Genomic DNA, 71,078 nt, shown 5'->3' with positions numbered 1-71,078 from the left:
GCACTCCTAAATCCTGCTCCATCAAGGATTCCCCCAATTTATCCCCATTTAATTTGTGTCGCCTTTTTATTCTTGCATCCCAAAATGTATAACCTTACATTTATCTGTATTAAACCTCATCTGCCATTTACCTGCCCACGTTTCCAGTCTCTAAAAGTCCTTCTGAAGAGAAATTACATCCTGCTCTGATTCTATTACCTTACACAATTTAGTATCATCAGCAAAGATGGAGACTTTGCTCTCGATGCCAACCTCAAGGTAATTAATAAACAAGTTAAAAAGCAGGGGTCCCAGTACCGATCCCTGAGGTACTCCACTCACGACTTTAGCCCAACCTGAAAAAGTTCCATTTATGACAACCCTCTGTTGTCTATCCTTTAACCAGTTTTCAATCCAGGTGCATATATTATTACTGAGTCCAATTTTCTTTATTTTGTACACCAACCTCTTGTGTGAAACTGTATCAAAAGCCTTTGCAAAATCTAAGTAGACCACATCAACTGCATTACCCTGGTCTAAATTCCTACTCACCTCCTCAAAGAAACAAATAAGGTTAATTTGGCATGATATATCCTTCATAAATCCATGCTGACTATTACTAATAATTTTATTTTCCATTAGGTATTCCTGAATATTATGCCGTATTAAACCTTCAAGTAGTTCCCCCACTATTGATGTCAGGCTTACAGGTCTGTAATTCCCCGGTTGTGATCTAGCTCCCTTTTAAATATAGGCACCACATCTGTTTTACGCCAATCTTGTGGTACTGAGCCTGTGGAAATGGAGTCCTTGAATATTAAATATAATGGTTTGGCTATTACTGAGCTTAACACCTTGAGAACTCTTGGATGTATGCCATAGGGGCCAGGTGCATTATTTATTTACATTTTTTCAAGTCGCTTATGAACTTTTTCCTCAGATATATGTGACATTGTCAAAGAAGGTATTAACCAACAACAACATTAACAACAATGACTTACTTTTAAATTTAGACAACAGATACTTTATCCTTTATCTATACTTACTTATTGATCCAGAGGAAGGCGAACAAAAAACCCCAGAGTCATATCATCCAATAATATCTCATAAGGGGAAAAATAAATTCCTTCCTGACTCCTAAAGCACTCCTAAATCCTGCTCCATCAAGGATTCCCCCAATTTATCCCCATTTAATTTGTGTCGCCTTTTTATTCTTGCATCCCAAAATGTATAACCTTACATTTATCTGTATTAAACCTCATCTGCCATTTACCTGCCCACGTTTCCAGTCTCTAAAAGTCCTTCTGAAGAGAAATTACATCCTGCTCTGATTCTATTACCTTACACAATTTAGTATCATCAGCAAAGATGGAGACTTTGCTCTCGATGCCAACCTCAAGGTAATTAATAAACAAGTTAAAAAGCAGGGGTCCCAGTACCGATCCCTGAGGTACTCCACTCACGACTTTAGCCCAACCTGAAAAAGTTCCATTTATGACAACCCTCTGTTGTCTATCCTTTAACCAGTTTTCAATCCAGGTGCATATATTATTACTGAGTCCAATTTTCTTTATTTTGTACACCAACCTCTTGTGTGAAACTGTATCAAAAGCCTTTGCAAAATCTAAGTAGACCACATCAACTGCATTACCCTGGTCTAAATTCCTACTCACCTCCTCAAAGAAACAAATAAGGTTAATTTGGCATGATATATCCTTCATAAATCCATGCTGACTATTACTAATAATTTTATTTTCCATTAGGTATTCCTGAATATTATGCCGTATTAAACCTTCAAGTAGTTCCCCCACTATTGATGTCAGGCTTACAGGTCTGTAATTCCCCGGTTGTGATCTAGCTCCCTTTTAAATATAGGCACCACATCTGTTTTATGCCAATCTTGTGGTACTGAGCCTGTGGAAATGGAGTCCTTGAATATTAAATATAATGGTTTGGCTATTACTGAGCTTAACACCTTGAGAACTCTTGGATGTATGCCATAGGGGCCAGGTGCATTATTTATTTACATTTTTTCAAGTCGCTTATGAACTTTTTCCTCAGATATATGTGACATTGTCAAAGAAGGTATTAACCAAATATAATATATATAAATATATATTTAATATTTTATATTTATATAAATGCTTCCAAAACATTCATCCTGAAAGGATTTAGGAAATATGAATTCATAAAAACCTTATTAAAACTAGATATAAGATTCAAGAAGAACAAACACAGAGGGAAGTAATGGTATGTATATGCTTATTTACATGGTAACCAAATGCTGTGCGGGATTTCCATGAATGTTACCTGATCTTTTAGTGATAGGGAGAGAGAGCTTGTGGTCATTGTATTTACAGGCAGATTGTCAGTAATGAAATGTATCTGTGTTATGAATTTATGTATTTATATAAAGAGAATTTCATGTGTATTCCTCCTGTAGCAGAATTAAGCATTTATACTTATTGGCATACTGATACCCAATTGCACTTTTTATTTGACATAATATCAAACATCTGAATGAGTTTGAAAATAAAAAACAGAAGTCCTTCGAACCGGAATTGAACCAGTGACCTAAGGATTGCTGTATTACCACTACAGTCCTCCGCTCTACCAACTGAGCTATCGAAGGCTTCATGCTTTGGCCCAAGAAATAACCGGATAATTCCTGCATGTGGTGGAGCTTGTATTGAGGGGATTAAACATGCAAAGAAAACATATGGTTTAAATCAGTTCCCTTTACAAACATCATACCACACATTCAAGAACTCATGTGGTAGCGTGGCCGAGCGGTCTAAGGCGCTGGATTAAGGCTCCAGTCTCTTCGGAGGCGTGGGTTCAAATCCCACCGCTGCCAATCTTTATTTATTGCCTGTAGTAACAATTACTTACTTTGTCTTATTCTATATCACTGTAGAGCCAACATAGCTAATAACCACTATTAACTGTTTCATGTCTATGTTTTTGACAGCCACATCTTATGTCTGATATCTATTTCAAAGAGGAAGGAACAGAGGGCACAGCGGATTTTGCAAATTCAAACTCATTTTTTGAGCCAACACAACGTTTCGACCGTGGAGGTCTTTTTCAAGTGACAATGGCATATACAAATCTGGTCTAACAACATATAAATAGTGCCCCAAATCCCCACAATGCAACCTGTTCAATCAGTGTTGATGAAGTCCATGTGCTTAATCAGTTCCTTGAACCAATGTCCAGTGTGCAAGCTTGAATAGGTGATCCCCAACAGCTGTAAGTCCTCCTTTAGATATCGTGATGTTCATGTCCTCCCACTTCCTGGTTATTCGGTATCCATCTTTGTGACGTCATCACTTCGGGTCCTCAATGGTTGGAACGCAGCGTCCTCGTGCGTTTCAAATGCGCGCATGCGCACTTCCTGATTATTCGGTATCCATCTTTGTGACGTCATTGATTCGGGTCCTCAAAGGTTGGAACGCAGCGGCCTCATGTGTTTCAAATGCGCGCATGCGCAGTAGACATACACTCGAGGCGCAGTCAGTGCTGACTGCATATGAGTCATTGCACAAGCGTCAATCTTTGATCATTCCTTGTCCTCAGTAGTTGGAACGCACGATCTCATGCGTTTCAAGCGCGCACATGCGCAGTAGGTATCCATTCGATTTCCTTCAAATTGAAACGCCAGAAGTGCATGTTGTGTACCAATCATTGCACTAACGTTAATCCTTTTAAATGTGATCCTGCGAGTGTATGATGGATAAGTTGATCAGCGTATTTTCTTCAATAGAGGTCCTTCCATGTGTCATCTTCTTTTGTTCTTCATTGGAGGGAGTTATCTTCCATTTTTTAGAAGTCCACGATATTATAAAAAAGAGAGAAAAAAAGGAAAAAAAAACAAAAAAAAACGGAGTGATAAATCAGCACAACACGGTTGAACAAGCTGCTAACATATCATTTACTATGAACAGTGAATAATAATAAAAGTTAAAAAAAGGTTGGTTTTGTCAATTCTTAAACATGCTCAGCCCCAGTGGCATACTATTCTGACAGCTTAAATATTTATCCAATAACAGCAGGCAGTGGCAGCAGCCTATGGAATAAGTGGTTTTACCTTTCTTCAATGAAACATCCTAATGACAAAAAGTCATTTAGTCAATTAGGGAATACTGTATCTAAAGTGTGGATCCAGAATGATTCACGTTGTAATAATAAAACATCCTTTTCCAATCCTGCCCTAGCTTTTTTGATATGTTCAATACCCATTAATTTTAGTGATGAAATGGGATGACTGAATTCAGAGCAATGTCTAAAAAGAGCGGTGTCTTCCGCACGATTATTTATTTTACTCTTATGTTCAATAAATCTAGTTTTAAGCATCCGATTGCTCTTACCAATATAACATAGTCCACAAGGGCATTTGATCATGTAGACTATGTTCGTGGTGGTACATGTAATACGTTCCTTAATAGTGAACATCTTGCCACTTCTAGGATGGTAAAACTTATCTCCAGTATTTAAACTGTTACAAATGCTACATCCATAACATTTATAGCAGCCCACCTTGGGTGAACTCAGGAAATGTGGGGTAGTATAATGTTTCTCATTGTCAGCCTTAATGAGAATGTCCAGGGTGAATGTCCAGGGTGAATTGCATTAACATGTTTATTGCCCTTTGTTCCCCTTCCCGCCTTTTCTATCCCCATTTGCAGCCCATCCCATAGGCCGCCATTGGAGCTCCATGCAAGTCAATGGAGATTTCCGTGGTTTTGGCCTAATATCAGAAAAGACCAGCAGGTGGCGCCCGAGAGGACGAGCGGAACTCCGCCATTGAAATGAATGGAGTAATGTATTTCAATGGGGATTCCTCGAGTCCGACCTCAAGGAACGAGCTGGCAGCCAGCCAAACCGCAAACCCCGAAAGCGGATACAATATCCATAGAAAAGCTTTGATCACTAAATTGGCGTGGGAACTTGGTCACGGCCAAGTTCAGTCATATTAAAATTGTATCTCCGGTCCTAGGGAAGGTAGCGGGTTAATTCTTTTTGCCCCTAGCTCAGGGGGACCCTCTTACTCGACCCCAACCGGGTCCGACAGTCAATGGCTCCAGTCTCTTTGGAGGCGTGGGTTCAAATCCCACCGCTGCCAATTTTTGTTTATTGGCTGTAGCAACAATGACTTACTTTTAAATTTAGACAACAGATACTTTATCCTTTATCTATACTTACTTATTGATCCAGAGGAAGGCGAACAAAAAACCCCAGAGTCATATCATCCAATAATATCTCATAAGGGGAAAAATAAATTCCTTCCTGACTCCTAAAGCACTCCTAAATCCTGCTCCATCAAGGATTCCCCCAATTTATCCCCATTTAATTTGTGTCGCCTTTTTATTCTTGCATCCCAAAATGTATAACCTTACATTTATCTGTATTAAACCTCATCTGCCATTTACCTGCCCACGTTTCCAGTCTCTAAAAGTCCTTCTGAAGAGAAATTACATCCTGCTCTGATTCTATTACCTTACACAATTTAGTATCATCAGCAAAGATGGAGACTTTGCTCTCGATGCCAACCTCAAGGTAATTAATAAACAAGTTAAAAAGCAGGGGTCCCAGTACCGATCCCTGAGGTACTCCACTCACGACTTTAGCCCAACCTGAAAAAGTTCCATTTATGACAACCCTCTGTTGTCTATCCTTTAACCAGTTTTCAATCCAGGTGCATATATTATTACTGAGTCCAATTTTCTTTATTTTGTACACCAACCTCTTGTGTGAAACTGTATCAAAAGCCTTTGCAAAATCTAAGTAGACCACATCAACTGCATTACCCTGGTCTAAATTCCTACTCACCTCCTCAAAGAAACAAATAAGGTTAATTTGGCATGATATATCCTTCATAAATCCATGCTGACTATTACTAATAATTTTATTTTCCATTAGGTATTCCTGAATATTATGCCGTATTAAACCTTCAAGTAGTTCCCCCACTATTGATGTCAGGCTTACAGGTCTGTAATTCCCCGGTTGTGATCTAGCTCCCTTTTAAATATAGGCACCACATCTGTTTTACGCCAATCTTGTGGTACTGAGCCTGTGGAAATGGAGTCCTTGAATATTAAATATAATGGTTTGGCTATTACTGAGCTTAACACCTTGAGAACTCTTGGATGTATGCCATAGGGGCCAGGTGCATTATTTATTTACATTTTTTCAAGTCGCTTATGAACTTTTTCCTCAGATATATGTGACATTGTCAAAGAAGGTATTAACCAAATATAATATATATAAATATATATTTAATATTTTATATTTATATAAATGCTTCCAAAACATTCATCCTGAAAGGATTTAGGAAATATGAATTCATAAAAACCTTATTAAAACTAGATATAAGATTCAAGAAGAACAAACACAGAGGGAAGTAATGGTATGTATATGCTTATTTACATGGTAACCAAATGCTGTGCGGGATTTCCATGAATGTTACCTGATCTTTTAGTGATAGGGAGAGAGAGCTTGTGGTCATTGTATTTACAGGCAGATTGTCAGTAATGAAATGTATCTGTGTTATGAATTTATGTATTTATATAAAGAGAATTTCATGTGTATTCCTCCTGTAGCAGAATTAAGCATTTATACTTATTGGCATACTGATACCCAATTGCACTTTTTATTTGACATAATATCAAACATCTGAATGAGTTTGAAAATAAAAAACAGAAGTCCTTCGAACCGGAATTGAACCAGTGACCTAAGGATTGCTGTATTACCACTACAGTCCTCCGCTCTACCAACTGAGCTATCGAAGGCTTCATGCTTTGGCCCAAGAAATAACCGGATAATTCCTGCATGTGGTGGAGCTTGTATTGAGGGGATTAAACATGCAAAGAAAACATATGATATAAATCAGTTCCCTTTACAAACATCATACCACACATTCAAGAACTCATGTGGTAGCGTGGCCGAGCGGTCTAAGGCGCTGGATTAAGGCTCCAGTCTCTTCGGAGGCGTGGGTTCAAATCCCACCGCTGCCAATCTTTATTTATTGCCTGTAGTAACAATTACTTACTTTGTCTTATTCTATATCACTGTAGAGCCAACATAGCTAATAACCACTATTAACTGTTTCATGTCTATGTTTTTGACAGCCACATCTTATGTCTGATATCTATTTCAAAGAGGAAGGAACAGAGGGCACAGCGGATTTTGCAAATTCAAACTCATTTTTTGAGCCAACACAACGTTTCGACCGTGGAGGTCTTTTTCAAGTGACAATGGCATATACAAATCTGGTCTAACAACATATAAATAGTGCCCCAAATCCCCACAATGCAACCTGTTCAATCAGTGTTGATGAAGTCCATGTGCTTAATCAGTTCCTTGAACCAATGTCCAGTGTGCAAGCTTGAATAGGTGATCCCCAACAGCTGTAAGTCCTCCTTTAGATATCGTGATGTTCATGTCCTCCCACTTCCTGGTTATTCGGTATCCATCTTTGTGACGTCATCACTTCGGGTCCTCAATGGTTGGAACGCAGCGTCCTCGTGCGTTTCAAATGCGCGCATGCGCACTTCCTGATTATTCGGTATCCATCTTTGTGACGTCATTGATTCGGGTCCTCAAAGGTTGGACCGCAGCGTCCTCATGTGTTTCAAATGCGCGCATGCGCAGTAGACATACACTCGAGGCGCAGTCAGTGCTGACTGCATATGAGTCATTGCACAAGCATCAATCTTTGATCATTCCTTGTCCTCAGTAGTTGGAACGCACGATCTCATGCGTTTCAAGCGCGCACATGCGCAGTAGGTATCCATTCGATTTCCTTCAAATTGAAACGCCAGAAGTGCATGTTGTGTACCAATCATTGCACTAACGTTAATCCTTTTAAATGTGATCCTGCGAGTGTATGATGGATAAGTTGATCAGCGTATTTTCTTCAATAGAGGTCCTTCCATGTGTCATCTTCTTTTGTTCTTCATTGGAGGGAGTTATCTTCCATTTTTTAGAAGTCCACGATATTATAAAAAAGAGAGAAAAAAAGGAAAAAAAAACAAAAAAAAACGGAGTGATAAATCAGCACAACACGGTTGAACAAGCTGCTAACATATCATTTACTATGAACAGTGAATAATAATAAAAGTTAAAAAAAGGTTGGTTTTGTCAATTCTTAAACATGCTCAGCCCCAGTGGCATACTATTCTGACAGCTTAAATATTTATCCAATAACAGCAGGCAGTGGCAGCAGCCTATGGAATAAGTGGTTTTACCTTTCTTCAATGAAACATCCTAATGACAAAAAGTCATTTAGTCCATTAGGGAATACTGTATCTAAAGTGTGGATCCAGAATGATTCACGTTGTAATAATAAAACATCCTTTTCCAATCCTGCCCTAGCTTTTTTGATATGTTCAATACCCATTAATTTTAGTGATGAAATGGGATGACTGAATTCAGAGCAATGTCTAAAAAGAGCGGTGTCTTCCGCACGATTATTTATTTTACTCTTATGTTCAATAAATCTAGTTTTAAGCATCCGATTGCTCTTACCAATATAACATAGTCCACAAGGGCATTTGATCATGTAGACTATGTTCGTGGTGGTACATGTAATATGTTCCTTAATAGTGAACATCTTGCCACTTCTAGGATGGTAAAACTTATCTCCAGTATTTAAACTGTTACAAATGCTACATCCATAACATTTATAGCAGCCCACCTTGGGTGAACTCAGGAAATGTGGTTTAGTATAATGTTTCTCATTGTCAGCCTTAATGAGAATGTCCAGGGTGAATGTCCAGGGTGAATTGCATTAACATGTTTATTGCCCTTTGTTCCCCTTCCCGCCTTTTCTATCCCCATTTGCAGCCCATCCCATAGGCCGCCATTGGAGCTCCATGCAAGTCAATGGAGATTTCCGTGGTTTTGGCCTAATATCAGAAAAGACCAGCAGGTGGCGCCCGAGAGGACGAGCGGAACTCCGCCATTGAAATGAATGGAGTAATGTATTTCAATGGGGATTCCTCGAGTCCGACCTCAAGGAACGAGCTGGCAGCCAGCCAAACCGCAAACCCCGAAAGCGGATACAATATCCATAGAAAAGCTTTGATCACTAAATTGGCGTGGGAACTTGGTCACGGCCAAGTTCAGTCATATTAAAATTGTATCTCCGGTCCTAGGGAAGGTAGCGGGTTAATTCTTTTTGCCCCTAGCTCAGGGGGACCCTCTTACTCGACCCCAACCGGGTCCGACAGTCAATGGCTCCAGTCTCTTTGGAGGCGTGGGTTCAAATCCCACCGCTGCCAATTTTTGTTTATTGGCTGTAGCAACAATGACTTACTTTTAAATTTAGACAACAGATACTTTATCCTTTATCTATACTTACTTATTGATCCAGAGGAAGGTGAACAAAAAACCCCAGAGTCATATCATCCAATAATATCTCATAAGGGGAAAAATAAATTCCTTCCTGACTCCTAAAGCCCTCCTAAATCCTGCTCCATCAAGGATTCCCCCAATTTATCCCCATTTAATTTGTGTCGCCTTTTCATTCTTGCATCCCAAAATGTATAACCTTACATTTATCTGTATTAAACCTCATCTGCCATTTACCTGCCCATGTTTCCAGTCTCTAAAAGTCCTTCTGAAGAGAAATTACATCCTGCTCTGATTCTATTACCTTACACAATTTAGTATCATCAGCAAAGATGGAGACTTTGCTCTCGATGCCAACCTCAAGGTAATTAATAAACAAGTTAAAAAGCAGGGGTCCCAGTACCGATCCCTGAGGTACTCCACTCACGACTTTAGCCCAACCTGAAAAAGTTCCATTTATGACAACCCTCTGTTGTCTATCCTTTAACCAGTTTTCAATCCAGGTGCATATATTATTACTGAGTCCAATTTTCTTTATTTTGTACACCAACCTCTTGTGTGAAACTGTATCAAAAGCCTTTGCAAAATCTAAGTAGACCACATCAACTGCATTACCCTGGTCTAAATTCCTACTCACCTCCTCAAAGAAACAAATAAGGTTAATTTGGCATGATATATCCTTCATAAATCCATGCTGACTATTACTAATAATTTTATTTTCCATTAGGTATTCCTGAATATTATGCCGTATTAAACCTTCAAGTAGTTCCCCCACTATTGATGTCAGGCTTACAGGTCTGTAATTCCCCGGTTGTGATCTAGCTCCCTTTTAAATATAGGCACCACATCTGTTTTATGCCAATCTTGTGGTACTGAGCCTGTGGAAATGGAGTCCTTGAATATTAAATATAATGGTTTGGCTATTACTGAGCTTAACACCTTGAGAACTCTTGGATGTATGCCATAGGGGCCAGGTGCATTATTTATTTACATTTTTTCAAGTCGCTTATGAACTTTTTCCTCAGATATATGTGACATTGTCAAAGAAGGTATTAACCAAATATAATATATATAAATATATATTTAATATTTTATATTTATATAAATGCTTCCAAAACATTCATCCTGAAAGGATTTAGGAAATATGAATTCATAAAAACCTTATTAAAACTAGAAATAAGATTCAAGAAGAACAAAACACAGAGGGAAGTACACTGGCGACACACTTTATTCGAGCTCGGCTAGTCCCACGAATTCGGGTATACCCGGGTGTATTGAGGTTTGTGACTGTTTTCTGCCCGAGTGCATTGAGGTATTTTCCAGGCAGGGATTGAAGCATTTTATTCCCGCTGGCTGCAATACTGCACAGTATATATATATATACTGCATTACAATTCATGAATTTATGCCATCTGGTAGACACGCGAAGCATTGCAGCCTATTAAATCCTAATCATTATCATTTAACAGATCAGCCGCCCGTCAGCCAGGCATGAACCCAGGCTGGGAAGGCAAACGCAACGGGGCTTGTCAGAGGTGAGGAGCGGCGCATTCCAGGTATCTGCCAGGTACATACTGGGTATTTGCTCGAATAAAGTGTGTCGGTGCAGTAATGGTATGTATATGCTTATTTACATGGTAACCAAATGCTGTGCGGGATTTCCATGAATGTTACCTGATCTTTTAGTGATAGGGAGAGAGAGCTTGTGGAAGAAGTCGCAAGTAAGCGACGAAACATGCAGCATGTCGGATCTCTGCCGATATTTATTGATTAAAATATTTCTACAGCAGTTAAGAACATAGCTCTATGTCTTCACTGTCTCATTACAACGCTTTACTACCAGCCTTCAATTCACTATATGGACCTCTGTTTTTGATACACCCAGTTAAAAGGTGTTTAGCTCTGTGTTTAGCAGGGCTGTGCTACTAACCTATATACACTCACTTAAATCACTAACTGAATATCTGCCCAATTTTAGCCTCAATGTACCTCGGATCTCAGAATGTGTAACAAAATGACCTGATAAGCCATCACATTGTGGGACTGCCTCCCGCTACTATGGGTCTCTGCAGGAATCACTGATCTGAATAAAACACTACAGAGCATACAAATGCGGAGACTGAGAGTTTTGTCATAACAATACAAGAATGACAACACTGATAATAAACTTCCAGGTCTGCTAAGTAAACAGAGTAATACTCTGTGGAACTAGATACATACACTGTAGGCACATTCAGAAGAGCGCAGGATACAATAACGCCATCTGTGTACTCCCCGACATTCAAGTATATATACACGGGGTCCACGGGGCAAAAATTAAGGGGCGCAAGGGGCGATACGGAAAGTTTTCAACTGAAGTGAACGCAGACACTTTCAAACTTACAAACAAGTAATTACAGCGCTCCTGCGCGCCCAGCTAAAACGCGCAGAGCAACATCTCCATATGTATAGTGGGTATTAACCCCATCACTGCTGAAATACTATACATGTGATTATAGCGAGGTAGTAACATACCATCAGGATATATCTACATCCGCACCAGAGTAATACTCACCCAGCCAGCCACGCTGAACAGCTAGGGACCCTCCATCTACTATATCTATATGCATGGCTGATCCTAACGGTGCATCTACCCGCAGGACCACACACTGCTAGTGGTAACAGTAAAGTACAGAGGCATAGAAGAATTAAGCTCAAGGCATAGGGTGTAATACATCTCAGCACCACCAGATGTCACGTCTGAGTGGCTAACATCCATTTCAGGATATACTTTGATATACCTTGATATACTTTTGAGGTATGCTGAATGTCTAAGGCACCGCAGTGAATTGACATAAGCTACACCTGCTGATGGGCCCAGAGTAGTCCCTCTGGACCTACCGTTGTGACATAACTAGTGTCTTTTAATATAGTAAATACTAGTTTTTCATTATTTGCTATTTTTACTGCACAATCACAAATTTGATTAAAATATTTATTATTTTGCTAAATACCTTTCCCCCTGACCACATTTATTCCATAACGGTCTGCGGTGCGCCTACAAAGGGATTCTATTCGGTGTACCTCTCTAGATACACTCTTTTCTGTTTGAAAATAAAAAACAGAAGTCCTTCGAACCGGAATTGAACCAGTGACCTAAGGATTGCTGTATTACCACTACAGTCCTCCGCTCTACCAACTGAGCTATCGAAGGCTTCATGCTTTGGCCCAAGAAATAACCGGATAATTCCTGCATGTGGTGGAGCTTGTATTGAGGGGATTAAACATGCAAAGAAAACATATGATATAAATCAGTTCCCTTTACAAACATCATACCACACATTCAAGAACTCATGTGGTAGCGTGGCCGAGCGGTCTAAGGCGCTGGATTAACGCTCCAGTCTCTTCGGAGGTGTGGGTTCAAATCTTGTCTCTTCGGAGGCGTGGGTTCAAATCCCACCGCTGCCAATCTTTATTTATTATCTGTAGTAACAATTACTTACTTTGTCTTATTCTATATCACTGTAGAGCCAACATAGCTAATAACCACTATTAACTGTTTCATGTCTATGTTTTTGACAGCCACATCTTATGTCTGATATCTATTTCAAAGAGGAAGGAACAGAGGGCACAGCGGATTTTGCAAATTCAAACTCATTTTTTGAGCCAACACAACGTTTCGACCGTGGAGGTCTTTTTCAAGTGACAATGGCATATACAAATCTGGTCTAACAACATATAAATAGTGCCCCAAATCCCCACAATGCAACCTGTTCAATCAGTGTTGATGAAGTCCATGTGCTTAATCAGTTCCTTGAACCAATGTCCAGTGTGCAAGCTTGAATAGGTGATCCCCAACAGCTGTAAGTCCTCCTTTAGATATCGTGATGTTCATGTCCTCCCACTTCCTGGTTATTCGGTATCCATCTTTGTGACATCATCACTTCGGGTCCTCAATGGTTGGAACGCAGCGTCCTCGTGCGTTTCAAATGCACGCATGCGCACTTCCTGATTATTCGGTATCCATCTTTGTGATGTCATTGATTCGGGTCCTCAAAGGTTGGACCGCAGCGTCCTCATGTGTTTCAAATGCGCGCATGCGCAGTAGACATACACTCGAGGCGCAGTCAGTGCTGACTGCATATGAGTCATTGCACAAGCATCAATCTTTGATCATTCCTTGTCCTCAGTAGTTGGAACGCACGATCTCATGCGTTTCAAGCGCGCACATGCGCAGTAGGTATCCATTCGATTTCCTTCAAATTGAAACGCCAGAAGTGCATGTTGTGTACCAATCATTGCACTAACGTTAATCCTTTTAAATGTGATCCTGCGAGTGTATGATGGATAAGTTGATCAGCGTATTTTCTTCAATAGAGGTCCTTCCATGTGTCATCTTCTTTTGTTCTTCATTGGAGGGAGTTATCTTCCATTTTTTAGAAGTCCACGATATTATAAAAAAGAGAGAAAAAAAGGAAAAAAAACCAAAAAAAAACGGAGTGATAAATCAGCACAACACGGTTGAACAAGCTGCTAACATATCATTTACTATGAACAGTGAATAATAATAAAAGTTAAAAAAAGGTTGGTTTTGTCAATTCTTAAACATGCTCAGCCCCAGTGGCATACTATTCTGACAGCTTAAATATTTATCCAATAACAGCAGGCAGTGGCAGCAGCCTATGGAATAAGTGGTTTTACCTTTCTTCAATGAAACATCCTAATGACAAAAAGTCATTTAGTCCATTAGGGAATACTGTATCTAAAGTGTGGATCCAGAATGATTCACGTTGTAATAATAAAACATCCTTTTCCAATCCTGCCCTAGCTTTTTTGATATGTTCAATACCCATTAATTTTAGTGATGAAATGGGATGACTGAATTCAGAGCAATGTCTAAAAAGAGCGGTGTCTTCCGCACGATTATTTATTTTACTCTTATGTTCAATAAATCTAGTTTTAAGCATCCGATTGCTCTTACCAATATAACATAGTCCACAAGGGCATTTGATCATGTAGACTATGTTCGTGGTGGTACATGTAATACGTTCCTTAATAGTGAACATCTTGCCACTTCTAGGATGGTAAAACTTATCTCCAGTATTTAAACTGTTACAAATGCTACATCCATAACATTTATAGCAGCCCACCTTGGGTGAACTCAGGAAATGTGGGGTAGTATAATGTTTCTCATTGTCAGCCTTAATGAGAATGTCCAGGGTGAATGTCCAGGGTGAATTGCATTAACATGTTTATTGCCCTTTGTTCCCCTTCCCGCCTTTTCTATCCCCATTTGCAGCCCATCCCATAGGCCGCCATTGGAGCTCCATGCAAGTCAATGGAGATTTCCGTGGTTTTGGCCTAATATCAGAAAAGACCAGCAGGTGGCGCCCGAGAGGACGAGCGGAACTCCGCCATTGAAATTAATGGAGTAATGTATTTCAATGGGGATTCCTCGAGTCCGACCTCAAGGAACGAGCTGGCAGCCAGCCAAACCGCAAACCCCGAAAGCGGATACAATATCCATAGAAAAGCTTTGATCACTAAATTGGCGTGGGAACTTGGTCACGGCCAAGTTCAGTCATATTAAAATTGTATCTCCGGTCCTAGGGAAGGTAGCGGGTTAATTCTTTTTGCCCCTAGCTCAGGGGGACCCTCTTACTCGACCCCAACCGGGTCCGACAGTCAATGGCTCCAGTCTCTTTGGAGGCGTGGGTTCAAATCCCACCGCTGCCAATTTTTGTTTATTGGCTGTAGCAACAATGACTTACTTTTAAATTTAGACAACAGATACTTTATCCTTTATCTATACTTACTTATTGATCCAGAGGAAGGCGAACAAAAAACCCCAGAGTCATATCATCCAATAATATCTCATAAGGGGAAAAATAAATTCCTTCCTGACTCCTAAAGCACTCCTAAATCCTGCTCCATCAAGGATTCCCCCAATTTATCCCCATTTAATTTGTGTCGCCTTTTCATTCTTGCATCCCAAAATGTATAACCTTACATTTATCTGTATTAAACCTCATCTGCCATTTACCTGCCCACGTTTCCAGTCTCTAAAAGTCCTTCTGAAGAGAAATTACATCCTGCTCTGATTCTATTACCTTACACAATTTAGTATCATCAGCAAAGATGGAGACTTTGCTCTCGATGCCAACCTCAAGGTAATTAATAAACAAGTTAAAAAGCAGGGGTCCCAGTACCGATCCCTGAGGTACTCCACTCACGACTTTAGCCCAACCTGAAAAAGTTCCATTTATGACAACCCTCTGTTGTCTATCCTTTAACCAGTTTTCAATCCAGGTGCATATATTATTACTGAGTCCAATTTTCTTTATTTTGTACACCAACCTCTTGTGTGAAACTGTATCAAAAGCCTTTGCAAAATCTAAGTAGACCACATCAACTGCATTACCCTGGTCTAAATTCCTACTCACCTCCTCAAAGAAACAAATAAGGTTAATTTGGCATGATATATCCTTCATAAATCCATGCTGACTATTACTAATAATTTTATTTTCCATTAGGTATTCCTGAATATTATGCCGTATTAAACCTTCAAGTAGTTCCCCCACTATTGATGTCAGGCTTACAGGTCTGTAATTCCCCGGTTGTGATCTAGCTCCCTTTTAAATATAGGCACCACATCTGTTTTACGCCAATCTTGTGGTACTGAGCCTGTGGAAATGGAGTCCTTGAATATTAAATATAATGGTTTGGCTATTACTGAGCTTAACACCTTGAGAACTCTTGGATGTATGCCATAGGGGCCAGGTGCATTATTTATTTACATTTTTTCAAGTCGCTTATGAACTTTTTCCTCAGATATATGTGACATTGTCAAAGAAGGTATTAACCAAATATAATATATATAAATATATATTTAATATTTTATATTTATATAAATGCTTCCAAAACATTCATCCTGAAAGGATTTAGGAAATATGAATTCATAAAAACCTTATTAAAACTAGATATAAGATTCAAGAAGAACAAAACACAGAGGGAAGTAATGGTATGTATATGCTTATTTACATGGTAACCAAATGCTGTGCGGGATTTCCATTAATGTTACCTGATCTTTTAGTGATAGGGAGAGAGAGCTTGTGGTCATTGTATTTACAGGCAGATTGTCAGTAATGAAATGTATCTGTGTTATGAATTTATGTATTTATATAAAGAGAATTTCATGTGTATTCCTCCTGTAGCAGAATTAAGCATGTATACTTATTGGCATACTGATACCCAATTGCACTTTTTATTTGACATAATATCAAACATCTGAATGAGTTTGAAAATAAAAAACAGAAGTCCTTCGAACCGGAATTGAACCAATTGACCTAAGGATTGCTGTATTACCACTACAGTCCTCCCCTCTACCAACTGAGCTATCGAAGGCTTCATGCTTTGGCCCAAGAAATAACCGGATAATTCCTGCATGTGGTGGAGCTTGTATTGAGGGGATTAAACATGCAAAGAAAACATATGATATAAATCAGTTCCCTTTACAAACATCATACCACACATTCAAGAGCTCATGTGGTAGCGTGGCCGAGCGGTCTAAGGCGCTGGATTAAGGCTCCAGTCTCTTCGGAGGCGTGGGTTCAAATCCCACCGCTGCCAATCTTTATTTATTGCCTGTAGTAACAATTACTTACTTTGTCTTATTCTATATCACTGTAGAGCCAACATAGCTAATAACCACTATTAACTGTTTCATGTCTATGTTTTTGACAGCCACATCTTATGTCTGATATCTATTTCAAAGAGGAAGGAACAGAGGGCACAGCGGATTTTGCAAATTCAAACTCATTTTTTGAGCCAACACAACGTTTCGACCGTGGAGGTCTTTTTCAAGTGACAATGGCATATACAAATCTGGTCTAACAACATATAAATAGTGCCCCAAATCCCCACAATGCAACCTGTTCAATCAGTGTTGATGAAGTCCATGTGCTTAATCAGTTCCTTGAACCAATGTCCAGTGTGCAAGCTTGAATAGGTGATCCCCAACAGCTGTAAGTCCTCCTTTAGATATCGTGATGTTCATGTCCTCCCACTTCCTGGTTATTCGGTATCCATCTTTGTGACGTCATCACTTCGGGTCCTCAATGGTTGGAACGCAGCGTCCTCGTGCGTTTCAAATGCGCGCATGCGCACTTCCTGATTATTCGGTATCCATCTTTGTGACGTCATTGATTCGGGTCCTCAAAGGTTGGAACGCAGCGTCCTCATGTGTTTCAAATGCGCGCATGCGCAGTAGACATACACTCGAGGCGCAGTCAGTGCTGACTGCATATGAGTCATTGCACAAGCGTCAATCTTTGATCATTCCTTGTCCTCAGTAGTTGGAACGCACGATCTCATGCGTTTCAAGCGCGCACATGCGCAGTAGGTATCCATTCGATTTCCTTCAAATTGAACCGCCAGAAGTGCATGTTGTGTACCAATCATTGCACTAACGTTAATCCTTTTAAATGTGATCCTGCGAGTGTATAATGGATAAGTTGATCAGCGTATTTTCTTCAATAGAGGTCCTTCCATGTGTCATCTTCTTTTGTTCTTCATTGGAGGGAGTTATCTTCCATTTTTTAGAAGTCCACGATATTATAAAAAAGAGAGAAAAAAAGGGAAAAAAAACAAAAAAAAACGGAGTGATAAATCAGCACAACACGGTTGAACAAGCTGCTAACATATCATTTACTATGAACAGTGAATAATAATAAAAGTTAAAAAAAGGTTGGTTTTGTCAATTCTTAAACATGCTCAGCCCCAGTGGCATACTATTCTGACAGCTTAAATATTTATCCAATAACAGCAGGCAGTGGCAGCAGCCTATGGAATAAGTGGTTTTACCTTTCTTCAATGAAACATCCTAATGACAAAAAGTCATTTAGTCCATTAGGGAATACTGTATCTAAAGTGTGGATCCAGAATGATTCACGTTGTAATAATAAAACATCCTTTTCCAATCCTGCCCTAGCTTTTTTGATATGTTCAATACCCATTAATTTTAGTGATGAAATGGGATGACTGAATTCAGAGCAATGTCTAAAAAGAGCGGTGTCTTCCGCACGATTATTTATTTTACTCTTATGTTCAATAAATCTAGTTTTAAGCATCCGATTGCTCTTACCAATATAACATAGTCCACAAGGGCATTTGATCATGTAGACTATGTTCGTGGTGGTACATGTAATACGTTCCTTAATAGTGAACATCTTGCCACTTCTAGGATGGTAAAACTTATCTCCAGTATTTAAACTGTTACAAATGCTACATCCATAACATTTATAGCAGCCCACCTTGGGTGAACTCAGGAAATGTGGGGTAGTATAATGTTTCTCATTGTCAGCCTTAATGAGAATGTCCAGGGTGAATGTCCAGGGTGAATTGCATTAACATGTTTATTGCCCTTTGTTCCCCTTCCCGCCTTTTCTATCCCCATTTGCAGCCCATCCCATAGGCCGCCATTGGAGCTCCATGCAAGTCAATGGAGATTTCCGTGGTTTTGGCCTAATATCAGAAAAGACCAGCAGGTGGCGCCCGAGAGGACGAGCGGAACTCCACCATTGAAATTAATGGAGTAATGTATTTCAATGGGGATTCCTCGAGTCCGACCTCAAGGAACGAGCTGGCAGCCAGCCAAACCGCAAACCCCGAAAGCGGATACAATATCCATAGAAAAGCTTTGATCACTAAATTGGCGTGGGAACTTGGTCACGGCCAAGTTCAGTCATATTAAAATTGTATCTCCGGTCCTAGGGAAGGTAGCGGGTTAATTCTTTTTGCCCCTAGCTCAGGGGGACCCTCTTACTCGACCCCAACCGGGTCCGACAGTCAATGGCTCCAGTCTCCTTGGAGACGTGGGTTCAAATCCCACCGCTGCCAATTTTTGTTTATTGGCTGTAGCAACAATGACTTACTTTTAAATTTAGACAACAGATACTTTATCCTTTATCTATACTTACTTATTGATCCAGAGGAAGGCGAACAAAAAACCCCAGAGTCATATCATCCAATAATATCTCATAAGGGGAAAAATAAATTCCTTCCTGACTCCTAAAGCACTCCTAAATCCTGCTCCATCAAGGATTCCCCCAATTTATCCCCATTTAATTTGTGTCGCCTTTTCATTCTTGCATCCCAAAATGTATAACCTTACATTTATCTGTATTAAACCTCATGTGCCATTTACCTGCCCACGTTTCTAGTCTCTAAAAGTCCTTCTGAAGAGAAATTACATCCTGCTCTGATTCTATTACCTTACACAATTTAGTATCATCAGCAAAGATGGAGACTTTGCTCTCGATGCCAACCTCAAGGTAATTAATAAACAAGTTAAAAAGCAGGGGTCCCAGTACCGATCCCTGAGGTACTCCACTCACGACTTTAGCCCAACCTGAAAAAGTTCCATTTATGACAACCCTCTGTTGTCTATCCTTTAACCAGTTTTCAATCCAGGTGCATATATTATTACTGAGTCCAATTTTCTTTATTTTGTACACCAACCTCTTGTGTGAAACTGTATCAAAAGCCTTTGCAAAATCTAAGTAGACCACATCAACTGCATTACCCTGGTCTAAATTCCTACTCACCTCCTCAAAGAAACAAATAAGGTTAATTTGGCATGATATATCCTTCATAAATCCATGCTGACTATTACTAATAATTTTATTTTCCATTAGGTATTCCTGAATATTATGCCGTATTAAACCTTCAAGTAGTTCCCCCACTATTGATGTCAGGCTTACAGGTCTGTAATTCCCCGGTTGTGATCTAGCTCCCTTTTAAATATAGGCACCACATCGGTTTTATTCCAATCTTGTGGTACTGAGCCTGTGGAAATGGAGTCCTTGAATATTAAATATAATGGTTTGGCTATTACTGAGCTTAACACCTTGAGAACTCTTGGATGTATGCCATAGGGGCCAGGTGCATTATTTATTTACATTTTTTCAAGTCGCTTATGAACTTTTTCCTCAGATATATGTGACATTGTCAAAGAAGGTATTAACAAATATAATATATATAAATATATATTTAATATTTTATATTTATATAAATGCTTCCAAAACATTCATCATGAAAGGATTTAGGAAATATGAATTCATAAAAACCTTATTAAAACTAGAAATAAGATTCAAGAAGAACAAAACACAGAGGGAAGTAATGGTATGTATATGCTTATTTACATGGTAACAAATGCTGTGCGGAATTTCCATGAATGTTACCTGATCTTTTAGAGATAGGGAGAGAGAGCTTGTGGTCATTGTATTTACAGGCAGATTGTCAGTAATGAAATGTATCTGTGTTATGAATTTATGTATTTATATAAAGAGAATTTCATGTGTATTCCTCCTGTAGCAGAATTAAGCATTTATACTTATTGGCATACTGATACCCAATTGCACTTTTTATTTGACATAATATCAAACATCTGAATGAGTTTGAAAATAATAAACAGAAGTCCTTCGAACCGGAATTGAACCAATTGACCTAAGGATTGCTGTATTACCACTACAGTCCTCTGCTCTACCAACTGAGCTATCGAAGGCTTCATGCTTTGGCCAAAGAAATAACCGGATAATTCCTGCATGTGGTGGAGCTTGTATTGAGGGGATTAAACATGCAAAGAAAACATATGATATAAATCAGTTCCCTTTACAAACATCATACCACACATTCAAGAACTCATGTGGTAGCGTGGCCGAGCGGTCTAAGGCGCTGGATTAAGGCTCCAGTCTCTTCGGAGGCGTGGGTTCAAATCCCACCGCTGCCAATCTTTATTTATTGCCTGTAGTAACAATTACTTACTTTGTCTTATTCTATATCACTGTAGAGCCAACATAGCTAATAACCACTATTAACTGTTTCATGTCTATGTTTTTGACAGCCACATCTTATGTCTGATATCTATTTCAAAGAGGAAGGAACAGAGGGCACAGCGGATTTTGCAAATTCAAACTCATTTTTTGAGCCAACACAACGTTTCGACCGTGGAGGTCTTTTTCAAGTGACAATGGCATATACAAATCTGGTCTAACAACATATAAATAGTGCCCCAAATCCCCACAATGCAACCTGTTCAATCAGTGTTGATGAAGTCCATGTGCTTAATCAGTTCCTTGAACCAATGTCCAGTGTGCAAGCTTGAATAGGTGATCCCCAACAGCTGTAAGTCCTCCTTTAGATATCGTGATGTTCATGTCCTCCCACTTCCTGGTTATTCGGTATCCATCTTTGTGACGTCATCACTTCGGGTCCTCAATGGTTGGAACGCAGCGTCCTCGTGCGTTTCAAATGCGCGCATGCGCACTTCCTGATTATTCGGTATCCATCTTTGTGACGTCATTGATTCGGGTCCTCAAAGGTTGGAACGCAGCGTCCTCATGTGTTTCAAATGCGCGCATGCGCAGTAGACATACACTCGAGGCGCAGTCAGTGCTGACTGCATATGAGTCATTGCACAAGCGTCAATCTTTGATCATTCCTTGTCCTCAGTAGTTGGAACGCACGATCTCATGCGTTTCAAGCGCGCACATGCGCAGTAGGTATCCATTCGATTTCCTTCAAATTGAAACGCCAGAAGTGCATGTTGTGTACCAATCATTGCACTAACGTTAATCCTTTTAAATGTGATCCTGCGAGTGTATGATGGATAAGTTGATCAGCGTATTTTCTTCAATAGAGGTCCTTCCATGTGTCATCTTCTTTTGTTCTTCATTGGAGGGAGTTATCTTCCATTTTTTAGAAGTCCACGATATTATAAAAAAGAGAGAAAAAAAGGGAAAAAAAACAAAAAAAACCGGAGTGATAAATCAGCACAACACGGTTGAACAAGCTGCTAACATATCATTTACTATGAACAGTGAATAATAATAAAAGTTAAAAAAAGGTTGGTTTTGTCAATTCTTAAACATGCTCAGCCCCAGTGGCATACTATTCTGACAGCTTAAATATTTATCCAATAACAGCAGGCAGTGGCAGCAGCCTATGGAATAAGTGGTTTTACCTTTCTTCAATGAAACATCCTAATGACAAAAAGTCATTTAGTCCATTAGGGAATACTGTATCTAAAGTGTGGATCCAGAATGATTCACGTTGTAATAATAAAACATCCTTTTCCAATCCTGCCCTAGCTTTTTTGATATGTTCAATACCCATTAATTTTAGTGATGAAATGGGATGACTGAATTCAGAGCAATGTCTAAAAAGAGCGGTGTCTTCCGCACGATTATTTATTTTACTCTTATGTTCAATAAATCTAGTTTTAAGCATCCGATTGCTCTTACCAATATAACATAGTCCACAAGGGCATTTGATCATGTAGACTATGTTCGTGGTGGTACATGTAATACGTTCCTTAATAGTGAACATCTTGCCACTTCTAGGATGGTAAAACTTATCTCCAGTATTTAAACTGTTACAAATGCTACATCTATAACATTTATAGCAGCCCACCTTGGGTGAACTCAGGAAATGTGGGGTAGTATAATGTTTCTCATTGTCAGCCTTAATGAGAATGTCCAGGGTGAATGTCCAGGGTGAATTGCATTAACATGTTTATTGCCCTTTGTTCCCCTTCCCGCCTTTTCTATCCCCATTTGCAGCCCATCCCATAGGCCGCCATTGGAGCTCCATGCAAGTCAATGGAGATTTCCGTGGTTTTGGCCTAATATCAGAAAAGACCAGCAGGTGGCGCCCGAGAGGACGAGCGGAACTCCGCCATTGAAATTAATGGAGTAATGTATTTCAATGGGGATTCCTCGAGTCCGACCTCAAGGAACGAGCTGGCAGCCAGCCAAACCGCAAACCCCGAAAGCGGATACAATATCCATAGAAAAGCTTTGATCACTAAATTGGCGTGGGAACTTGGTCACGGCCAAGTTCAGTCATATTAAAATTGTATCTCCGGTCCTAGGGAAGGTAGCGGGTTAATTCTTTTTGCCCCTAGCTCAGGGGGACCCTCTTACTCGACCCCAACCGGGTCCGACAGTCAATGGCTCCAGTCTCCTTGGAGACGTGGGTTCAAATCCCACCGCTGCCAATTTTTGTTTATTGGCTGTAGCAACAATGACTTACTTTTAAATTTAGACAACAGATACTTTATCCTTTATCTATACTTACTTATTGATCCAGAGGAAGGCGAACAAAAAACCCCAGAGTCATATCATCCAATAATATCTCATAAGGGGAAAAATAAATTCCTTCCTGACTCCTAAAGCACTCCTAAATCCTGCTCCATCAAGGATTCCCCCAATTTATCCCCATTTAATTTGTGTCGCCTTTTCATTCTTGCATCCCAAAATGTATAACCTTACATTTATCTGTATTAAACCTCATCTGCCATTTACCTGCCCACGTTTCTAGTCTCTAAAAGTCCTTCTGAAGAGAAATTACATCCTGCTCTGATTCTATTACCTTACACAATTTAGTATCATCAGCAAAGATGGAGACTTTGCTCTCGATGCCAACCTCAAGGTAATTAATAAACAAGTTAAAAAGCAGGGGTCCCAGTACCGATCCCTGAGGTACTCCACTCACGACTTTAGCCCAACCTGAAAAAGTTCCATTTATGACAACCCTCTGTTGTCTATCCTTTAACCAGTTTTCAATCCAGGTGCATATATTATTACTGAGTCCAATTTTCTTTATTTTGTACACCAACCTCTTGTGTGAAACTGTATCAAAAGCCTTTGCAAAATCTAAGTAGACCACATCAACTGCATTACCCTGGTCTAAATTCCTACTCACCTCCTCAAAGAAACAAATAAGGTTAATTTGGCATGATATATCCTTCATAAATCCATGCTGACTATTACTAATAATTTTATTTTCCATTAGGTATTCCTGAATATTATGCCGTATTAAACCTTCAAGTAGTTCCCCCACTATTGATGTCAGGCTTACAGGTCTGTAATTCCCCGGTTGTGATCTAGCTCCCTTTTAAATATAGGCACCACATCGGTTTTATTCCAATCTTGTGGTACTGAGCCTGTGGAAATGGAGTCCTTGAATATTAAATATAATGGTTTGGCTATTACTGAGCTTAACACCTTGAGAACTCTTGGATGTATGCCATAGGGGCCAGGTGCATTATTTATTTACATTTTTTCAAGTCGCTTATGAATTTTTTCCTCAGATATATGTGACATTGTCAAAGAAGGTATTAACCAAATATAATATATATAAATATATATTTAATATTTTATATTTATATAAATGCTTCCAAAACATTCATCCTGAAAGGATTTAGGAAATATGAATTCATAAAAACCTTATTAAAACTAGAAATAAGATTCAAGAAGAACAAAACACAGAGGGAAGTAATGGTATGTATATGCTTATTTACATGGTAACCAAATGCTGTGCGGGATTTCCATGAATGTTACCTGATCTTTTAGAGATAGGGAGAGAGAGCTTGTGGTCATTGTATTTACAGGCAGATTGTCAGTAATGAAATGTATCTGTGTTATGAATTTATGTATTTATATAAAGAGAATTTCATGTGTATTCCTCCTGTAGCAGAATTAAGCATTTATACTTATTGGCATACTGATACCCAATTGCACTTTTTATTTGACATAATATCAAACATCTGAATGAGTTTGAAAATAAAAAACAGAAGTCTTTCAAACCGGAATTGAACCAGTGACCTAAGGATTGCTGTATTACCACTACAGTCCTCTGCTCTACCAACTGAGCTATCGAAGGCTTCATGCTTTGGCCAAAGAAATAACCGGATAATTCCTGCATGTGGTGGAGCTTGTATTGAGGGGATTAAACATGCAAAGAAAACATATGATATAAATCAGTTCCCTTTACAAACATCATACCACACATTCAAGAACTCATGTGGTAGCGTGGCCGAGCGGTCTAAGGCGCTGGATTAAGGCTCCAGTCTCTTCGGAGGCGTGGGTTCAAATCCCACCGCTGCCAATCTTTATTTATTGCCTGTAGTAACAATTACTTACTTTGTCTTATTCTATATCACTGTAGAGCCAACATAGCTAATAACCACTATTAACTGTTTCATGTCTATGTTTTTGACAGCCACATCTTATGTCTGATATCTATTTCAAAGAGGAAGGAACAGAGGGCACAGCGGATTTTGCAAATTCAAACTCATTTTTTGAGCCAACACAACGTTTCGACCGTGGAGGTCTTTTTCAAGTGACAATGGCATATACAAATCTGGTCTAACAACATATAAATAGTGCCCCAAATCCCCACAATGCAACCTGTTCAATCAGTGTTGATGAAGTCCATGTGCTTAATCAGTTCCTTGAACCAATGTCCAGTGTGCAAGCTTGAATAGGTGATCCCCAACAGCTGTAAGTCCTCCTTTAGATATCGTGATGTTCATGTCCTCCCACTTCCTTGTTATTCGGTATCCATCTTTGTGACGTCATCACTTCGGGTCCTCAATGGTTGGAACGCAGCGTCCTCGTGCGTTTCAAATGCGCGCATGCGCACTTCCTGATTATTCGGTATCCATCTTTGTGACGTCATTGATTCGGGTCCTCAAAGGTTGGAACGCAGCGTCCTCATGTGTTTCAAATGCGCGCATGCGCAGTAGACATACACTCGAGGCGCAGTCAGTGCTGACTGCATATGAGTCATTGCACAAGCGTCAATCTTTGATCATTCCTTGTCCTCAGTAGTTGGAACGCACGATCTCATGCGTTTCAAGCGCGCACATGCGCAGTAGGTATCCATTCGATTTCCTTCAAATTGAACCGCCAGAAGTGCATGTTGTGTACCAATCATTGCACTAACGTTAATCCTTTTAAATGTGATCCTGCGAGTGTATGATGGATAAGTTGATCAGTGTATTTTCTTCAATAGAGGTCCTTCCATGTGTCATCTTCTTTTGTTCTTCATTGGAGGGAGTTATCTTCCATTTTTTAGAAGTCCACGATATTATAAAAAAGAGAGAAAAAAAGGAAAAAAAAAAACGGAGTGATAAATCAGCACAACACGGTTGAACAAGCTGCTAACATATCATTTACTATGAACAGTGAATAATAATAAAAGTTAAAAAAAGGTTGGTTTTGTCAATTCTTAAACATGCTCAGCCCCAGTGGCATACTATTCTGACAGCTTAAATATGTATCCAATAACAGCAGGCAGTGGCAGCAGCCTATGGAATAAGTGGTTTTACCTTTCTTCAATGAAACATCCTAATGACAAAAAGTCATTTAGTCCATTAGGGAATACTGTATCTAAAGTGTGGATCCAGAATGATTCACGTTGTAATAATAAAACATCCTTTTCCAATCCTGCCCTAGCTTTTTTGATATGTTCAATACCCATTAATTTTAGTGATGAAATGGGATGACTGAATTCAGAGCAATGTCTAAAAAGAGCGGTGTCTTCCGCACGATTATTTATTTTACTCTTATGTTCAATAAATCTAGTTTTAAGCATCCGATTGCTCTCACCCATATAACATAGTCCACAAGGGCATTTGATCATGTAGACTATGTTCGTGGTGGTACATGTAATACGTTCCTTAATAGTGAACATCTTGCCACTTCTAGGATGGTAAAACTTATCTCCAGTATTTAAACTGTTACAAATGCTACATCCATAACATTTATAGCAGCCCACCTTGGGTGAACTCAGGAAATGTGGGGTAGTATAATGTTTCTCATTGTCAGCCTTAATGAGAATGTCCAGGGTGAATGTCCAGGGTGAATTGCATTAACATGTTTATTGCCCTTTGTTCCCCTTCCCGCCTTTTCTATCCCCATTTGCAGCCCATCCCATAGGCCGCCATTGCTTATTTACATGGTAACCAAATGCTGTGCGGGATTTCCATTAATGTTACCTGATCTTTTAGTGATAGGGAGAGAGAGCTTGTGGTCATTGTATTTACAGGCAGATTGTCAGTAATGAAATGTATCTGTGTTATGAATTTATGTATTTATATAAAGAGAATTTCATGTGTATTCCTCCTGTAGCAGAATTAAGCATTTATACTTATTGGCATACTGATACCCAATTGCACTTTTTATTTGACATAATATCAAACATCTGAATGAGTTTGAAAATAAAAAAAAAGCTGTGTGTGCTGTGCACGCGCATAGTAAGTGAAACTTCTTTGACTTTTGTCACAGAAATTGTATTTGTGTTGGTGTTGGTGATGTTTTAATTAAAAATCAAAATACAATCTCAATGACAAAACGCAAATAAATTTGACTTAGAATGCGCGTGCTCGGCACACATCCCCTGTATTAGCTATTTGCACTAAGGGTGAATTCCGCGTGTGACAGTGTGCGTGTGACTGAGTGTGCGTGTGACTGAGAGTGTGCGTGTGACTGAGAGTGTGCGTGTGACTGAGAGTGTGCGTGTGACTGAGAGTGTGCGTGTGACTGAGAGTGTGCGTGTGACTGAGTGTGCGTGTGACTGAGAGTGCGCGTGTGACTGAGAGTGCGCGTGTGACTGAGAGTGCGCGTGTGACTGAGAGTGCGCGTGTGACTGAGAGTGCGCGTGTGACTGAGAGTGTGCGTGTGACTGAGTGCGCGTGTGACTGAGCGTGTGTGTGTGACTGAGCGTGTGCGTGTGACTGTGCGTGTGACTATGCGTGTGCGTGTGACTGTGCGTCTGACTGAGTATGAGTGTGACTGAGTGTACGTGTGACTGAGTGTGCGTGTGAGTGTGACTGAGTGTGCGTGTGAGTGTGAGTGTGTGTGGGGGTCTGGGGGGTCAGTGTGTGGGGGTCTGGGGGGGTCAGTCAGTGTGTGTGGGGCTCTGGGGGGGGTCAGTGTGTGTGGGGGTCTGGGGGGGGTCAGGTAGTGTGTGTGGGGGTCTGGGGGGGTCAGGCAGTGTGGTGGGGGTCTGGGGGGGTCAGGCAGTGTGTGTGGGGGTCTGTCAGTGTGTGTGGGGGTCTGGGGGGTTCAGTCAGTGTGTGTGGGGGTCTGGGGGGTTCAGTCAGTGTGTGTGGGGGTCTGGGGGGTTCAGTCAGTGTGTGTGGGGGTCTGGGGGGTTCAGTCAGTGTGTGTGGGGGTCTGGGGGGGTCAGTCAGTGTGTGTGGGGGTCTGGGGGTTCAGTCAGTGTGTGTGGGTCTCTGGGGGGTCAGTCAGTGTGTGTGGGGGTCTGGGGTGGTCAGTCAGTGTGTTTGGGGGTCTGGGGGGGTCAGGCAGTGTGTGTGGGGGTCTGTCAGTGTGTGTGGGGGTCTGGGGGGTTCAGTCAGTGTGTGTGGGGGTCTGGGGGGTTCAGTCAGTGTGTGGGGGGGTCTGGGGGGTTAGTCAGTGTGTGTGGGGGTTTGGGGGGTTCAGTCAGTGTGTGTGGGGGTCTGGGGGGTTCAGTCAGTGTGTGGGGGGGTCTGGGGGGGTCAGTCAGTGTGTGTGGGAGTCTGGGGGGTTCAGTCAGTGTGTGTGGGTCTCTGGGGGGTCAGTCAGTGTGTGTGGGGGTCTGGGGTGGTCAGTCAGTGTGTTTGGGGGTCTGGGGGGGTCAGTCAGTGTTTGTTGGGGTCTGGGGGGGTCAGGCAGTGTGTGTGGGGGTCTGTCAGTGTGTGTGGGGGTCTGGGGGGTTCAGTCAGTGTGTGTGGGGGTCTGGGGGGTTCAGTCAGTGTGTGTGGGGGTCTGGGGGGTTCAGTCAGTGTGTGTGGGGGTCTGGGGGGTTAGTCAGTGTGTGTGGGGGTCTGGGGGGGGTCAGTTATTGTGTGTGGGGGTCTGGGGGGGTCAGTCAGTGTGTGTGGGGGTCTGGGGGGGTCAGTCAGTGTGTGTGGGGGTCTGGGGGGGTCAGTCAGTGTGTGTGGGGGTCTGGGGGGGTCAGTCAGTGTGTGTGGGGGTCTGGGGGGTTCAGTCAGTGTGTGTGGGTCTCTGGGGGGTCAGTCAGTGTGTGTGGGGGTCTGGGGTGGTCAGTCAGTGTGTTTGGGGGTCTGGGGAGTCAGTCAGTGTGTGTGGGGGTCTGGGGGGGGTCAGTCAGTGTGTGTGGGTCTCTGGGGGGTCACTCAGTGTGTGTGGGGGTCTGGGGTGGTCAGTCAGTATGTGTGGGGGTCTGGGGGGGTCAGTCAGTGTGTGTGGGGGTCTGGGGGGTCAGTCAGTGTGTGGGGGGGTCCGGGGGGGGTCAGTCAGTGTGTGGGGGGTCCGGGGGGGGGGGGTCCGCGCGGGTTGCGCCCGGGTTTTTGTACCACCGCTTCCTGGGGGGCCCTCAAACGCCCGCGTCACTGGAGGGCTGAATGGCGCCGCTGCCAGCCGCTTCTGCGCATGCGCGGCATGGCAGCGGTAGTGGAAGTTAGGCGGGCACATGTGTGGGCTGGGAGGGAGGTCCCATTCGGGTTAGGAACGGCAACACATGTTTACAGCCGTGGCAGTGGGCGGGGAACGGCGCCGCTGCCAACCGCTTCTGCGCATGCGTGGCTTTCCTCCAGTCCCCATGATTACTGAGCATGCGCGGCTTGGCAGCGGATGTGCGGGGGGAATGGCGGCCATTAGGAGCGGCGCCGGCGGCTATCGCCGCCGCCGCATCTGATTTGTGGAGCGGGTGTGATGTCAGTGTTGGGGTCGGGCTGAGCCAGAACACAGCCCGGCCTCAACTGCCAGCACTGACGTCACATCCGTTTCATTTCTGTCTCCACAATTCTTTTTTGCCCCAGTTCGAATGAGGTGCCACTAAGGAAGTTTCACTTCAAAAACAGAAGTCCTTCGAACCGGAATTGAACCAGTGACCTAAGGATTGCTGTATTACCACTACAGTCCTCCCCTCTACCAACTGAGCTATCGAAGGCTTCATGCTTTGGCCAAAGAAATAACCGGATAATTCCTGCATGTGGTGGAGCTTGTATTGAGGGGATTAAACATGCAAAGAAAACATATGATATAAATCAGTTCCCTTTACAAACATCATACCACACATTCAAGAACTCATGTGGTAGCGTGGCCGAGCGGTCTAAGGCGCTGGATTAAGGCTCCAGTCTCTTCGGAGGCGTGGGTTCAAATCCCACCGCTGCCAATCTTTATTTATTGCCTGTAGTAACAATTACTTACTTTGTCTTATTCTATATCACTGTAGAGCCAACATAGCTAATAACCACTATTAACTGTTTCATGTCTATGTTTTTGACAGCCACATCTTATGTCTGATATCTATTTCAAAGAGGAAGGAACAGAGGGCACAGCGGATTTTGCAAATTCAAACTCATTTTTTGAGCCAACACAACGTTTCGACCGTGGAGGTCTTTTTCAAGTGACAATGGCATATACAAATCTGGTCTAACAACATATAAATAGTGCCCCAAATCCCCACAATGCAACCTGTTCAATCAGTGTTGATGAAGTCCATGTGCTTAATCAGTTCCTTGAACCAATGTCCAGTGTGCAAGCTTGAATAGGTGATCCCCAACAGCTGTAAGTCCTCCTTTAGATATCGTGATGTTCATGTCCTCCCACTTCCTGGTTATTCGGTATCCATCTTTGTGACGTCATCACTTCGGGTCCTCAATGGTTGGAACGCAGCGTCCTCGTGCGTTTCAAATGCGCGCATGCGCACTTCCTGATTATTCGGTATCCATCTTTGTGACGTCATTGATTCGGGTCCTCAAAGGTTGGAACGCAGCGTCCTCATGTGTTTCAAATGCGCGCATGCGCAGTAGACATACACTCGAGGCGCAGTCAGTGCTGACTGCATATGAGTCATTGCACAAGCGTCAATCTTTGATCATTCCTTGTCCTCAGTAGTTGGAACGCACGATCTCATGCGTTTCAAGCGCGCACATGCGCAGTAGGTATCCATTCGATTTCCTTCAAATTGAAACGCCAGAAGTGCATGTTGTGTACCAATCATTGCACTAACGTTAATCCTTTTAAATGTGATCCTGCGAGTGTATAATGGATAAGTTGATCAGCGTATTTTCTTCAATAGAGGTCCTTCCATGTGTCATCTTCTTTTGTTCTTCATTGGAGGGAGTTATCTTCCATTTTTTAGAAGTCCACGATATTATAAAAAAGAGAGAAAAAAAGGGAAAAAAACCAAAAAAAAACGGAGTGATAAATCAGCACAACACGGTTGAACAAGCTGCTAACATATCATTTACTATGAACAGTGAATAATAATAAAAGTTAAAAAAAGGTTGGTTTTGTCAATTCTTAAACATGCTCAGCCCCAGTGGCATACTATTCTGACAGCTTAAATATTTATCCAATAACAGCAGGCAGTGGCAGCAGCCTATGGAATAAGTTGTTTTACCTTTCTTCAATGAAACATCCTAATGACAAAAAGTCATTTAGTCCATTAGGGAATACTGTATCTAAAGTGTGGATCCAGAATGATTCACGTTGTAATAATAAAACATCCTTTTCCAATCCTGCCCTAGCTTTTTTGATATGTTCAATACCCATTAATTTTAGTGATGAAATGGGATGACTGAATTCAGAGCAATGTCTAAAAAGAGCGGTGTCTTCCGCACGATTATTTATTTTACTCTTATGTTCAATAAATCTAGTTTTAAGCATCCGATTGCTCTTACCAATATAACATAGTCCAAAAGGGCATTTGATCATGTAGACTATGTTCGTGGTGGTACATGTAATACGTTCCTTAATAGTGAACATCTTGCCACTTCTAGGATGGTAAAACTTATCTCCAGTATTTAAACTGTTACAAATGCTACATCCATAACATTTATAGCAGCCCACCTTGGGTGAACTCAGGAAATGTGGGGTAGTATAATGTTTCTCATTGTCAGCCTTAATGAGAATGTCCAGGGTGAATGTCCAGGGTGAATTGCATTAACATGTTTATTGCCCTTTGTTCCCCTTCCCGCCTTTTCTATCCCCATTTGCAGCCCATCCCATAGGCCGCCATTGGAGCTCCATGCAAGTCAATGGAGATTTCCGTGGTTTTGGCCTAATATCAGAAAAGACCAGCAGGTGGCGCCCGAGAGGACGAGCGGAACTCCGCCATTGAAATTAATGGAGTAATGTATTTCAATGGGGATTCCTCGAGTCTGACCTCAAGGAACGAGCTGGCAGCCAGCCAAACCGCAAACCCCGAAAGCGGATACAATATCCATAGAAAAGCTTTGATCACTAAATTGGCGTGGGAACTTGGTCACGGCCAAGTTCAGTCATATTAAAATTGTATCTCCGGTCCTAGGGAAGGTAGCGGGTTAATTCTTTTTGCCCCTAGCTCAGGGGGACCCTCTTACTCGACCCCAACCGGGTCCGACAGTCAATGGCTCCAGTCTCCTTGGAGACGTGGGTTCAAATCCCACCGCTGCCAATTTTTGTTTATTGGCTGTAGCAACAATGACTTACTTTTAAATTTAGACAACAGATACTTTATCCTTTATCTATACTTACTTATTGATCCAGAGGAAGGCGAACAAAAAACCCCAGAGTCATATCATCCAATAATATCTCATAAGGGGAAAAATAAATTCCTTCCTGACTCCTAAAGCACTCCTAAATCCTGCTCCATCAAGGATTCCCCCAATTTATCCCCATTTAATTTGTGTCGCCTTTTCATTCTTGCATCCCAAAATGTATAACCTTACATTTATCTGTATTAAACCTCATCTGCCATTTACCTGCCCACGTTTCTAGTCTCTAAAAGTCCTTCTGAAGAGAAATTACATCCTGCTCTGATTCTATTACCTTACACAATTTAGTATCATCAGCAAAGATGGAGACTTTGCTCTCGATGCCAACCTCAAGGTAATTAATAAACAAGTTAAAAAGCAGGGGTCCCAGTACCGATCCCTGAGGTACTCCACTCACGACTTTAGCCCAACCTGAAAAAGTTCCATTTATGACAACCCTCTGTTGTCTATCCTTTAACCAGTTTTCAATCCAGGTGCATATATTATTACTGAGTCCAATTTTCTTTATTTTGTACACCAACCTCTTGTGTGAAACTGTATCAAAAGCCTTTGCAAAATCTAAGTAGACCACATCAACTGCATTACCCTGGTCTAAATTCCTACTCACCTCCTCAAAGAAACAAATAAGGTTAATTTGGCATGATATATCCTTCATAAATCCATGCTGACTATTACTAATAATTTTATTTTCCATTAGGTATTCCTGAATATTATGCCGTATTAAACCTTCAAGTAGTTCCCCCACTATTGATGTCAGGCTTACAGGTCTGTAATTCCCCGGTTGTGATCTAGCTCCCTTTTAAATATAGGCACCACATCGGTTTTATGCCAATCTTGTGGTACTGAGCCTGTGGAAATGGAGTCCTTGAATATTAAATATAATGGTTTGGCTATTACTGAGCTTAACACCTTGAGAACTCTTGGATGTATGCCATAGGGGCCAGGTGCATTATTTATTTACATTTTTTCAAGTCGCTTATGAACTTTTTCCTCAGATATATGTGACATTGTCAAAGAAGGTATTAACAAATATAATATATATAAATATATATTTAATATTTTATATTTATATAAATGCTTCCAAAACATTCATCATGAAAGGATTTAGGAAATATGAATTCATAAAAACCTTATTAAAACTAGGAATAAGATTCAAGAAGAACAAAACACAGAGGGAAGTAATGGTATGTATATGCTTATTTACATGGTAACAAATGCTGTGCGGAATTTCCATGAATGTTACCTGATCTTTTAGTGATAGGGAGTGAGAGCTTGTGGTCATTGTATTTACAGGCAGATTGTCAGTAATGAAATGTATCTGTGTTATGAATTTATGTATTTATATAAAGAGAATTTCATGTGTATTCCTCCTGTAGCAGAATTAAGCATTTATACTTATTGGCATACTGATACCCAATTGCACTTTTTATTTGACATAATATCAAACATCTGAATGAGTTTGAAAATAAAAAACAGAAGTCCTTCGAACCGGAATTGAACCAATTGACCTAAGGATTGCTGTATTACCACTACAGTCCTCTGCTCTACCAACTGAGCTATCGAAGGCTTCATGCTTTGGCCAAAGAAATAACCGGATAATTCCTGCATGTGGTGGAGCTTGTATTGAGGGGATTAAACATGCAAAGAAAACATATGATATAAATCAGTTCCCTTTACAAACATCATACCACACATTCAAGAACTCATGTGGTAGCGTGGCCGAGCGGTCTAAGGCGCTGGATTAAGGCTCCAGTCTCTTCGGAGGCGTGGGTTCAAATCCCACCGCTGCCAATCTTTATTTATTGCCTGTAGTAACAATTACTTACTTTGTCTTATTCTATATCACTGTAGAGCCAACATAGCTAATAACCACTATTAACTGTTTCATGTCTATGTTTTTGACAGCCACATCTTATGTCTGATATCTATTTCAAAGAGGAAGGAACAGAGGGCACAGCGGATTTTGCAAATTCAAACTCATTTTTTGAGCCAACACAACGTTTCGACCGTGGAGGTCTTTTTCAAGTGACAATGGCATATACAAATCTGGTCTAACAACATATAAATAGTGCCCCAAATCCCCACAATGCAACCTGTTCAATCAGTGTTGATGAAGTCCATGTGCTTAATCAGTTCCTTGAACCAATGTCCAGTGTGCAAGCTTGAATAGGTGATCCCCAACAGCTGTAAGTCCTCCTTTAGATATCGTGATGTTCATGTCCTCCCACTTCCTGGTTATTCGGTATCCATCTTTGTGACGTCATCACTTCGGGTCCTCAATGGTTGGAACGCAGCGTCCTCGTGCGTTTCAAATGCGCGCATGCGCACTTCCTGATTATTCGGTATCCATCTTTGTGACGTCATTGATTCGGGTCCTCAAAGGTTGGAACGCAGCGTCCTCATGTGTTTCAAATGCGCGCATGCGCAGTAGACATACACTCGAGGCGCAGTCAGTGCTGACTGCATATGAGTCATTGCACAAGCGTCAATCTTTGATCATTCCTTGTCCTCAGTAGTTGGAACGCACGATCTCATGCGTTTCAAGCGCGCACATGCGCAGTAGGTATCCATTCGATTTCCTTCAAATTGAAACGCCAGAAGTGCATGTTGTGTACCAATCATTGCACTAACGTTAATCCTTTTAAATGTGATCCTGCGAGTGTATGATGGATAAGTTGATCAGCGTATTTTCTTCAATAGAGGTCCTTCCATGTGTCATCTTCTTTTGTTCTTCATTGGAGGGAGTTATCTTCCATTTTTTAGAAGTCCACGATATTATAAAAAAGAGAGAAAAAAAGGGAAAAAAAACAAAAAAAAACGGAGTGATAAATCAGCACAACACGGTTGAACAAGCTGCTAACATATCATTTACTATGAACAGTGAATAATAATAAAAGTTAAAAAAAGGTTGGTTTTGTCAATTCTTAAACATGCTCAGCCCCAGTGGCATACTATTCTGACAGCTTAAATATTTATCCAATAACAGCAGGCAGTGGCAGCAGCCTATGGAATAAGTGGTTTTACCTTTCTTCAATGAAACATCCTAATGACAAAAAGTCATTTAGTCCATTAGGGAATACTGTATCTAAAGTGTGGATCCAGAATGATTCACGTTGTAATAATAAAACATCCTTTTCCAATCCTGCCCTAGCTTTTTTGATATGTTCAATACCCATTAATTTTAGTGATGAAATGGGATGACTGAATTCAGAGCAATGTCTAAAAAGAGCGGTGTCTTCCGCACGATTATTTATTTTACTCTTATGTTCAATAAATCTAGTTTTAAGCATCCGATTGCTCTTACCAATATAACATAGTCCACAAGGGCATTTGATCATGTAGACTATGTTCGTGGTGGTACATGTAATACGTTCCTTAATAGTGAACATCTTGCCACTTCTAGGATGGTAAAACTTATCTCCAGTATTTAAACTGTTACAAATGCTACATCCATAACATTTATAGCAGCCCACCTTGGGTGAACTCAGGAAATGTGGGGTAGTATAATGTTTCTCATTGTCAGCCTTAATGAGAATGTCCAGGGTGAATGTCCAGGGTGAATTGCATTAACATGTTTATTGCCCTTTGTTCCCCTTCCCGCCTTTTCTATCCCCATTTGCAGCCCATCCCATAGGCCGCCATTGGAGCTCCATGCAAGTCAATGGAGATTTCCGTGGTTTTGGCCTAATATCAGAAAAGACCAGCAGGTGGCGCCCGAGAGGACGAGCGGAACTCCGCCATTGAAATTAATGGAGTAATGTATTTCAATGGGGATTCCTCGAGTCCGACCTCAAGGAACGAGCTGGCAGCCAGCCAAACCGCAAACCCCGAAAGCGGATACAATATCCATAGAAAAGCTTTGATCACTAAATTGGCGTGGGAACTTGGTCACGGCCAAGTTCAGTCATATTAAAATTGTATCTCCGGTCCTAGGGAAGGTAGCGGGTTAATTCTTTTTGCCCCTAGCTCAGGGGGACCCTCTTACTCGACCCCAACCGGGTCCGACAGTCAATGGCTCCAGTCTCCTTGGAGACGTGGGTTCAAATCCCACCGCTGCCAATTTTTGTTTATTGGCTGTAGCAACAATGACTTACTTTTAAATTTAGACAACAGATACTTTATCCTTTATCTATACTTACTTATTGATCCAGAGGAAGGCGAACAAAAAACCCCAGAGTCATATCATCCAATAATATCTCATAAGGGGAAAAATAAATTCCTTCCTGACTCCTAAAGCACTCCTAAATCCTGCTCCATCAAGGATTCCCCCAATTTATCCCCATTTAATTTGTGTCGCCTTTTCATTCTTGCATCCCAAAATGTATAACCTTACATTTATCTGTATTAAACCTCATCTGCCATTTACCTGCCCACGTTTCTAGTCTCTAAAAGTCCTTCTGAAGAGAAATTACATCCTGCTCTGATTCTATTACCTTACACAATTTAGTATCATCAGCAAAGATGGAGACTTTGCTCTCGATGCCAACCTCAAGGTAATTAATAAACAAGTTAAAAAGCAGGGGTCCCAGTACCGATCCCTGAGGTACTCCACTCACGACTTTAGCCCAACCTGAAAAAGTTCCATTTATGACAACCCTCTGTTGTCTATCCTTTAACCAGTTTTCAATCCAGGTGCATATATTATTACTGAGTCCAATTTTCTTTATTTTGTACACCAACCTCTTGTGTGAAACTGTATCAAAAGCCTTTGCAAAATCTAAGTAGACCACATCAACTGCATTACCCTGGTCTAAATTCCTACTCACCTCCTCAAAGAAACAAATAAGGTTAATTTGGCATGATATATCCTTCATAAATCCATGCTGACTATTACTAATAATTTTATTTTCCATTAGGTATTCCTGAATATTATGCCGTATTAAACCTTCAAGTAGTTCCCCCACTATTGATGTCAGGCTTACAGGTCTGTAATTCCCCGGTTGTGATCTAGCTCCCTTTTAAATATAGGCACCACATCGGTTTTATTCCAATCTTGTGGTACTGAGCCTGTGGAAATGGAGTCCTTGAATATTAAATATAATGGTTTGGCTATTACTGAGCTTAACACCTTGAGAACTCTTGGATGTATGCCATAGGGGCCAGGTGCATTATTTATTTACATTTTTTCAAGTCGCTTATGAATTTTTTCCTCAGATATATGTGACATTGTCAAAGAAGGTATTAACCAAATATAATATATATAAATATATATTTAATATTTTATATTTATATAAATGCTTCCAAAACATTCATCCTGAAAGGATTTAGGAAATATGAATTCATAAAAACCTTATTAAAACTAGAAATAAGATTCAAGAAGAACAAAACACAGAGGGAAGTAATGGTATGTATATGCTTATTTACATGGTAACCAAATGCTGTGCGGGATTTCCATGAATGTTACCTGATCTTTTAGAGATAGGGAGAGAGAGCTTGTGGTCATTGTATTTACAGGCAGATTGTCAGTAATGAAATGTATCTGTGTTATGAATTTATGTATTTATATAAAGAGAATTTCATGTGTATTCCTCCTGTAGCAGAATTAAGCATTTATACTTATTGGCATACTGATACCCAATTGCACTTTTTATTTGACATAATATCAAACATCTGAATGAGTTTGAAAATAAAAAACAGAAGTCTTTCAAACCGGAATTGAACCAGTGACCTAAGGATTGCTGTATTACCACTACAGTCCTCTGCTCTACCAACTGAGCTATCGAAGGCTTCATGCTTTGGCCAAAGAAATAACCGGATAATTCCTGCATGTGGTGGAGCTTGTATTGAGGGGATTAAACATGCAAAGAAAATATATGATATAAATCAGTTCCCTTTACAAACATCATACCACACATTCAAGAACTCATGTGGTAGCGTGGCCGAGCGGTCTAAGGCGCTGGATTAAGGCTCCAGTCTCTTCGGAGGCGTGGGTTCAAATCCCACCGCTGCCAATCTTTATTTATTGCCTGTAGTAACAATTACTTACTTTGTCTTATTCTATATCACTGTAGAGCCAACATAGCTAATAACCACTATTAACTGTTTCATGTCTATGTTTTTGACAGCCACATCTTATGTCTGATATCTATTTCAAAGAGGAAGGAACAGAGGGCACAGCGGATTTTGCAAATTCAAACTCATTTTTTGAGCCAACACAACGTTTCGACCGTGGAGGTCTTTTTCAAGTGACAATGGCATATACAAATCTGGTCTAACAACATATAAATAGTGCCCCAAATCCCCACAATGCAACCTGTTCAATCAGTGTTGATGAAGTCCATGTGCTTAATCAGTTCCTTGAACCAATGTCCAGTGTGCAAGCTTGAATAGGTGATCCCCAACAGCTGTAAGTCCTCCTTTAGATATCGTGATGTTCATGTCCTCCCACTTCCTGGTTATTCGGTATCCATCTTTGTGACGTCATCACTTCGGGTCCTCAATGGTTGGAACGCAGCGTCCTCGTGCGTTTCAAATGCGCGCATGCGCACTTCCTGATTATTCGGTATCCATCTTTGTGACGTCATTGATTCGGGTCCTCAAAGGTTGGAACGCAGCGTCCTCATGTGTTTCAAATGCGCGCATGCGCAGTAGACATACACTCGAGGCGCAGTCAGTGCTGACTGCATATGAGTCATTGCACAAGCGTCAATCTTTGATCATTCCTTGTCCTCAGTAGTTGGAACGCACGATCTCATGCGTTTCAAGCGCGCACATGCGCAGTAGGTATCCATTCGATTTCCTTCAAATTGAAACGCCAGAAGTGCATGTTGTGTACCAATCATTGCACTAACGTTAATCCTTTTAAATGTGATCCTGCGAGTGTATGATGGATAAGTTGATCAGCGTATTTTCTTCAATAGAGGTCCTTCCATGTGTCATCTTCTTTTGTTCTTCATTGGAGGGAGTTATCTTCCATTTTTTAGAAGTCCACGATATTATAAAAAAGAGAGAAAAAAAGGGAAAAAAAACAAAAAAAAACGGAGTGATAAATCAGCACAACACGGTTGAACAAGCTGCTAACATATCATTTACTATGAACAGTGAATAATAATAAAAGTTAAAAAAAGGTTGGTTTTGTCAATTCTTAAACATGCTCAGCCCCAGTGGCATACTATTCTGACAGCTTAAATATTTATCCAATAACAGCAGGCAGTGGCAGCAGCCTATGGAATAAGTGGTTTTACCTTTCTTCAATGAAACATCCTAATGACAAAAAGTCATTTAGTCCATTAGGGAATACTGTATCTAAAGTGTGGATCCAGAATGATTCACGTTGTAATAATAAAACATCCTTTTCCAATCCTGCCCTAGCTTTTTTGATATGTTCAATACCCATTAATTTTAGTGATGAAATGGGATGACTGAATTCAGAGCAATGTCTAAAAAGAGCGGTGTCTTCCGCACGATTATTTATTTTACTCTTATGTTCAATAAATCTAGTTTTAAGCATCCGATTGCTCTTACCAATATAACATAGTCCACAAGGGCATTTGATCATGTAGACTATGTTCGTGGTGGTACATGTAATACGTTCCTTAATAGTGAACATCTTGCCACTTCTAGGATGGTAAAACTTATCTCCAGTATTTAAACTGTTACAAATGCTACATCCATAACATTTATAGCAGCCCACCTTGGGTGAACTCAGGAAATGTGGGGTAGTATAATGTTTCTCATTGTCAGCCTTAATGAGAATGTCCAGGGTGAATGTCCAGGGTGAATTGCATTAACATGTTTATTGCCCTTTGTTCCCCTTCCCGCCTTTTCTATCCCCATTTGCAGCCCATCCCATAGGCCGCCATTGGAGCTCCATGCAAGTCAATGGAGATTTCCGTGGTTTTGGCCTAATATCAGAAAAGACCAGCAGGTGGCGCCCGAGAGGACGAGCGGAACTCCGCCATTGAAATTAATGGAGTAATGTATTTCAATGGGGATTCCTCGAGTCCGACCTCAAGGAACGAGCTGGCAGCCAGCCAAACCGCAAACCCCGAAAGCGGATACAATATCCATAGAAAAGCTTTGATCACTAAATTGGCGTGGGAACTTGGTCACGGCCAAGTTCAGTCATATTAAAATTGTATCTCCGGTCCTAGGGAAGGTAGCGGGTTAATTCTTTTTGCCCCTAGCTCAGGGGGACCCTCTTACTCGACCCCAACCGGGTCCGACAGTCAATGGCTCCAGTCTCCTTGGAGACGTGGGTTCAAATCCCACCGCTGCCAATTTTTGTTTATTGGCTGTAGCAACAATGACTTACTTTTAAATTTAGACAACAGATACTTTATCCTTTATCTATACTTACTTATTGATCCAGAGGAAGGCGAACAAAAAACCCCAGAGTCATATCATCCAATAATATCTCATAAGGGGAAAAATAAATTCCTTCCTGACTCCTAAAGCACTCCTAAATCCTGCTCCATCAAGGATTCCCCCAATTTATCCCCATTTAATTTGTGTCGCCTTTTCATTCTTGCATCCCAAAATGTATAACCTTACATTTATCTGTATTAAACCTCATCTGCCATTTACCTGCCCACGTTTCTAGTCTCTAAAAGTCCTTCTGAAGAGAAATTACATCCTGCTCTGATTCTATTACCTTACACAATTTAGTATCATCAGCAAAGATGGAGACTTTGCTCTCGATGCCAACCTCAAAGTAATTAATAAACAAGTTAAAAAGCAGGGGTCCCAGTACCGATCCCTGAGGTACTCCACTCACGACTTTAGCCCAACCTGAAAAAGTTCCATTTATGACAACCCTCTGTTGTCTATCCTTTAACCAGTTTTCAATCCAGGTGCATATATTATTACTGAGTCCAATTTTCTTTATTTTGTACACCAACCTCTTGTGTGAAACTGTATCAAAAGCCTTTGCAAAATCTAAGTAGACCACATCAACTGCATTACCCTGGTCTAAATTCCTACTCACCTCCTCAAAGAAACAAATAAGGTTAATTTGGCATGATATATCCTTCATAAATCCATGCTGACTATTACTAATAATTTTATTTTCCATTAGGTATTCCTGAATATTATGCCGTATTAAACCTTCAAGTAGTTCCCCCACTATTGATGTCAGGCTTACAGGTCTGTAATTCCCCGGTTGTGATCTAGCTCTCTTTTAAATATAGGCACCACATCGGTTTTATTCCAATCTTGTGGTACTGAGCCTGTGGAAATGGAGTCCTTGAATATTAAATATAATGGTTTGGCTATTACTGAGCTTAACACCTTGAGAACTCTTGGATGTATGCCATAGGGGCCAGGTGCATTATTTATTTACATTTTTTCAAGTCGCTTATGAATTTTTTCCTCAGATATATGTGACATTGTCAAAGAAGGTATTAACCAAATATAATATATATAAATATATATTTAATATTTTATATTTATATAAATGCTTCCAAAACATTCATCCTGAAAGGATTTAGGAAATATGAATTCATAAAAACCTTATTAAAACTAGAAATAAGATTCAAGAAGAACAAAACACAGAGGGAAGTAATGGTATGTATATGCTTATTTACATGGTAACCAAATGCTGTGCGGGATTTCCATGAATGTTACCTGATCTTTTAGAGATAGGGAGAGAGAGCTTGTGGTCATTGTATTTACAGGCAGATTGTCAGTAATGAAATGTATCTGTGTTATGAATTTATGTATTTATATAAAGAGAATTTCATGTGTATTCCTCCTGTAGCAGAATTAAGCATTTATACTTATTGGCATACTGATACCCAATTGCACTTTTTATTTGACATAATATCAAACATCTGAATGAGTTTGAAAATAAAAAACAGAAGTCTTTCAAACCGGAATTGAACCAGTGACCTAAGGATTGCTGTATTACCACTACAGTCCTCTGCTCTACCAACTGAGCTATCGAAGGCTTCATGCTTTGGCCAAAGAAATAACCGGAAAATTCCTGCATGTGGTGGAGCTTGTATTGAGGGGATTAAACATGCAAAGAAAATATATGATATAAATCAGTTCCCTTTACAAACATCATACCACACATTCAAGAACTCATGTGGTAGCGTGGCCGAGCGGTCTAAGGCGCTGGATTAAGGCTCCAGTCTCTTCGGAGGCGTGGGTTCAAATCCCACCGCTGCCAATCTTTATTTATTGCCTGTAGTAACAATTACTTACTTTGTCTTATTCTATATCACTGTAGAGCCAACATAGCTAATAACCACTATTAACTGTTTCATGTCTATGTTTTTGACAGCCACATCTTATGTCTGATATCTATTTCAAAGAGGAAGGAACAGAGGGCACAGCGGATTTTGCAAATTCAAACTCATTTTTTGAGCCAACACAACGTTTCGACCGTGGAGGTCTTTTTCAAGTGACAATGGCATATACAAATCTGGTCTAACAACATATAAATAGTGCCCCAAATCCCCACAATGCAACCTGTTCAATCAGTGTTGATGAAGTCCATGTGCTTAATCAGTTCCTTGAACCAATGTCCAGTGTGCAAGCTTGAATAGGTGATCCCCAACAGCTGTAAGTCCTCCTTTAGATATCGTGATGTTCATGTCCTCCCACTTCCTGGTTATTCGGTATCCATCTTTGTGACGTCATCACTTCGGGTCCTCAATGGTTGGAACGCAGCATCCTCGTGCGTTTCAAATGCGCGCATGCGCACTTCCTGATTATTCGGTATCCATCTTTGTGACGTCATTGATTCGGGTCCTCAAAGGTTGGAACGCAGCGTCCTCATGTGTTTCAAATGCGCGCATGCGCAGTAGACATACACTCGAGGCGCAGTCAGTGCTGACTGCATATGAGTCATTGCACAAGCGTCAATCTTTGATCATTCCTTGTCCTCAGTAGTTGGAACGCACGATCTCATGCGTTTCAAGCGCGCACATGCGCAGTAGGTATCCATTCGATTTCCTTCAAATTGAAACGCCAGAAGTGCATGTTGTGTACCAATCATTGCACTAACGTTAATCCTTTTAAATGTGATCCTGCGAGTGTATGATGGATAAGTTGATCAGCGTATTTTCTTCAATAGAGGTCCTTCCATGTGTCATCTTCTTTTGTTCTTCATTGGAGGGAGTTATCTTCCATTTTTTAGAAGTCCACGATATTATAAAAAAGAGAGAAAAAAAGGGAAAAAAAACAAAAAAAAACGGAGTGATAAATCAGCACAACACGGTTGAACAAGCTGCTAACATATCATTTACTATGAACAGTGAATAATAATAAAAGTTAAAAAAAGGTTGGTTTTGTCAATTCTTAAACATGCTCAGCCCCAGTGGCATACTATTCTGACAGCTTAAATATTTATCCAATAACAGCAGGCAGTGGCAGCAGCCTATGGAATAAGTGGTTTTACCTTTCTTCAATGAAACATCCTAATGACAAAAAGTCATTTAGTCCATTAGGGAATACTGTATCTAAAGTGTGGATCCAGAATGATTCACGTTGTAATAATAAAACATCCTTTTCCAATCCTGCCCTAGCTTTTTTGATATGTTCAATACCCATTAATTTTAGTGATGAAATGGGATGACTGAATTCAGAGCAATGTCTAAAAAGAGCGGTGTCTTCCGCACGATTATTTATTTTACTCTTATGTTCAATAAATCTAGTTTTAAGCATCCGATTGCTCTTACCAATATAACATAGTCCACAAGGGCATTTGATCATGTAGACTATGTTCGTGGTGGTACATGTAATACGTTCCTTAATAGTGAACATCTTGCCACTTCTAGGATGGTAAAACTTATCTCCAGTATTTAAACTGTTACAAATGCTACATCCATAACATTTATAGCAGCCCACCTTGGGTGAACTCAGGAAATGTGGGGTAGTATAATGTTTCTCATTGTCAGCCTTAATGAGAATGTCCAGGGTGAATGTCCAGGGTGAATTGCATTAACATGTTTATTGCCCTTTGTTCCCCTTCCCGCCTTTTCTATCCCCATTTGCAGCCCATCCCATAGGCCGCCATTGGAGCTCCATGCAAGTCAATGGAGATTTCCGTGGTTTTGGCCTAATATCAGAAAAGACCAGCAGGTGGCGCCCGAGAGGACGAGCGGAACTCCGCCATTGAAATTAATGGAGTAATGTATTTCAATGGGGATTCCTCGAGTCCGACCTCAAGGAACGAGCTGGCAGCCAGCCAAACCGCAAACCCCGAAAGCGGATACAATATCCATAGAAAAGCTTTGATCACTAAATTGGCGTGGGAACTTGGTCACGGCCAAGTTCAGTCATATTAAAATTGTATCTCCGGTCCTAGGGAAGGTAGCGGGTTAATTCTTTTTGCCCCTAGCTCAGGGGGACCCTCTTACTCGACCCCAACCGGGTCCGACAGTCAATGGCTCCAGTCTCCTTGGAGACGTGGGTTCAAATCCCACCGCTGCCAATTTTTGTTTATTGGCTGTAGCAACAATGACTTACTTTTAAATTTAGACAACAGATACTTTATCCTTTATCTATACTTACTTATTGATCCAGAGGAAGGCGAACAAAAAACCCCAGAGTCATATCATCCAATAATATCTCATAAGGGGAAAAATAAATTCCTTCCTGACTCCTAAAGCACTCCTAAATCCTGCTCCATCAAGGATTCCCCCAATTTATCCCCATTTAATTTGTGTCGCCTTTTCATTCTTGCATCCCAAAATGTATAACCTTACATTTATCTGTATTAAACCTCATCTGCCATTTACCTGCCCACGTTTCTAGTCTCTAAAAGTCCTTCTGAAGAGAAATTACATCCTGCTCTGATTCTATTACCTTACACAATTTAGTATCATCAGCAAAGATGGAGACTTTGCTCTCGATGCCAACCTCAAGGTAATTAATAAACAAGTTAAAAAGCAGGGGTCCCAGTACCGATCCCTGAGGTACTCCACTCACGACTTTAGCCCAACCTGAAAAAGTTCCATTTATGACAACCCTCTGTTGTCTATCCTTTAACCAGTTTTCAATCCAGGTGCATATATTATTACTGAGTCCAATTTTCTTTATTTTGTACACCAACCTCTTGTGTGAAACTGTATCAAAAGCCTTTGCAAAATCTAAGTAGACCACATCAACTGCATTACCCTGGTCTAAATTCCTACTCACCTCCTCAAAGAAACAAATAAGGTTAATTTGGCATGATATATCCTTCATAAATCCATGCTGACTATTACTAATAATTTTATTTTCCATTAGGTATTCCTGAATATTATGCCGTATTAAACCTTCAAGTAGTTCCCCCACTATTGATGTCAGGCTTACAGGTCTGTAATTCCCCGGTTGTGATCTAGCTCCCTTTTAAATATAGGCACCACATCGGTTTTATTCCAATCTTGTGGTACTGAGCCTGTGGAAATGGAGTCCTTGAATATTAAATATAATGGTTTGGCTATTACTGAGCTTAACACCTTGAGAACTCTTGGATGTATGCCATAGGGGCCAGGTGCATTATTTATTTACATTTTTTCAAGTCGCTTATGAACTTTTTCCTCAGATATATGTGACATTGTCAAAGAAGGTATTAACAAATATAATATATATAAATATATATTTAATATTTTATATTTATATAAATGCTTCCAAAACATTCATCATGAAAGGATTTAGGAAATATGAATTCATAAAAACCTTATTAAAACTAGAAATAAGATTCAAGAAGAACAAAACACAGAGGGAAGTAATGGTATGTATATGCTTATTTACATGGTAACAAATGCTGTGCGGAATTTCCATGAATGTTACCTGATCTTTTAGAGATAGGGAGAGAGAGCTTGTGGTCATTGTATTTACAGGCAGATTGTCAGTAATGAAATGTATCTGTGTTATGAATTTATGTATTTATATAAAGAGAATTTCATGTGTATTCCTCCTGTAGCAGAATTAAGCATTTATACTTATTGGCATACTGATACCCAATTGCACTTTTTATTTGACATAATATCAAACATCTGAATGAGTTTGAAAATAAAAAACAGAAGTCCTTCGAACCGGAATTGAACCAATTGACCTAAGGATTGCTGTATTACCACTACAGTCCTCTGCTCTACCAACTGAGCTATCGAAGGCTTCATGCTTTGGCCAAAGAAATAACCGGATAATTCCTGCATGTGGTGGAGCTTGTATTGAGGGGATTAAACATGCAAAGAAAACATATGATATAAATCAGTTCCCTTTACAAACATCATACCACACATTCAAGAACTCATGTGGTAGCGTGGCCGAGCGGTCTAAGGCGCTGGATTAAGGCTCCAGTCTCTTCGGAGGCGTGGGTTCAAATCCCACCGCTGCCAATCTTTATTTATTGCCTGTAGTAACAATTACTTACTTTGTCTTATTCTATATCACTGTAGAGCCAACATAGCTAATAACCACTATTAACTGTTTCATGTCTATGTTTTTGACAGCCACATCTTATGTCTGATATCTATTTCAAAGAGGAAGGAACAGAGGGCACAGCGGATTTTGCAAATTCAAACTCATTTTTTGAGCCAACACAACGTTTCGACCGTGGAGGTCTTTTTCAAGTGACAATGGCATATACAAATCTGGTCTAACAACATATAAATAGTGCCCCAAATCCCCACAATGCAACCTGTTCAATCAGTGTTGATGAAGTCCATGTGCTTAATCAGTTCCTTGAACCAATGTCCAGTGTGCAAGCTTGAATAGGTGATCCCCAACAGCTGTAAGTCCTCCTTTAGATATCGTGATGTTCATGTCCTCCCACTTCCTGGTTATTCGGTATCCATCTTTGTGACGTCATCACTTCGGGTCCTCAATGGTTGGAACGCAGCGTCCTCGTGCGTTTCAAATGCGCGCATGCGCACTTCCTGATTATTCGGTATCCATCTTTGTGACGTCATTGATTCGGGTCCTCAAAGGTTGGAACGCAGCGTCCTCATGTGTTTCAAATGCGCGCATGCGCAGTAGACATACACTCGAGGCGCAGTCAGTGCTGACTGCATATGAGTCATTGCACAAGCGTCAATCTTTGATCATTCCTTGTCCTCAGTAGTTGGAACGCACGATCTCATGCGTTTCAAGCGCGCACATGCGCAGTAGGTATCCATTCGATTTCCTTCAAATTGAAACGCCAGAAGTGCATGTTGTGTACCAATCATTGCACTAACGTTAATCCTTTTAAATGTGATCCTGCGAGTGTATGATGGATAAGTTGATCAGCGTATTTTCTTCAATAGAGGTCCTTCCATGTGTCATCTTCTTTTGTTCTTCATTGGAGGGAGTTATCTTCCATTTTTTAGAAGTCCACGATATTATAAAAAAGAGAGAAAAAAAGGGAAAAAAAACAAAAAAAAACGGAGTGATAAATCAGCACAACACGGTTGAACAAGCTGCTAACATATCATTTACTATGAACAGTGAATAATAATAAAAGTTAAAAAAAGGTTGGTTTTGTCAATTCTTAAACATGCTCAGCCCCAGTGGCATACTATTCTGACAGCTTAAATATTTATCCAATAACAGCAGGCAGTGGCAGCAGCCTATGGAATAAGTGGTTTTACCTTTCTTCAATGAAACATCCTAATGACAAAAAGTCATTTAGTCCATTAGGGAATACTGTATCTAAAGTGTGGATCCAGAATGATTCACGTTGTAATAATAAAACATCCTTTTCCAATCCTGCCCTAGCTTTTTTGATATGTTCAATACCCATTAATTTTAGTGATGAAATGGGATGACTGAATTCAGAGCAATGTCTAAAAAGAGCGGTGTCTTCCGCACGATTATTTATTTTACTCTTATGTTCAATAAATCTAGTTTTAAGCATCCGATTGCTCTTACCAATATAACATAGTCCACAAGGGCATTTGATCATGTAGACTATGTTCGTGGTGGTACATGTAATACGTTCCTTAATAGTGAACATCTTGCCACTTCTAGGATGGTAAAACTTATCTCCAGTATTTAAACTGTTACAAATGCTACATCCATAACATTTATAGCAGCCCACCTTGGGTGAACTCAGGAAATGTGGGGTAGTATAATGTTTCTCATTGTCAGCCTTAATGAGAATGTCCAGGGTGAATGTCCAGGGTGAATTGCATTAACATGTTTATTGCCCTTTGTTCCCCTTCCCGCCTTTTCTATCCCCATTTGCAGCCCATCCCATAGGCCGCCATTGGAGCTCCATGCAAGTCAATGGAGATTTCCGTGGTTTTGGCCTAATATCAGAAAAGACCAGCAGGTGGCGCCCGAGAGGACGAGCGAACTCCGCCATTGAAATTAATGGAGTAATGTATTTCAATGGGGATTCCTCGAGTCCGACCTCAAGGAACGAGCTGGCAGCCAGCCAAACCGCAAACCCCGAAAGCGGATACAATATCCATAGAAAAGCTTTGATCACTAAATTGGCGTGGGAACTTGGTCACGGCCAAGTTCAGTCATATTAAAATTGTATCTCCGGTCCTAGGGAAGGTAGCGGGTTAATTCTTTTTGCCCCTAGCTCAGGGGGACCCTCTTACTCGACCCCAACCGGGTCCGACAGTCAATGGCTCCAGTCTCTTTGGAGACGTGGGTTCAAATCCCACCGCTGCCAATTTTTGTTTATTGGCTGTAGCAACAATGACTTACTTTTAAATTTAGACAACAGATACTTTATCCTTTATCTATACTTACTTATTGATCCAGAGGAAGGCGAACAAAAAACCCCAGAGTCATATCATCCAATAATATCTCATAAGGGGAAAAATAAATTCCTTCCTGACTCCTAAAGCACTCCTAAATCCTGCTCCATCAAGGATTCCCCCAATTTATCCCCATTTAATTTGTGTCGCCTTTTCATTCTTGCATCCCAAAATGTATAACCTTACATTTATCTGTATTAAACCTCATCTGCCATTTACCTGCCCACGTTTCCAGTCTCTAAAAGTCCTTCTGAAGAGAAATTACATCCTGCTCTGATTCTATTACCTTACACAATTTAGTATCATCAGCAAAGATGGAGACTTTGCTCTCGATGCCAACCTCAAAGTAATTAATAAACAAGTTAAAAAGCAGGGGTCCCAGTACCGATCCCTGAGGTACTCCACTCACGACTTTAGCCCAACCTGAAAAAGTTCCATTTATGACAACCCTCTGTTGTCTATCCTTTAACCAGTTTTCAATCCAGGTGCATATATTATTACTGAGTCCAATTTTCTTTATTTTGTACACCAACCTCTTGTGTGAAACTGTATCAAAAGCCTTTGCAAAATCTAAGTAGACCACATCAACTGCATTACCCTGGTCTAAATTCCTACTCACCTCCTCAAAGAAACAAATAAGGTTAATTTGGCATGATATATCCTTCATAAATCCATGCTGACTATTACTAATAATTTTATTTTCCATTAGGTATTCCTGAATATTATGCCGTATTAAACCTTCAAGTAGTTCCCCCACTATTGATGTCAGGCTTACAGGTCTGTAATTCCCCGGTTGTGATCTAGCTCCCTTTTAAATATAGGCACCACATCTGTTTTATGCCAATCTTGTGGTACTGAGCCTGTGGAAATGGAGTCCTTGAATATTAAATATAATGGTTTGGCTATTACTGAGCTTAACACCTTGAGAACTCTTGGATGTATGCCATAGGGGCCAGGTGCATTATTTATTTACATTTTTTCAAGTCGCTTATGAACTTTTTCCTCAGATATATGTGACATTGTCAAAGAAGGTATTAACCAAATATAATATATATAAATATATATTTAATATTTTATATTTATATAAATGCTTCCAAAACATTCATCCTGAAAGGATTTAGGAAATATGAATTCATAAAAACCTTATTAAAACTAGAAATAAGATTCAAGAAGAACAAAACACAGAGGGAAGTAATGGTATGTATATGCTTATTTACATGGTAACCAAATGCTGTGCGGGATTTCCATGAATGTTACCTGATCTTTTAGAGATAGGGAGAGAGAGCTTGTGGTCATTGTATTTACAGGCAGATTGTCAGTAATGAAATGTATCTGTGTTATGAATTTATGTATTTATATAAAGAGAATTTCATGTGTATTCCTCCTGTAGCAGAATTAAGCATTTATACTTATTGGCATACTGATACCCAATTGCACTTTTTATTTGACATAATATCAAACATCTGAATGAGTTTGAAAATAAAAAACAGAAGTCTTTCAAACCGGAATTGAACCAGTGACCTAAGGATTGCTGTATTACCACTACAGTCCTCCGCTCTACCAACTGAGCTATCGAAGGCTTCATGCTTTGGCCCAAGGAATAACCGGATAATTCCTGCATGTGGTGGAGCTTGTATTGAGGGGATTAAACATGCAAAGAAAACATATGATATAAATCAGTTCCCTTTACAAACATCATACCACACATTCAAGAACTCATGTGGTAGCGTGGCCGAGCGGTCTAAGGCGCTGGATTAAGGCTCCAGTCTCTTCGGAGGCGTGGGTTCAAATCCCACTGCTGCCAATCTTTATTTATTGCCTGTAGTAACAATTACTTACTTTGTCTTATTCTGTATCACTGTAGAGCCAACATAGCTAATAACCACTATTAACTGTTTCATGTCTATGTTTTTGACAGCCACATCTTATGTCTGATATCTATTTCAATACATTATTTAGTGCATTATTCCCCATCATTTGGTGCATAAGTAGCATTATTGGATATATGTGTCATTGTCAAAGAAAGGTATTAACCATATATAAATGCTTCCAAAACATTCATCCTGAAAGGATTTAGGAAATATGAATTTATAAAAACCTTATTAACACTAGAAATAAGATTCAAGAAGAACAAAAAACACAGAGCTAAGTAATGGTATGTATGTGCTTATTTACATGGTAACCAAATGTTGTGTGGGGTTTCCATGAATGTTACCTGATCTTTTAGTGATAGAGAAAAGATCAGGTAACATTCGTGATAAAATTATACACCATTTGCGGGTAACATAACAGTACTACCGGCTACTCCGGTCAGCAACACATTACACAGATGTTTAACCCTAGTTGCTCCCTAATATCCACCCTTAATCTCCTGCTCCCAAAGTGCGTGTCTTGCAGCTATTTCCTAACAGGGATCCTAACTACACCCGACGGCATCCCTAACTTACATTCCTGCAGGGGACCGTAAACTACAGGAGAATACATTAGGGCGCACAACTAGACCCAAGAGCTGACACTTCAGCCCTTGACATACGGTTTCAGGGGCAACCAGCCCGGTGTCACCTTTATTAATGAAGGCCGGCTACCCCCTGCCGTCACACAGCTTGATATAGAAAAGAGATAAGAAAGAAAGAGTATTGGTAATGCAGTAATATGCTTTCTGTAATATTACTGTGTCATATTCACTTCACTTTGTGTTATACTGGGGCAACTCAAACACATTTTGGTTGTGCCCCTTTTAACATAGCTAAAAACAGAGAATCCCTCTGTATTAATAGTGGGCTAAAAACAAAATACTATTTAAAAAACTGGAGAATGCGGGCATCGATCCCGCTACCTCTCGCATGCTAAGCGAGCGCTCTACCATTTGAGCTAATCCCCCATATGCTGCCTGTTGAAAGACGTCTCCATTGTACACATACATCCTCTACACAATGGAAACAAAAAAAGAACAGCGCAAAAAAACCATTGTGTAGTATAATAAAATAATTATTTATAGTGTAAGGGTGAGTATTGCACGTACATCAACAAAAAGGGTTAATAGCATGACATGTTACCACTCGGCAGGCACAGCAGGATACAGACACCGGTTACTGGACGTCCTCCCTCAGAATGCTGGTGACGCATTAAAGACACGACCGGCCGAGAGACGCTGCCGGATGACGTCACACGCCGGCGTGGACCAAACCGGAAGAAGCGTGGCGATCAACCCTTGAGAATAACTGCTGAGGGCTCCGTGAAGGCGCGGGAAGGTTCCCCAGCGCTGAGCTGCTTACTCCGAAACCGGATACCAGCATTCTGAGGGAGGACGTCCAGTAACCGGTGTCTGTATCCTGCTGTGCCTGCCGAGTGGTAACATGTCCCTAACATGTCATGCTATTAACCCTTTTTGTTGATGTACGTGCAATACTCACCCTTACACTATAAATAATTATTTTATTATACTACACAATGTTTTTTTGCGCTGTTCTTTTTTTGTTTCCATGTAGCCTGGTGTTTGAGCCATTCCCACTGACCAGCAGCACAAAACCTCACCTGCTAAGGTTGTATTTTATATCTTATTCATAAGTCACTAATTTTATCACAGACCACATATGAGCGCAAGTCTTTTTTTGTTTTCACATCCTCTACACCAGGGGGGCGCAAACTTTTTTCCCTGCGCCCCCCTGCCGGCTGTCCCCTCACTCCCGCGCCCCCCTCCCAACCCCAACTTACCCGCGCTCCGGCGTAATGACGTCACGTTGCTATAGCAACATGACGTCACATGACCTCGCAGCGTCATTTTGACGCCGCGTTGCCATGGCGACACAGGGAGGAAGCTGCCGGAGCCACGGTAAGTTAGGTTTACAGAGGCCCTGCAGCTCCCCCGGCACTTAATTTAAGTGCCTTCGGGAAGCGTGCGGGGCCTCTGTAAACCCCGCGCCCCCCGTCGGGAGTGTCGCGCCCCCCCTGGGGGTCGCGCCCCACAGTTTGCGCACCGCTGCTCTACACAATGTAACACACATGGATACAGATATAGTGCACATCTACAGGGTACTGACAGATGGGAGTGTATATACTTTTGCATTCTGTATTTCTGTGTGTTTCCGAGGTCTTTATCCGAATAAACCTCATTTTATTTCACTGCCTTGTTTTGCCTATTGACTGATCCCTTAAATATAAATGTGTTAAAATACCTTGTCTACCGTGACAGTCATAACCCTTTTCAATTAAATATAAAAATAAAATGGGCTTTAAGAATAAAATGTTCACTTTTACAAGATTTGCATCAGGGAATACCCCAAATCCACCAGTGGAACTCCTGGTAAACATACAAATAAATTGTCCCAGGCGCTGTGAATATAGTCCAATGAACCCAAATACCGTGAACCAATTGGGCAGTCTTTAGTATAGGCTTCCTATGCCAGATATAATCTTGATAGTTGTTGGACAGGCAGGGGTGTTGTCTGATAAGATATGCTGATGTCTCTGAAATCATAGAAAAAAACAGCAGGGCACGCACATAGCGTGGTTTGTTTTTTCAATCACCCCCCTGCCTAGAACCCTGAAATCCTACTTACAGGATGAGGGGCTCTCAGGTACAGTTGAGAGAATCTGTGCCTCACGTCTCTGTTCCTCAGAACGTCTCACGGACCCACGTGGTCTGGTCTGCAGGGGTCCCCTCACTCAACGATGGTAGTAGTAGAGATGGTTTACTCCAACGCTCCCACAGATGAATGCGTGTGGGGTGGGGGGGGGGTTGAGACGGGGAAGATATGGAAATGTACTAGTGTGATAACGTACAAGGTATTTATTGACATACAACAACAATAAAATCACACTTACAATGTGGAAAGTTGGCGAGCTCCGCTCACAATGCCGTCCGCAGCCTGTGTAGCTCCTAATGCTGCCAAGGGGAAGGTCGCCGCGCGCTGCACTCGATTCCGGAAATCAGAGTGACGTCAGCAGTGGGGCAGACCGGAACTCTCCTCACACCAGGAACTACAGGTGCCCGGGCAGCTCAATTCACTAGGCTCCTCCTCCCTACGCGTTTCGTGACGAGTTGTCACTTCCTCAGGGGATAATGGAGCCTAGTGGATAGGCTATTTATGCTAATCTTAAGTGGAGAGCCCTCCTACAAGTGGGATGGACTGGGCGTGACTAGCTATGCATTACATTCAACTGCGATCATGGTAAAAGCAGACTGGGATCAATGTTACAACATACCTTATCAACTAGGACCCTTTCAAAGCATATGAATTAAAAACAGCCTAAATATCTAGTGAATTGATTAATAAATAGGGCATAGTGCATCTTACATGATCAACTATTAAAGAATCATCTTGATGTTTAAAAGACACCTATAGTATATACGAATATTATTAAAATTACATATCATTTAAAATTACACTTATACGATAATACATTTATATTCTATAACGATGCATATAAATCTAGATACATAATTTTAAGAATGTCAGAAGCAAATATAAAAACAACTATACAAAAAACTAATGCACTGATATAAAATGAACATTAAAAGCCTGTTAGTCACTCAGGCATAATAAAATGATCAGAGCCATGACACATTCACTGATCTTTTAAAAAAGCTGCCAGGTCAAAATCGATATTGAGGCTGAGGGGGGACAGTGTCTTAAGTACATAGATCCAATAACTTTCCCTTTTAGATACTAAATTAAGTCTGTCTCCCCCCCGCCAACTACTTTTTGGGTTGTCGATTCCTACACATATCAGACCCTCTGGGTTCTGGCCATGATGTGTTTTAAAATGATTTGAGACGCTATGAGTCTCGAGGCCCCTCTTAATATTATAGACGTGTTCAGCGAACCGTCTTTTGAGGGGTCTCCCAGTGCGGCCTACATATTGCAGGCCGCATGGACATTCTAATAAATAAACACAGAAGTTGGTCCTGCAATTAATAAAGGTTTTAATATCAAAGCTTGCCCCTGTTACTTTAGATTGAAAGTTTTTGGTCTTTTTACTATGCTTGCAGCCAATGCAGTTAGTACAAGTGTAATATCCCTTTAGGTCATTTAACCAAGACACATGGCGATCTCTAAGGCCATCAATGGGACAACTGGGAGAAAGGGAAGATTTCAAATTTCTGGCCCTTCTATAAACAATTTTAGGTTTATTGGGGAGAATTGATTTCAGGATAGGGTCTTTATGGAGAATGCCCCAATGCTTGTTAAAGGTCTTAGATATAACTGGGGCCAGACCGCTATATTGAGTGATAAAAAATGGAAACTGTTCTTGAGTCTTTTGTTTAGGGATTTTTTCCATATCTTTAGTACATATTAGAGAAGCTCTATCTATCTTATTGACTTCTAATATAGCTCTGTCTAGTTCCTGATTCTTATACCCCCGTTCTATAAATTTAGTTTTTAGATCCTTAACCTGCTGTTGATAAATGTGATCTTCTGAGCAATTTCTCCTAATTCTTAATGCCTGTCCTTTCGGGATGTTACGCAACCATTGGGAGTGATGATGACTTGATGCCAACAGATAAGTGTTCGCATCCACTTCCTTATGGAAAGTTTTTGTGTGAACCATATTATCTGTCACATATAAAGATAGGTCAAGGAAGTTTATGCTGTTTTTATTGTCATTGAACGTGAATCTTAAATTTCTTGTATTGGTGTTCAGATGAACTTTAAACTGCTCTAGTTGATCGATGGGCCCCCTCCAGACACACAGCACATCGTCAATATATCTTTTCCAGAGCACCAGGTTCGCCCCAAATGGGTTAGAGGACCATATATGGTCCTCCTCCCATATAGACATAAATAAATTAGCGTAACTTGGGGCAAACCTGGTGCCCATTGCGGTGCCGCATGTCTGGAGAAAGAATTGGTGATTGTAACTGAAAAAGTTATGGGTCAGAATGAAGCTGATCCCATCCAGAATGAACTTCCTCAGTCTGTCATCTACTCCACCATCACGTTCTAAAACTCTCCTAATGGCGTCTATGCCCATCTGGTGATCTATTACAGTGTAGAGTGACACTACGTCGCACGTGACCCAACGCATGTCATCTGTCCAATCTAGATCCTGTATCAGGGTTAACACCTGTGAAGTGTCCCTTAGATAGGATGGGACTTGTACCACATATTTCTGTAAAAGGTAGTCCAGAAACTGGGACAGGTTCGATGTTAAGGAACCAATCCCTGATATGATCGGGCGGCCCGGGGGTCTAGTGAGGCTTTTATGTAACTTCGGGATGAAGTAAAACATCGGGATCCTGGGTTGTTCAATTGCTATGAACTCCATCTCCCTGATAGTGATAATTTCATCCCGAACGCCCTGATCTAAAAGTGTCTGTAACTCTACTTTAAATGGAACAGTCGGATTTGAATCTAGCTTCAGATAAGTGCTGTTATCGCCCAGAATTCTGAGTGATTCCTCCTCATAGTAGGAAGAATTCATAACAACCACTCCCCCTCCTTTGTCTGCTGCCTTGATCACTATATTTCTGTTTGACTCTAGGGATTTGACCGCCTCCTTCTCCTCTTTGCTGAGATTTTGTTTTGAACATTTGAAGTCTACACTCGCTGCCTCTAAATCGGAGATGACCATCTGGGCAAATGTATCTATAAAATTCCCCTTCATTCCTTTAGGATAGAAGGTGGAGGGTTTTTTAAATGGTGTAAGGGGAGGCTTGGTAGCCACAGGGTTGAGGTTGGGTGAGATAACTGTCCTACTGACTGCATCTTTGATGTAATACTTTTTGAGAGTAATCTTTCTCAAAAAGCGGTGGACGTCAACAAAGGTGTTGAACATGTTGGGTCCACTTACAGGTGCAAAGTTTAGGCCTCGCGACAGAACATCTAACTCTACTTGTTTGAGTGGTGTGTCACTTATGTTAAACACGTTACTCTTTACCAATCTCTCCCTTGGTCTAACCTTCTTCTTTCTCTTTCTCTTCCTTGACCCTCCTCTTTTCCCTCTGTATCTTCCACTCTCGATCTTTTCTTTTCTATCCGTACAGGTTCCTGTCTGGCTGGGTGGGCCCTTGTCCCTCTCCATCTTTCCTGCAATGGTGCTCTGCCTTGGCGCTGGTCCAAAAAAGAAATATGGTTACTACTGCTGTTTTCATGGCGGCCCCCATATGTCCTATCCACTGGGGATCTGTCCCGATAATGTTGACCTCCACGGGGTTTATCAACCGGGGATCTTTCTCTGCCCTGATACCCCTTACTATATTGTTCACCTGTATGTTCCCTATGCTTCCAATGTTCACCCTGATCCTGCTTGGTGGGTTTCTTTTTTCCTTTGCTGGAGCTAACAGGGGGGATACTGGCCGTATTTTGCAAATCACCCTGTTCTTCTATGGTGGGCCTATCTATAGTATCACTTTGAGTTGAATCAATTCTATCTCTAGAGATATTACCCTGGTGGATAGGATCTTGTCCACTTTGTTCTCCTCCTGCAATGGTAATGGTTTTGTCTACCTTCCAATTCCTTTGTTTATTGTCATCATAATCTTTTTTATCCCTTATAAACTTTTTATGTTTTGTTAATTTTACCTCTTTTTCTATTCTGTCTATTCTCAAAGATGTTTTTTCATCTAGGGCTTTATACTCTGGTAGTTCTGTAAATGGTTCTAACTGTTCTTTAATTGTATTGATCTTACCATCCAGAACTTCCATTGTATTAGTCCTATGTTTGATGATAAGTAGCATGAGGTTAACCGAACATGTATCTAGTATACAGTTCCATTCTTTTAAAAATTCCTCATCCTCATAGTCTGATGTTGGTGGTTTCTGTACTCTGAGACCTGTGGGAATCCTTTTATTCTCCAGATATTGCTTGAGAGTGTAGGTCTCCCAGATTTGTCTCATTTCTTGTATGAGTAATTTTTCTAATGTGGAAAACTGAGTATCTAGGCTATCTTTATCTGTCTCCATACTATCAGTGGTGTCATTGAAGAATCCAGCTAAATTCTGCCCTCTCAGTGTTCTGGTAGTGAATAGTGCCATCTTAAGTGTGGTCTGCTGCTGAGGGGTTAACGGAACAAAATACTAGCAAACAAACAATAATAAGCCCTCTAAAAAGCGCTGACCTACAGAAAAATAAATTAGTGATAACTGTGATAACAAATTAAAGTGACAAACCCTAAAGTGGTCAAAAATTAATCAAAAAATGATCAAAAGATAAAAGCAGCCTAAGGAACAAAAAATCAACAGACTATTCCAAATCTGTATAAACCAAATAAACATACAAATAAATTGTCCCAGGCGCTGTGAATATAGTCCAATGAACCCAAATACCGTGAACCAATTGGGCAGTCTTTAGTATAGGCTTCCTATGCCAGATATAATCTTGATAGTTGTTGGACAGGCAGGGGTGTTGCCTGATAAGATATGCTGATGTCTCTGAAATCATAGAAAAAAACAGCAGGGCACGCACATAGCGTGGTTTGTTTTTTCAATCACCCCCCTGCCTAGAACCCTGAAATCCTACTTACAGGATGAGGGGCTCTCAGGTACAGTTGAGAGAATCTGTGCCTCACGTCTCTGTTCCTCAGAACGTCTCACGGATCCACGTGGTCTGGTCTGCAGGGGTCCCCTCACTCAACGATGGTAGTAGTAGAGATGGTTTACTCCAACGCTCCCACAGATGAATGCGTGTGGGGGGGGGGGGGGGGTTGAGACGGGGAAGATATGGAAATGTACTAGTGTGATAACGTACAAGGTATTTATTGACATACAACAACAATAAAATCACACTTACAATGTGGAAAGTTGGCGAGCTCCGCTCACAATGCCGTCCGCAGCCTGTGTAGCTCCTAATGCTGCCAAGGGGAAGGTCGCCGCGCGCTGCACTCGATTCCGGAAATCAGAGTGACGTCAGCAGTGGGGCAGACCGGAACTCTCCTCACACCAGGAACTACAGGTGCCCGGGCAGCTCAATTCACTAGGCTCCTCCTCCCTACGCGTTTCGTGACGAGTTGTCACTTCCTCAGGGGATAATGGAGCCTAGTGGATAGGCTATTTATGCTAATCTTAAGTGGAGAGCCCTCCTACAAGTGGGATGGACTGGGCGTGACTAGCTATGCATTACATTCAACTGCGATCATGGTAAAAGCAGACTGGGATCAATGTTACAACATACCTTATCAACTAGGACCCTTTCAAAGCATATGAATTAAAAACAGCCTAAATATCTAGTGAATTGGTTAATAAATAGGGCATAGTGCATCTTACATGATCAACTATTAAAGAATCATCTTGATGTTTAAAAGACACCTATAGTATATACGAATATTATTAAAATTACATATCATTTAAAATTACACTTATACGATAATACATTTATATTCTATAACGATGCATATAAATCTAGATACATAATTTTAAGAATGTCAGAAGCAAATATAAAAACAACTATACAAAAAACTAATGCACTGATATAAAATGAACATTAAAAGCCTGTTAGTCACTCAGGCATAATAAAATGATCAGAGCCATGACACATTCACTGATCTTTTAAAAAAGCTGCCAGGTCAAAATCGATATTGAGGCCGAGGGGGGACAGTGTCTTAAGTACTAAGATCCAATAACTTTCCCTTTTAGATACTAAATTAAGTCTGTCTCCCCCCCGCCAACTACTTTTTGGGTTGTCGATTCCTACACATATCTGGGTTCTGGCCATGATGTGTTTTAAAATGATTTGAGACGCTATGAGTCTCGAGGCCCCTCTTAATATTATAGACGTGTTCAGCGAACCGTCTTTTGAGGGGTCTCCCAGTGCGGCCTACATATTGCAGGCCGCATGGACATTCTAATAAATAAACACAGAAGTTGGTCCTGCAATTAATAAAGGTTTTAATATCAAAGCTTGCCCCTGTTACTTTAGATTGAAAGTTTTTGGTCTTTTTACTATGCTTGCAGCCAATGCAGTTAGTACAAGTGTAATATCCCTTTAGGTCATTTAACCAAGACACATGGCGATCTCTAAGGCCATCAATGGGACAACTGGGAGAAAGGGAAGATTTCAAATTTCTGGCCCTTCTATAAACAATTTTAGGTTTATTGGGGAGAATTGATTTCAGGATAGGGTCTTTATGGAGAATGCCCCAATGCTTGTTAAAGGTCTTAGATATAACTGGGGCCAGACCGCTATATTGAGTGATAAAAAATGGAAACTGTTCTTGAGTCTTTTGTTTAGGGATTTTTTCCATATCTTTAGTACATATTAGAGAAGCTCTATCTATCTTATTGACTTCTAATATAGCTCTGTCTAGTTCCTGATTCTTATACCCCCGTTCTATAAATTTCGTTTTTAGATCCTTAACCTGCTGTTGATAAATGTGATCTTCTGAGCAATTTCTCCTAATTCTTAATGCCTGTCCTTTCGGGATGTTACGCAACCATTGGGAGTGATGATGACTTGATGCCAACAGATAAGTGTTCGCATCCACTTCCTTATGGAAAGTTTTTGTGTGAACCATATTATCTGTCACATATAAAGATAGGTCAAGGAAGTTTATGCTGTTTTTATTGTCATTGAACGTGAATCTTAAATTTCTTGTATTGGTGTTCAGATGAACTTTAAACTGCTCTAGTTGATCGATGGGCCCCCTCCAGACACACAGCACATCGTCAATATATCTTTTCCAGAGCACCAGGTTCGCCCCAAATGGGTTAGAGGACCATATATGGTCCTCCTCCCATATAGACATAAATAAATTAGCGTAACTTGGGGCAAACCTGGTGCCCATTGCGGTGCCGCATGTCTGGAGAAAGAATTGGTGATTGTAACTGAAAAAGTTATGGGTCAGAATGAAGCTGATCCCATCCAGAATGAACTTCCTCAGTCTGTCATCTACTCCACCATCACGTTCTAAAACTCTCCTAATGGCGTCTATGCCCATCTGGTGATCTATTACAGTGTAGAGTGACACTACGTCGCACGTGACCCAACGCATGTCATCTGTCCAATCTAGATCCTGTATCAGGGTTAACACCTGTGAAGTGTCCCTTAGATAGGATGGGACTTGTACCACATATTTCTGTAAAAGGTAGTCCAGAAACTGGGACAGGTTCGATGTTAAGGAACCAATCCCTGATATGATCGGGCGGCCCGGGGGTCTAGTGAGGCTTTTATGTAACTTCGGGATGAAGTAAAACATCGGGATCCTGGGTTGTTCAATTGCTATGAACTCCATCTCCCTGATAGTGATAATTTCATCCCGAACGCCCTGATCTAAAAGTGTCTGTAACTCTACTTTAAATGGAACAGTCGGATTTGAATCTAGCTTCAGATAAGTGCTGTTATCGCCCAGAATTCTGAGTGATTCCTCCTCATAGTAGGAAGAATTCATAACAACCACTCCCCCTCCTTTGTCTGCTGCCTTGATCACTATATTTCTGTTTGACTCTAGGGATTTGACCGCCTCCTTCTCCTCTTTGCTGAGATTTTGTTTTGAACATTTGAAGTCTACACTCGCTGCCTCTAAATCGGAGATGACCATCTGGGCAAATGTATCTATAAAATTCCCCTTCATTCCTTTAGGATAGAAGGTGGAGGGTTTTTTAAATGGTGTAAGGGGAGGCTTAGTAGCCACAGGGTTGAGGTTGGGTGAGATAACTGTCCTACTGACTGCATCTTTGATGTAATACTTTTTGAGAGTAATCTTTCTCAAAAAGCGGTGGACGTCAACAAAGGTGTTGAACATGTTGGGTCCACTTACAGGTGCAAAGTTTAGGCCTCGCGACAGAACATCTAACTCTACTTGTTTGAGTGGTGTGTCACTTATGTTAAACACGTTACTCTTTACCAATCTCTCCCTTGGTCTAACCTTCTTCTTTCTCTTTCTCTTCCTTGACCCTCCTCTTTTCCCTCTGTATCTTCCACTCTCGATCTTTTCTTTTCTATCCGTACAGGTTCCTGTCTGGCTGGGTGGGCCCTTGTCCCTCTCCATCTTTCCTGCAATGGTGCTCTGCCTTGGCGCTGGTCCAAAAAAGAAATATGGTTACTACTGCTGTTTTCATGGCGGCCCCCATATGTCCTATCCACTGGGGATCTGTCCTGATAATGTTGACCTCCACGGGGTTTATCAACCGGGGATCATTCTCTGCCCTGATACCCCTTACTATATTGTTCACCTGTATGTTCCCTATGCTTCCAATGTTCACCCTGATCCTGCTTGGTGGGTTTCTTTTTTCCTTTGCTGGAGCTAACAGGGGGGATACTGGCCGTATTTTGCAAATCACCCTGTTCTTCTATGGTGGGCCTATCTATAGTATCACTTTGAGTTGAATCAATTCTATCTCTAGAGATATTACCCTGGTGGATAGGATCTTGTCCACTTTGTTCTCCTCCTGCAATGGTAATGGTTTTGTCTACCTTCCAATTCCTTTGTTTATTGTCATCATAATCTTTTTTATCCCTTATAAACTTTTTATGTTTTGTTAATTTTACCTCTTTTTCTATTCTGTCTATTCTCAAAGATGTTTTTTCATCTAGGGCTTTATACTCTGGTAGTTCTGTAAATGGTTCTAACTGTTCTTTAATTGTATTGATCTTACCATCCAGAACTTCCATTGTATTAGTCCTATGTTTGATGATAAGTAGCATGAGGTTAACCGAACATGTATCTAGTATACAGTTCCATTCTTTTAAAAATTCCTCATCCTCATAGTCTGATGTTGGTGGTTTCTGTACTCTGAGACCTCTGGGAATCCTTTTATTCTCCAGATATTGCTTGAGAGTGTAGGTCTCCCAGATTTGTCTCATTTCTTGTATGAGTAATTTTTCTAATGTGGAAAACTGAGTATCTAGGCTATCTTTATCTGTCTCCATACTATCAGTGGTGTCATTGAAGAATCCAGCTAAATTCTGCCCTCTCAGTGTTCTGGTAGTGAATAGTGCCATCTTAAGTGTGGTCTGCTGCTGAGGGGTTAACGGAACAAAATACTAGCAAACAAACAATAATAAGCCCTCTAAAAAGCGCTGACCTACAGAAAAATAAATTAGTGATAACTGTGATAACAAATTAAAGTGACTAACCCTAAAGTGGTCAAAAATTAATCAAAAAATGATCAAAAGATAAAAGCAGCCTAAGGAACAAAAAATCAACAGACTATTCCAAATCTGTAAAACCAAATAAACATACAAATAAATTGTCCCAGGCGCTGTGAATATAGTCCAATGAACCCAAATACCGTGAACCAATTGGGCAGTCTTTAGTATAGGCTTCCTATGCCAGATATAATCTTGATAGTTGTTGGACAGGCAGGGGTGTTGTCTGATAAGATATGCTGATGTCTCTGAAATCATAGAAAAAAACAGCAGGGCACGCACATAGCGTGGTTTGTTTTTTCAATCACCCCCCTGCCTAGAACCCTGAAATCCTACTTACAGGATGAGGGGCTCTCAGGTACAGTTGAGAGAATCTGTGCCTCACGTCTCTGTTCCTCAGAACGTCTCACGGATCCACGTGGTCTGGTCTGCAGGGGTCCCCTCACTCAACGATGGTAGTAGTAGAGATGGTTTACTCCAACGCTCCCACAGATGAATGCGTGTGGGGTGGGGGGGGGGGGTTGAGACGGGGAAGATATGGAAATGTACTAGTGTGATAACGTACAAGGTATTTATTGACATACAACAACAATAAAATCACACTTACAATGTGGAAAGTTGGCGAGCTCCGCTCACAATGCCGTCCGCAGCCTGTGTAGCTCCTAATGCTGCCAAGGGGAAGGTCGCCACGCGCTGCACTCGATTCCGGAAATCAGAGTGACGTCAGCAGTGGGGCAGACCGGAACTCTCCTCACACCAGGAACTACAGGTGCCCGGGCAGCTCAATTCACTAGGCTCCTCCTCCCTACGCGTTTCGTGACGAGTTGTCACTTCCTCAGGGGATAATGGAGCCTAGTGGATAGGCTATTTATGCTAATCTTAAGTGGAGAGCCCTCCTACAAGTGGGATGGACTGGGCGTGACTAGCTATGCATTACATTCAACTGCGATCATGGTAAAAGCAGACTGGGATCAATGTTACAACATACCTTATCAACTAGGACCCTTTCAAAGCATATGAATTAAAAACAGCCTAAATATCTAGTGAATTGATTAATAAATAGGGCATAGTGCATCTTACATGATCAACTATTAAAGAATCATCTTGATGTTTAAAAGACACCTATAGTATATACGAATATTATTAAAATTACATATCATTTAAAATTACACTTATACGATAATACATTTATATTCTATAACGATGCATATAAATCTAGATACATAATTTTAAGAATGTCAGAAGCAAATATAAAAACAACTATACAAAAAACTAATGCACTGATATAAAATGAACATTAAAAGCCTGTTAGTCACTCAGGCATAATAAAATGATCAGAGCCATGACACATTCACTGATCTTTTAAAAAAGCTGCCAGGTCAAAATCGATATTGAGGCCGAGGGGGGACAGTGTCTTAAGTACATAGATCCAATAACTTTCCCTTTTAGATACTAAATTAAGTCTGTCTCCCCCCCGCCAACTACTTTTTGGGTTGTCGATTCCTACACATATCTGGGTTCTGGCCATGATGTGTTTTAAAATGATTTGAGACGCTATGAGTCTCGAGGCCCCTCTTAATATTATAGACGTGTTCAGCGAACCGTCTTTTGAGGGGTCTCCCAGTGCGGCCTACATATTGCAGGCCGCATGGACATTCTAATAAATAAACACAGAAGTTGGTCCTGCAATTAATAAAGGTTTTAATATCAAAGCTTGCCCCTGTTACTTTAGATTGAAAGTTTTTGGTCTTTTTACTATGCTTGCAGCCAATGCAGTTAGTACAAGTGTAATATCCCTTTAGGTCATTTAACCAAGACACATGGCGATCTCTAAGGCCATCAATGGGACAACTGGGAGAAAGGGAAGATTTCAAATTTCTGGCCCTTCTATAAACAATTTTAGGTGTGAGGAGAGTTCCGGTCTGCCCCACTGCTGACGTCACTCTGATTTCCGGAATCGAGTGCAGCGCGCGGCGACCTTCCCCTTGGCAGCATTAGGAGCTACACAGGCTGCGGACGGCATTGTGAGCGGAGCTCGCCAACTTTCCACATTGTAAGTGTGATTTTATTGTTGTTGTATGTCAATAAATACCTTGTACGTTATCACACTAGTACATTTCCATATCTTCCCCGTCTCAACCCCCCCCCCCCCCACACGCATTCATCTGTGGGAGCGTTGGAGTAAACCATCTCTACTACTACCATCGTTGAGTGAGGGGACCCCTGCAGACCAGACCACGTGGATCCGTGAGACGTTCTGAGGAACAGAGACGTGAGGCACAGATTCTCTCAACTGTACCTGAGAGCCCCTCATCCTGTAAGTAGGATTTCAGGGTTCTAGGCAGGGGGGTGATTGAAAAAACAAACCACGCTATGTGCGTGCCCTGCTGTTTTTTTCTATGATTTCAGAGACATCAGCATATCTTATCAGACAACACCCCTGCCTGTCCAACAACTATCAAGATTATATCTGGCATAGGAAGCCTATACTAAAGACTGCCCAATTGGTTCACGGTATTTGGGTTCATTGGACTATATTCACAGCGCCTGGGACAATTTATTTGTATGTTTATTTGGTTTATACAGATTTGGAATAGTCTGTTGATTTTTTGTTCCTTAGGCTGCTTTTATCTTTTGATCATTTTTTGATTAATTTTTGACCACTTTAGGGTTAGTCACTTTAATTTGTTATCACAGTTATCACTAATTTATTTTTCTGTAGGTCAGCGCTTTTTAGAGGGCTTATTATTGTTTGTTTGCTAGTATTTTGTTCCGTTAACCCCTCAGCAGCAGACCACACTTAAGATGGCACTATTCACTACCAGAACACTGAGAGGGCAGAATTTAGCTGGATTCTTCAATGACACCACTGATAGTATGGAGACAGATAAAGATAGCCTAGATACTCAGTTTTCCACATTAGAAAAATTACTCATACAAGAAATGAGACAAATCTGGGAGACCTACACTCTCAAGCAATATCTGGAGAATAAAAGGATTCCCAGAGGTCTCAGAGTACAGAAACCACCAACATCAGACTATGAGGATGAGGAATTTTTAAAAGAATGGAACTGTATACTAGATACATGTTCGGTTAACCTCATGCTACTTATCATCAAACATAGGACTAATACAATGGAAGTTCTGGATGGTAAGATCAATACAATTAAAGAACAGTTAGAACCATTTACAGAACTACCAGAGTATAAAGCCCTAGATGAAAAAACATCTTTGAGAATAGACAGAATAGAAAAAGAGGTAAAATTAACAAAACATAAAAAGTTTATAAGGGATAAAAAAGATTATGATGACAATAAACAAAGGAATTGGAAGGTAGACAAAACCATTACCATTGCAGGAGGAGAACAAAGTGGACAAGATCCTATCCACCAGGGTAATATCTCTAGAGATAGAATTGATTCAACTCAAAGTGATACTATAGATAGGCCCACCATAGAAGAACAGGGTTATTTGCAAAATACGGCCAGTATCCCCCCTGTTAGCTCCAGCAAAGGAAAAAAGAAACCCACCAAGCAGGATCAGGGTGAACATTGGAAGCATAGGGAACATACAGGTGAACAATATAGTAAGGGGTATCAGGGCAGAGAAAGATCCCCGGTTGATAAACCCCGTGGAGGTCAACATTATCAGGACAGATCCCCAGTGGATAGGACATATGGGGGCCGCCATGAAAACAGCAGTAGTAACCATATTTCTTTTTTGGACCAGCGCCAAGGCAGAGCACCATTGCAGGAAAGATGGAGAGGGACAAGGGCCCACCCAGCCAGACAGGAACCTGTACGGATAGAAAAGAAAAGATCGAGAGTGGAAGATACAGAGGGAAAAGAGGAGGGTCAAGGAAGAGAAAGAGAAAGAAGAAGGTTAGACCAAGGGAGAGATTGGTAAAGAGTAACGTGTTTAACATAAGTGACACACCACTCAAACAAGTAGAGTTAGATGTTCTGTCGCGAGGCCTAAACTTTGCACCTGTAAGTGGACCCAACATGTTCAACACCTTTGTTGACGTCCACCGCTTTTTGAGAAAGATTACTCTCAAAAAGTATTACATCAAAGATGCAGTCAGTAGGACAGTTATCTCACCCAACCTCAACCCTGTGGCTACCAAGCCTCCCCTTACACCATTTAAAAAACCCTCCACCTTCTATCCTAAAGGAATGAAGGGGAATTTTATAGATACATTTGCCCAGATGGTCATCTCCGATTTAGAGGCAGCGAGTGTAGACTTCAAATGTTCAAAACAAAATCTCAGCAAAGAGGAGAAGGAGGCGGTCAAATCCCTAGAGTCAAACAGAAATATAGTGATCAAGGCAGCAGACAAAGGAGGGGGAGTGGTTGTTATGAATTCTTCCTACTATGAGGAGGAATCACTCAGAATTCTGGGCGATAACAGCACTTATCTGAAGCTAGATTCAAATCCGACTGTTCCATTTAAAGTAGAGTTACAGACACTTTTAGATCAGGGCGTTCGGGATGAAATTATCACTATCAGGGAGATGGAGTTCATAGCAATTGAACAACCCAGGATCCCGATGTTTTACTTCATCCCGAAGTTACATAAAAGCCTCACTAGACCCCCGGGCCGCCCGATCATATCAGGGATTGGTTCCTTAACATCGAACCTGTCCCAGTTTCTGGACTACCTTTTACAGAAATATGTGGTACAAGTCCCATCCTATCTAAGGGACACTTCACAGGTGTTAACCCTGATACAGGATCTAGATTGGACAGATGACATGCGTTGGGTCACGTGCGACGTAGTGTCACTCTACACTGTAATAGATCACCAGATGGGCATAGACGCCATTAGGAGAGTTTTAGAACGTGATGGTGGAGTAGATGACAGACTGAGGAAGTTCATTCTGGATGGGATCAGCTTCATTCTGACCCATAACTTTTTCAGTTACAATCACCAATTCTTTCTCCAGACATGCGGCACCGCAATGGGCACCAGGTTTGCCCCAAGTTACGCTAATTTATTTATGTCTATATGGGAGGAGGACCATATATGGTCCTCTAACCCATTTGGGGCGAACCTGGTGCTCTGGAAAAGATATATTGACGATGTGCTGTGTGTCTGGAGGGGGCCCATCGATCAACTAGAGCAGTTTAAAGTTCATCTGAACACCAATACAAGAAATTTAAGATTCACGTTCAATGACAATAAAAACAGCATAAACTTCCTTGACCTATCTTTATATGTGACAGATAATATGGTTCACACAAAAACTTTCCATAAGGAAGTGGATGCGAACACTTATCTGTTGGCATCAAGTCATCATCACTCCCAATGGTTGCGTAACATCCCGAAAGGACAGGCATTAAGAATTAGGAGAAATTGCTCAGAAGATCACATTTATCAACAGCAGGTTAAGGATCTAAAAACTAAATTTATAGAACGGGGGTATAAGAATCAGGAACTAGACAGAGCTATATTAGAAGTCAATAAGATAGATAGAGCTTCTCTAATATGTACTAAAGATATGGAAAAAATCCCTAAACAAAAGACTCAAGAACAGTTTCCATTTTTTATCACTCAATATAGCGGTCTGGCCCCAGTTATATCTAAGACCTTTAACAAGCATTGGGGCATTCTCCATAAAGACCCTATCCTGAAATCAATTCTCCCCAATAAACCTAAAATTGTTTATAGAAGGGCCAGAAATTTGAAATCTTCCCTTTCTCCCAGTTGTCCCATTGATGGCCTTAGAGATCGCCATGTGTCTTGGTTAAATGACCTAAAGGGATATTACACTTGTACTAACTGCATTGGCTGCAAGCATAGTAAAAAGACCAAAAACTTTCAATCTAAAGTAACAGGGGCAAGCTTTGATATTAAAACCTTTATTAATTGCAGGACCAACTTCTGTGTTTATTTATTAGAATGTCCATGCGGCCTGCAATATGTAGGCCGCACTGGGAGACCCCTCAAAAGACGGTTCGCTGAACACGTCTATAATATTAAGAGGGGCCTCGAGACTCATAGCGTCTCAAATCATTTTAAAACACATCATGGCCAGAACCCAGAGGGTCTGATATGTGTAGGAATCGACAACCCAAAAAGTAGTTGGCGGGGGGGAGACAGACTTAATTTAGTATCTAAAAGGGAAAGTTATTGGATCTATGTACTTAAGACACTGTCCCCCCTCGGCCTAAATATCGATTTTGACGTGGCAGCTTTTTTAAAAGATCAGTGAATGTGTCATGGCTCTGATCATTTTATTATGCCTGAGTGACTAACAGGCTTTTAATGTTCATTTTATATCAGTGCATTAGTTTTTTGTATAGTTGTTTTTATATTTGCTTCTGACATTCTTAAAATTATGTATCTAGATTTATATGCATCGTTATAGAATATAAATGTATTATCGTATAAGTGTAATTTTAAATGATATGTAATTTTAATAATATTCGTATATACTATAGGTGTCTTTTAAACATCAAGATGATTCTTTAATAGTTGATCATGTAAGATGCACTATGCCCTATTTATTAATCAATTCACTAGATATTTAGGCTGTTTTTAATTCATATGCTTTGAAAGGGTCCTAGTTGATAAGGTATGTTGTAACATTGATCCCAGTCTGCTTTTACCATGATCGCAGTTGAATGTAATGCATAGCTAGTCACGCCCAGTCCATCCCACTTGTAGGAGGGCTCTCCACTTAAGATTAGCATAAATAGCCTATCCACTAGGCTCCATTATCCCCTGAGGAAGTGACAACTCGTCACGAAACGCGTAGGGAGGAGGAGCCTAGTGAATTGAGCTGCCCGGGCACCTGTAGTTCCTGGTGTGAGGAGAGTTCCGGTCTGCCCCACTGCTGACGTCACTCTGATTTCCGGAATCGAGTGCAGCGCGCGGCGACCTTCCCCTTGGCAGCATTAGGAGCTACACAGGCTGCGGACGGCATTGTGAGCGGAGCTCGCCAACTTTCCACATTGTAAGTGTGATTTTATTGTTGTTGTATGTCAATAAATACCTTGTACGTTATCACACTAGTACATTTCCATATCTTCCCCGTCTCAACCCCCCCCCCCCACCCACACGCATTCATCTGTGGGAGCGTTGGAGTAAACCATCTCTACTACTACCATCGTTGAGTGAGGGGACCCCTGCAGACCAGACCACGTGGATCCGTGAGACGTTCTGAGGAACAGAGACGTGAGGCACAGATTCTCTCAACTGTACCTGAGAGCCCCTCATCCTGTAAGTAGGATTTCAGGGTTCTAGGCAGGGGGGTGATTGAAAAAACAAACCACGCTATGTGCGTGCCCTGCTGTTTTTTTCTATGATTTCAGAGACATCAGCATATCTTATCAGACAACACCCCTGCCTGTCCAACAACTATCAAGATTATATCTGGCATAGGAAGCCTATACTAAAGACTGCCCAATTGGTTCACGGTATTTGGGTCATTGGACTATATTCACAGCGCCTGGGACAATTTATTTGTATGTTTATTTGGTTTATACAGATTTGGAATAGTCTGTTGATTTTTTGTTCCTTAGGCTGCTTTTATCTTTTGATCATTTTTTGATTAATTTTTGACCACTTTAGGGTTAGTCACTTTAATTTGTTATCACAGTTATCACAAATTTATTTTTCTGTAGGTCAGCGCTTTTTAGAGGGCTTATTATTGTTTGTTTGCTAGTGGAACTCCTGGGATCCACGGAACACAGGTTGAAAACCACATTCTAATATCATTATGTTACCATGCCATATTATAAATCAGAAGACTAAATTTATTTTTTTCCCCTCC

At 40.8% G+C, this 71,078-nt stretch overlaps 23 non-coding genes across 23 annotated transcripts; 11 read left to right on the top strand and 12 right to left on the bottom strand.

Annotated features, from left to right (window-relative positions):
• Positions 1-2,525: 2,525 nt before the first annotated feature.
• TRNAY-GUA (transfer RNA tyrosine (anticodon GUA)) lies at positions 2,526-2,611 on the bottom strand. The gene is given in 2 exon segments: positions 2,526-2,561; positions 2,575-2,611. It is a non-coding gene; the product is annotated as a tRNA-Tyr (tRNA).
• A 143-nt stretch (positions 2,612-2,754) lies between these two features.
• On the top strand, positions 2,755-2,836 carry TRNAL-AAG (transfer RNA leucine (anticodon AAG)). The gene has a single exon. It is a non-coding gene; the product is annotated as a tRNA-Leu (tRNA).
• A 3,848-nt stretch (positions 2,837-6,684) lies between these two features.
• On the bottom strand, positions 6,685-6,770 carry TRNAY-GUA (transfer RNA tyrosine (anticodon GUA)). Its single transcript is given in 2 exon segments — positions 6,685-6,720; positions 6,734-6,770. It is a non-coding gene; the product is annotated as a tRNA-Tyr (tRNA).
• A 143-nt stretch (positions 6,771-6,913) lies between these two features.
• Positions 6,914-6,995, top strand: TRNAL-AAG (transfer RNA leucine (anticodon AAG)). Its single transcript has one exon. It is a non-coding gene; the product is annotated as a tRNA-Leu (tRNA).
• A 5,445-nt stretch (positions 6,996-12,440) lies between these two features.
• Positions 12,441-12,526, bottom strand: TRNAY-GUA (transfer RNA tyrosine (anticodon GUA)). The gene is given in 2 exon segments: positions 12,441-12,476; positions 12,490-12,526. It is a non-coding gene; the product is annotated as a tRNA-Tyr (tRNA).
• Positions 12,527-16,859: 4,333 nt separating this feature from the next.
• On the top strand, positions 16,860-16,941 carry TRNAL-AAG (transfer RNA leucine (anticodon AAG)). The gene has a single exon. It is a non-coding gene; the product is annotated as a tRNA-Leu (tRNA).
• Positions 16,942-20,788: 3,847 nt separating this feature from the next.
• TRNAY-GUA (transfer RNA tyrosine (anticodon GUA)) lies at positions 20,789-20,875 on the bottom strand. The gene is given in 2 exon segments: positions 20,789-20,825; positions 20,839-20,875. It is a non-coding gene; the product is annotated as a tRNA-Tyr (tRNA).
• A 143-nt stretch (positions 20,876-21,018) lies between these two features.
• Positions 21,019-21,100, top strand: TRNAL-AAG (transfer RNA leucine (anticodon AAG)). The gene has a single exon. It is a non-coding gene; the product is annotated as a tRNA-Leu (tRNA).
• Positions 21,101-24,949: 3,849 nt separating this feature from the next.
• TRNAY-GUA (transfer RNA tyrosine (anticodon GUA)) lies at positions 24,950-25,035 on the bottom strand. The gene is given in 2 exon segments: positions 24,950-24,985; positions 24,999-25,035. It is a non-coding gene; the product is annotated as a tRNA-Tyr (tRNA).
• Positions 25,036-25,178: 143 nt separating this feature from the next.
• On the top strand, positions 25,179-25,260 carry TRNAL-AAG (transfer RNA leucine (anticodon AAG)). The gene has a single exon. It is a non-coding gene; the product is annotated as a tRNA-Leu (tRNA).
• Positions 25,261-29,971: 4,711 nt separating this feature from the next.
• TRNAY-GUA (transfer RNA tyrosine (anticodon GUA)) lies at positions 29,972-30,057 on the bottom strand. The gene is given in 2 exon segments: positions 29,972-30,007; positions 30,021-30,057. It is a non-coding gene; the product is annotated as a tRNA-Tyr (tRNA).
• Positions 30,058-30,200: 143 nt separating this feature from the next.
• On the top strand, positions 30,201-30,282 carry TRNAL-AAG (transfer RNA leucine (anticodon AAG)). Its single transcript has one exon. It is a non-coding gene; the product is annotated as a tRNA-Leu (tRNA).
• A 3,847-nt stretch (positions 30,283-34,129) lies between these two features.
• TRNAY-GUA (transfer RNA tyrosine (anticodon GUA)) lies at positions 34,130-34,216 on the bottom strand. Its single transcript is given in 2 exon segments — positions 34,130-34,166; positions 34,180-34,216. It is a non-coding gene; the product is annotated as a tRNA-Tyr (tRNA).
• Positions 34,217-34,359: 143 nt separating this feature from the next.
• On the top strand, positions 34,360-34,441 carry TRNAL-AAG (transfer RNA leucine (anticodon AAG)). Its single transcript has one exon. It is a non-coding gene; the product is annotated as a tRNA-Leu (tRNA).
• Positions 34,442-38,290: 3,849 nt separating this feature from the next.
• TRNAY-GUA (transfer RNA tyrosine (anticodon GUA)) lies at positions 38,291-38,376 on the bottom strand. Its single transcript is given in 2 exon segments — positions 38,291-38,326; positions 38,340-38,376. It is a non-coding gene; the product is annotated as a tRNA-Tyr (tRNA).
• A 143-nt stretch (positions 38,377-38,519) lies between these two features.
• TRNAL-AAG (transfer RNA leucine (anticodon AAG)) lies at positions 38,520-38,601 on the top strand. Its single transcript has one exon. It is a non-coding gene; the product is annotated as a tRNA-Leu (tRNA).
• Positions 38,602-42,450: 3,849 nt separating this feature from the next.
• TRNAY-GUA (transfer RNA tyrosine (anticodon GUA)) lies at positions 42,451-42,536 on the bottom strand. Its single transcript is given in 2 exon segments — positions 42,451-42,486; positions 42,500-42,536. It is a non-coding gene; the product is annotated as a tRNA-Tyr (tRNA).
• A 143-nt stretch (positions 42,537-42,679) lies between these two features.
• On the top strand, positions 42,680-42,761 carry TRNAL-AAG (transfer RNA leucine (anticodon AAG)). Its single transcript has one exon. It is a non-coding gene; the product is annotated as a tRNA-Leu (tRNA).
• Positions 42,762-46,608: 3,847 nt separating this feature from the next.
• On the bottom strand, positions 46,609-46,695 carry TRNAY-GUA (transfer RNA tyrosine (anticodon GUA)). Its single transcript is given in 2 exon segments — positions 46,609-46,645; positions 46,659-46,695. It is a non-coding gene; the product is annotated as a tRNA-Tyr (tRNA).
• Positions 46,696-46,838: 143 nt separating this feature from the next.
• On the top strand, positions 46,839-46,920 carry TRNAL-AAG (transfer RNA leucine (anticodon AAG)). Its single transcript has one exon. It is a non-coding gene; the product is annotated as a tRNA-Leu (tRNA).
• A 3,848-nt stretch (positions 46,921-50,768) lies between these two features.
• TRNAY-GUA (transfer RNA tyrosine (anticodon GUA)) lies at positions 50,769-50,854 on the bottom strand. The gene is given in 2 exon segments: positions 50,769-50,804; positions 50,818-50,854. It is a non-coding gene; the product is annotated as a tRNA-Tyr (tRNA).
• A 143-nt stretch (positions 50,855-50,997) lies between these two features.
• Positions 50,998-51,079, top strand: TRNAL-AAG (transfer RNA leucine (anticodon AAG)). Its single transcript has one exon. It is a non-coding gene; the product is annotated as a tRNA-Leu (tRNA).
• A 1,004-nt stretch (positions 51,080-52,083) lies between these two features.
• Positions 52,084-52,156, bottom strand: TRNAA-AGC (transfer RNA alanine (anticodon AGC)). Its single transcript has one exon. It is a non-coding gene; the product is annotated as a tRNA-Ala (tRNA).
• Positions 52,157-71,078: the final 18,922 nt, after the last annotated feature.

Source organism: Ascaphus truei, chromosome 4, assembly GCF_040206685.1.
Source record: "Ascaphus truei isolate aAscTru1 chromosome 4, aAscTru1.hap1, whole genome shotgun sequence".
Taxonomy (NCBI): domain Eukaryota; kingdom Metazoa; phylum Chordata; class Amphibia; order Anura; family Ascaphidae; genus Ascaphus; species Ascaphus truei.
Note: the sequence above shows the minus strand (reverse complement) of the source record. Positions and strands in the feature narration are given on the sequence as shown.